The sequence below is a fragment of the Eulemur rufifrons genome, chromosome 12, assembly GCF_041146395.1.
Source record: "Eulemur rufifrons isolate Redbay chromosome 12, OSU_ERuf_1, whole genome shotgun sequence".
Classification (NCBI taxonomy): domain Eukaryota; kingdom Metazoa; phylum Chordata; class Mammalia; order Primates; family Lemuridae; genus Eulemur; species Eulemur rufifrons.
Genome location: NC_090994.1, coordinates 3027289 through 3088236, shown reverse-complemented (window position 1 = coordinate 3088236; position 60948 = coordinate 3027289). Strand labels below are relative to the sequence as shown.

The window sequence follows — 60948 nt, the reverse complement described above, 5'->3', positions numbered from 1 at the left end:
GCCCGGGCACCGTCCGCAGGACAGAGCGGCCCGCCCACCCGGAGGAGGAGCCCGAAGCCCCGCCCACCGAGACGGTCCCGCCCACCGACGGGCCCCGCCCACCGAGACGGGCCCCGCCTCTTGCGCTCAGTCCTAGGGGTGCAGCTGCACGCGGACGGCGTCGTCGAGGACGGCGTCGAGTGCTTCCGGCTGCGGTGTTCGCCGTGCCGCGGTGCTGGGCCTGGGCCAGACGGGGACCGCAGACCGAGCCGGTGAGTCCAGCTGCCCCGTGGCCTCGCGGCGGCGGCTTAGAGAGGGGGCGCGGGGAGGGACTAGGCCCCCCGGACCCCGCTCGGCCGTGCGCGGACGCTCCCCGGGGCCTCTCGGCCTGTGCACCAGGAGGGTGCATCTTGTTACGAGTTTTTCTGGCTTGAAAACTCAACTACAGAAAAGTTAAGCGTTTCTTAAGGGCTCCCGCACACTTGGTCAAATTGGTCAAATTATTCTTTTGCCTGGTGCCTCCCCAATCGCTCCTGGGGGGCCCCGGTGACCCCCAGTAGCGTCTCTGTGCCCCTGGAAGCGCTGGGAAAAGCAGTCATTTTAGACGCTCCTGGGGAGTGGAGACCTTGGGAGAGGACAGCGGCGACGACCCTGTACCCGCAAGCACGCCACCCATCCTGGCCACTTTAACGCGGGCAAGGGCAGGGGGCGGCACGGCGGCCCCATCGACCGCCAGGCGCCTTCCGCCTCTCGCCTATTAAGGCTGTTGTAGGGGCAGCTTCCTACCTGTCCAGGTCCCTTAAAATACCTAAAAAAAAAAACCATGTGCACGTGTCGGGAGATTTTTAGGGTCTTGGTGCATTCCGAAGGAAGGCGTTTCTAGAAGCTTCCTTCCCAGGAGAGCATCCAGGCTCAGAGAAGTGGTTAAGGCCACCTGTGTCTGGTGTTGGGATTCCCTCTAAAGTGTCTTGAGAGTGTGCTTAGGGGAAATGTGACCACAGTTCATTGAATCTAACACCATCCAATGTAAGGTACACATTTCTGAATGTCCTGCTAGTGAAACTATGAGAATGCATACATGGTAAAGAGACATCCTCATTTCTGAGATTTAAAAAATATTTTTAAATGTGTTTTTTAGAATCACTGAATACCACCATGCCAGGTACCTAGTTTTTTTTTCAGTTGTTACCATAACAGAGTCTTATGCTGGTGTGGGAACAGGTGGTTAGCAGTGTGCCCTGGCCAGGTTGGGGGCTCCTGTGCCCGGTGCGCTGGTTGCAGACCATGAACGTCTCTCCTGCTCAAGGGGCGGTCCTGGGAAGGCCCTGCCCACATCTGTCTTTGTGTCTGTTATGGCCTTCTCCACCTTGGTCCCCTGCCACAGGATCAAAGTGGACAGTGCCCATGATGTGACACCTAGCACACTGTTGGTGCTTAATAACTGCTGCATGAAGAAAGGCCAGAGGGCTTGGAAAGGGAAACTGTTCCTGCGAAGCTGGCCACACCCTGCCGAAGTGCGTCCTTCTCTGTGATCTGGACCCCCCCACACCCTGTCCCCGTCCCAGCCACGCTCCCTTTTGGGCCATACATGCTCCCAAAGTTGGTGGCAAAAGTGGCTGCTTGGAGCTTGGCACCTATCAGAAACACTAGAGAGGAACTAGCTAAGACTGTGTGGCCTCCTTTGCCCATTTCTGCCTGCAGGGATGCCAGAAGGGCCGTCTGTGAGGAAATTTCACCGTTTGGTGTCCCCCTTTGTGGGCCAGCAGGTAGTCAGGACAGGGGGCAGCAGTAAGAAGCTTCACCCTGATGGCTTCCAGGCACTGTGGCTCCAGGACACCCAGGTGAGCACATCATCCCTACAAGAGTGGGGCTGGCACCTCCCCTGGGATCTGCCCCAGACATGTCAGGCTGTCACTTCCGAGCGCAGTTCCGCCTTCCAGTCTGATGTGTCTCAGCTCAGCTGTGGGACTATAGAGAACACGTGTGTGCGCTGGAGACCCCCCCATTGAGAGGGTCTGCAGGGACTCCGTTTGCTGCAGCTGTATCTGATGTGCACCTTGGCTGGGAACCATGTTTGAGCCCACAGGGCCAGCCACTGGGAGGGAAGGAAGGACGGGGTAGAGCCTTCGGGTGTGGGTTCAAACCCGCTCACTTTTGCCCTGGGCAGGAGTCAGAATCCCCTTCAAGGGGCTCTTGTGGTCTGACCCCTGCCTCCTCTCCAGCCTTCTTGTCCTGCCCCAAATCTGTCTCTAATAGTCTTTCTGCCCATGGTTTTGACATGCTGTTCCCCTGCTTGGACAGGTCTTTTCTCCCCACTCTGCCCCCATCGCTGTCCCCTCAATTTACCACGGCAATTCCTAGTCTTTCCTCTGGCCTCTGCTTAGCCGTCATGTCCTCTGAGAAGCCTACTCTGCCTGCTTTGGGAGGGTTGTGGGGGAGAGACCCCACCTCTGTGCTTCCAGGGCGTTCTGCTGTTGCACCCGTATTGCTGAACTGTCCCACCTGTTGAGTGGAGGAGACAGGCGAACAGGGCAGGGCTGTAATGTATCCCTAGCACTTAGCTGAGTGCCTGGCACGGAGGAGGCGCTGGGAAATATTTGCAGAGTAAATCAGTGGGCTCTGCTGCTGCTTAGCTGTGTGTTCTTAAGCAAGTTACTTCATCTCTTAGCTCTAGTTTAATTTGTGACTTCTCATGGCTGCCATTTTTATCAAGTCCAATTTATGTGTACACATTCCGGTTATTTCTAGCCTGGAAAAACATTATGAATTGAATGAAAAAGATGACAGTTTGTATGTATTTCTTAGCTAATCCATGAAAAGTTGGGATGAAAAAATGACAGTTTGTATTTATTTCTTAGCTAATCCATGAAAAGTTGGGAGCCATTCCCCTAGGGTGGCCCTGCTGTCTAGCACGAGTCTATTTCGTTGCTAACTAATTTTTCCACTTGCTTCCAATCACTTGGAAAACCATGCACTAACTGCTCACACCACTGGAGCGAAAGAGCAAAATGTTAGCAGGGTTCGAAGCCTCAACTTGGGAGAGCTTCATGGGAGAGGCAAGAAGGAAGAAATTTGCAATAGGATAAATGTCTGCACACCCCACATCCCCTTTCTGGGTCCGTAAGGCTTAGATCCATATATTCATTTTTCTTCTAGGTCCATGGAAAGAAATTATTTCTTAGATTTGATCCAGCTGAAGAAATGGGGCCCCCTGGTAACAGCAACCCAGAGCCGGAGCGTCCGTGTAGAGGAGCACGGGGGAAACGGGCCGCCCACCAGAAGCAGGCCTCGGGGCCCCGCAGACGCAAGACCTCTGAGGGAGCCTTTCGTTCCGCAGAGCTCGTTGTTCCCCAAGGAAGTGATGGCCCTGCGTGTTTGAGGGGAGACACCCCTGCAGGAGGAGCTGAGAGGTGGCTGCAGGTCAGGTTTGGTTTGTTTGGCAGCGTTTGGGTGAACGAGTTCTCTATAGCCAAGAAAGCCAACAAGAGAGGCGACTGGAAGGATCCTGTTCCAAGGTAATGGTGTGTCCGTCTGGGTCCTTGCGGGGTCTCTGGTGTTCATGTGGCCCTAGGCTGTGGGGTCACACTCAGGAGGATATCCAGCCTGCCCCCTAGGACCCTCTTATCTAGGAGAGAGAAACCACTTCTGTGCCAGCCGATGACAGAATGTAGACTGACTAGTCTGCACCCCAGGGTAGCTTGGAGAAGGGAGAGGTTTCCCAACAAATGTGGCACTTGGGGGCGGAAGGTGTCTGAGGAGCATTTTATGGCTCGACTAGTGTGTCCTGAATTTAGGGGCAGGATTTTACCAGTTTTTAACGTATGAATGTTGAGAACAATATTTTTGTGCATCAAACTCTTTCCTAACACTTGCCTTACAGTTCTCAGTTGCGCTATCAGAAGATCCACTTAGATCTTACTGTAGGTGTTACCAAACCCAGTACTGCTCATTGTCTCTTGTACTTTTCATCTCTCCCATCTGGAGATCCCTGCTGATTTAATTTCTGTTGTGTATTTTCTCTTGAGTAATCACTTCAGATCCGATGCATAGGTGTTCCTCTGAGTCCCCACTCAGCTAAAGTTGACCTTTTATTTTCATTTGAGAACACAACTAAGGCTAGACACAGAGATCTAGGGTTTCTTCCCCGTCGGATGTGGGGTCCGGTTCCAGTCTGATGGTCTTTCCTTACAAAATAGCCCATTGTTTCTTTATCAAAGTTTGTTAGGTTTCCTTGGCAATCAGGAAGCTCATGGGAGTATATGTGGTTCTGTCTTTCTTGATAAATGTTGCCTGGGACTGGGTGTGGTGGCTCCTTAGCCTCTATATTTCTCTGTTTTCCTTCCTAATGCGCCTTGTTTTTGTTCAGGTAGCCACACCACCTGAACTGTAGACTTTTCTATGTTTTCCAAATTTTCTTCTGTGAACCTGTGTTGCTATAATCATGTCTGTGTGTATATGTATACATATATATATGTTTTAATTGCTCCATTTAGTCCTGAGATGTTTATGATTCTGGCAGAGCCGTCTATTTTCTCTTACGGGCACTTAGCTTCCCCAGTTTAATTGCGGCTGCACTGTGAAAGCTGCACACATGTGTGACCTGAGGATAAATGCTAGCTGTGTGTGCATCTGACCTGACTGTACAGTGGAAGCTGCATGTATCTGTGGTCTGATGACAATGGTTTGTGTGTACATGTGACCTGACTGTACAATAATAGTGGTACAGATACTCCTTGACTTATAATGGGGTTATTTCCCAGTGAAGCCATTGTAAGTTGAAAATATTGTACATCAAAAACGCATCAGACACCCCTAACCTACCAAACATCATAGCTCACTTAGCCCAGCCTACCTTAAATATGCTCAGAGCACTTATATTAGTCTACAGTTGGGGAAATCATCTAACCCAAGGCCTATTTTAGAATAAAGTTGGATATCTCAAATAATTTATTGAATACTGTGCTGAAAATGAAAAACCGAATGACTGTATGAGTACCCCAAGTATGGTTGCTACTGAATGCGTGTCACTTCTGTACCGTTGGAAAGTCAAAAAATAGTAAGTGGAAGCATCATAAGTCACGGGCCACATGTGTGACCTGACTTCAGATGCAATCTGTATGTGTGTGTGATCTGATTGTGCTGTGGTAACTGTGCACACATGTGATCTGTTCTTTCTTCCCAGGTTGGTCCTGCACTTTGGTGGTGGTGGCTTCCTGGTATTTTATAATTGTCAGATGTCTTGGAGTTCTCCCCCAGTGGTCAAAGTCACCTGTGACATCTTGTCTGAGAAGTTCCATCGAGGAGAAGCCTTGGAAGCCCTGCGCCAGGCTCAGCCTGTCTGCTATACGCTGTTGGACCAGAGATACTTCTCAGGGTTAGGTACGACTGATGGGACAGGGAGGAGCCCCACAGAGTTGCTTAATGGAAAAATCACTTGTCTGGGAGTCACAGGACCTGAGACCCATCCCCGTTGTGCCTGTACTCTTGCTCCTGAGGTGGCCCTTTAATCTCATTAGCCTTACTTCCCTTGTTTTTAAACTGAGGGAGTTAGATTAGGCAATTTCTCACTTCTCTCTCTGGCTTTAGACTTCGCACCCTAGTTGTGTTATCTGTTTCAAGCATCCTGAGAGCCTGGTTGGAGTGTGATCTCCTAAAGGGTGAGGTCATGTCTTGTGTGTCCTTGTATTCTCCAGTGCCCAGCGCAGTGTCAGGCACAGGGGAGGTGCTTGACCAGTGTCACTAGCAACTCAACCTCGTGCAGTTTGCTAACGGAGGAGTGAGTTTGCCAGCAGACACTGCTCCTGGGCAGGTGGAGCTTCTTGTTGGCACAGAGATGACTCAGTCTACATCAGGTTCCTGTAAGGCATTCTCGAAGAAGCAGTTTCCCTCTGTCTGTTCAGGTGGCCTGAGCAGTGAAACTGTGACATTTTGAGGTGGGGAGAAGAACTAAATAATTTGGAAAAATATAGCAGCTAATTAACTGGACTACGAGAGCATACTATTCTTGTTAGACACAGCAGGGGAACACATGTGCCTGTAACTGGCTGCGGAAGCAACTGAGCCAGTTAGTGATGACAGAATCACCTCTGTATCCAAGGTGTGACTTTCTGCTGAGGCCTAGCTCATCTCAGGAGGGTCCAAAGAGGCCCACTGGGCCACCAGCCATTGGCCTTGCATTTTCATGTTAGACCCATAGGAGTCCTTATGCCCTCAGGAGCAAAGAGGCTTCCAGAAGTGGCTTTTTGGGTATATATAGTGAGAGCTAATAACATAGTAACCATAGTAGTAACCACCGGCATTTTTCAGGCAACTCTGAAGTGCCAGGCACATGATTTCACCCTTACTGCTATTGGTAGGGTAGTTGCCTAGTAGTTTTCCCTTTATTCAGATGAGGAAACTAAAGCAAAGGACACATTTCAGAGGTAAGAGGTGCAGTTGAATGTGAATCAGGTATTCTGCCACTGAATTTTGGAGAGAAATTGTGTAAGAGTGTGATTATGATCTTGGAAAGAGCAATTGTCATTCACCCACTCACTGCAAACACTGAACAGGTGCCCTCTACCACGCTCACCTTCTCTCCTTGAGATCACTGTTTAAGGGCCCAGCAAGCATGGACTCAGTTCACTGCGAGTTAAAGTCGAACGTGATAGATGCCCAGTGGAGGTTAAACAGAGAGAGCGAGCGAGCGAGCATCGTTGGTACACGTTGCAGAGCGTTATTGGTTCTGGAAGGAGGGATCAAGGCTGGCTTCACAGAGAATGAGGCAGAAGTAGGAAAATAATAAAATAACACCTTCTAAACCCTCTCTGTGTAACGGGCATTATGCTTGGCATTGTAAATAATAACAGTTTATATGTATCGAGAGCTCGTACCAGCCACTGTGCTCAGCATTTTTAGGGAATTCTCATTTATTGCTCATAAAAACCAGGTCAGCTGTATCCATTTTATAAATAGGGAAAGGGAAGCGTGAAGTGGCCGAGGAGCTTGCCAGGGTCACATGGGAAGGTCTGGTGGAGCTGGGGTTTAAGTCCAGTCAGTCAGGTGCCTGAGCCCTTTGCAGTAACCTCTTTGCTGTGACATGGGCCGTGCATGAGCTTTATTTCACTTCACAACAACCTTAAAGGGGAGAATGATCAAACCCATTTTACAGGCAGGGAAGTGAACGCAGATCGCTGACGTGTCCGGGACCCTCCAGGACGAGGCCGAGCTGACTCTGGATCTCCCTGCTGCGCCTCCCTGCTTCCCTCACACTGACTGCACTGCGTTAACTTGTTGGATGGCTTCATCGTGGCGTGTGCACGGTTTCCTTCCCTTATCCTCTCCCTGCTTGCTTTCAGGGAACGTCATTAAGAACGAAGCCTTGTACAGAGCAGGGATCCACCCACTGGCTCTCGGTTCTCTCCTGAGTCCCTCGCGTCTGGAGGCCCTCGTGGACCACGTGGTGGAGTTCAGTACAGACTGGCTTCAGGGCAAGCTGCAGGGCAAACACCGGCACACACAGATCTACCAGAAAGCACAGTGTCCCGCCGGGCATCAGGTCATGAAGGAGGCACTTGGGCCACCCAGGGGGTTCCAGAGGCTCACCTGGTGGTGCCCACACTGCCAGCCCCAGTTGTCCCCCGAGGGGCCAGAGCAGTCCCACCTCTCCTAAGGCGTCCGGGACCCTCTGCATGAAACCTTGCCCATTGGTGACCGTGACTCCTCAGTGTCCGGAGAGGACCGTGTGGGCAGGGAGTGGGGCTGGGTGCAGAGGACAGGGTGGTTTGGGGGTGTCAGCATTGTTGATATTCATCTCACCGGAGTTGTGTCAAAGACAGAGTTTTCAGAAGGTTAGATTTTTTTCCTTTTCTAGTTTAGTTCATTCTTCCTATCTCATTCTACCGTTGTGAAAGTTGAGAAAAACCACGACACTAGGTAAGGGGAAAACCTCCCTTCCTGGAGCGACAATTAGGGCAGTGAAAATGAAAACCTCTGGGAAATGGCTGTGCTCCCAGCATTGCTTTGAGGGTGTTGTTTTGTTTTTGAAACTTTGGTTGACTTGAAGGCCCTCCATTTTGAGAAACAGGAAAGTAGGATTTTTTCTTTGTTTCCCGGGAGGGATCCAGGGATGAGGGTTCAGCCTCCTGCCTGGATCCTTTCCCCTGGCGGAGACACTAAGGGGCGGGGGTGGGGGGGGTGGGGGGGGTGAGGAGCTGGCTTCCTCCTGGTGTGACTAGTGGCCTTTACGGAAAAGCTACTTGTTTAGTCCTTAAACTGATATATTTGTGACTGTAGATATGTTGAACAATTCAGAAATCGAGGGTTGTAGAGAAACACTTCCTCGTGTTGTTGGCAACTGCTAGATGAAACCAGTACAGACATACGAATGTAAAGGTTTTTGTTATTTTCTGTTGTCATCTTTATTTGTCATTAAAGGGTTTTAACACATTGCCATGTGAGTTGTATTTAATTCAGGCCAGCTTTGAGCCTGGGGCCTCGTGAAGCAAAACCCTGTGGTTGGTTGTGAAAATCTTCATATCGACAATTTAATTCTAAAAACGTGGATTGTGTTGCATATGACTCATGCACAGAAAACAATACAAAATAACAAATTAGAAAGGATTGTTTTAAACACTGTGGCCCCAGGGAAAAAAATTTTTTTCTAGTGTGGCAGTCAATATGTTAAACTATAAATGACAGAGCTGTTTGTGAAGATGGCCTTCCAGGGCTTGCTGGGTTGGCCTGAGGAATTGACTTCAAAAGAACAGGGGACAGAGGTGACTGCACACCTGTCCTTCTGCCCCAGGCAGGCCCCTGGGATTTGGCCTGATGTAAGCAGAGGGGAACTTCACTTCTGTTCCACAGCCTCTGGCACAGAGGAGACAGTGATCTGTGGGAGTGAAATTGCAAACAGTGGCTGGCTGGGTGCAGTGGCTCACGCTGGTCATTGCAGCACTTTGTGAGGATGAGGTGGGAGGATCGCTTGAGCCCATGAGTTTGATACCAGCCTGGCCAACATAGCAAGACCCCATCTCTACAAAAAAAATTTTAAAAAGTAGCCAGGAATGGTGGCATGCACCCGTAGTCCCAGCTACTCTGGAGGCTGGGGTGGGAGGATCACTTGAGGCTGCAGTGAGCTATGATTGTGCCACTGCACTCCAGCCTGGGCAACAGAGTAAGACCCTGTCACTAACAAAAAAAGAAAACAGTGGCTGCTGTTTCTGGCTTTCCTTTACTCTCCTCTGTCTTAAATTATTGAGAGTTGCCAACAGTGAGGAAAGCCACTTTATGGCGGACTGATCCTCTGTGTAATAGTCAACATGGACCCAGTGCTCACCCTGCACCGAGTGTTCACCCAGCACAGAGTGTTCACTGCTTAGCTTAGTCTTGCACACAATCTACAGCACAACCCATGAAGATAGGTACTCACTGTCCTTATAGATGAGAAAACTGAAGTCTGGAGAGGTGAAGGAACTTGCTTAAGCTCACACAATTAACAAGCACCAGAGCTGCTGCCTTAATCAGCTCGGGCTGCCATAAAATACCATAGACTGGGTGACGTAAACAACAGACTTTTCTTTCTCACAGTTTTGGAGCCTGGGAAGTCCAAGATCAAGTGCTGCCTGACTCAGTTCCCCCTGAGAGCCCCCTTCTCACTGTGTCCTCACAAATCCAGGTGGGGTGGGGCAGAGAGTGCTCCGGGCTCATTCTCTTCTTCTAAGGACACTAATCCCATTATGGGACTATGTTATGATCTCACCCTCGTGACCTCATCTATATCTAATCGCCTCCCAAAGGCCCCATCTCCAAATACCATCACGCTGGGGGTTAGGGCTTCAACATAGGAATTTTGGAGGGAGACATTCAGTCCACAACAACCACCTACTTTTTACCCACTACCTCACATGCCCTCTGTCAGGCGCAACAGCTGCACCACAGGAGTGGACCAAGACAGCCCCTCTTGGAGCATCGTGGAGCTCATGACAGCTCTGAAAAATCCCACAGGAAAGCAAACTTGGTGCATGGTGTTTCTGAACCTAATTTTTACCATAAATCCCACTGTCTCTTTCCTGTTCCTTGAAACACAGTGCAGAAAATACTGTTATAACCCATTGTATCCAGAACTTCCCCAGGTATCACATGAATCCAGATGCTCCAGACACTGTGTGTGCATGTGCCTCTCTCTTGTCTGTTCAGACCATATCCTGCGGCCGCCGGCTTCAGCAACTCCTTACAGCACAGATTGTCCTACGGGTAATCTAAATCCTTTTCCCTTCCTTGTATCCAAGTCATTCCTGCTTTCCTCCTATTTCCTAGGTGTCACCTGTTTACACATCTTACACTTAGATATGTACATTAGATAAGTCTCTGTACCTTAGATATCTCTTTTATGTGTTAAAAGGGCCAATTCTTTTGACCTTAGCCCATATATTAGTCACCTCGGGCTGCCATAACAAAATACTACAGGCTAGGTGGCTTCAACAGTTACTTTCTCACAGTTCTAAGGAGGCTGGAAGTCCAAGATGAAGGTGCTGGCAGGGTGGGTTCCTCCTGAGGCCTCCTTCCTTGGCTTGCAGACATCTCTCTGCTTGCTGTGTCCTCACATAGTGTTACCTCTGTAAATCACACTCCTGGTGTCTCTTCTTACAGGGTCACTAATCTTACTGTGTCCCTATGACTTCATTTAACCTTAATGACTTCTTTAAAGACTCTCTACATATAGTCACATGGAGGGTTAGGGCTTCACATATGAATTTTAGGGGGACACAATTCAGTCAGTTATAGGCTACAAAGGAGTCTTGGAGAAAATCTTCAACTTCTCAGAGGCCGTCTCCCCCTACCCTTTTTAAAAAAATTTACATTAAAAAAAAAACAAACAACTTACATTAACTTATAATCCCACTTCCAAGCCAGGTGATGTGAAAATATTAATAGATTGTTATTTATATTTAGAAGAGTATATTTGTGCACACTCGTGTGTATATACACATATATCAAATACGTAATATATAACAATCTGTGTGCATATGTGCATATTCAATATATATGTTCAAATTCATTGTTTTAACGCATATGATATGAGAGGACTTGAGAGTAAAATGCCAGGCATGAGCTGGGGCAAATCCGGTGCAGAGACCATTTCTCGTGTCGGCCACACAGACCCACAACTGGGTGGTGGGTCCGCGGGTCCAAGGTCTTCGGCTCCGGCCCTGCGCCGAGCGCGCCCGGGAAGAGGTAATCCGGTCGGCAGGGGCAAACAAAGCCGAGCATGTGGGCGGCCTGTTGACGAAACCGCGGCGGACCCCTGAAAAGCGGACCCTGACCAAGCCGGGGTCACGCCTGGCCCTGTGCTTTGGTGGCCCCAGCTGCCGGACCCCTACCGCGCCGCGGGCGCGCTCCCAGTCAGGAGCAAGCGTACGGAAACCAAGGCCCCCATTAGGGGACCAATCCCGCTCGTCGACCTCTTTCTCGCCCTCCAATGAGCTTCTAGGGTGGCATCACACCAGGCTCATCCAGTCGCCGATTGGCCGGCGTCTCCTGGGGCGAGAGGCCCTGGCCAATCGACGCCCGTCAGTCCACCCTGCGAGCCCGCGAGCCGCCGCGAGAGCTCCGGAGGCCCGTTTGGAGGCGGGGCGGTGGGCGGGGCGACGCCGCGCCGGGCCCGCCCCCATCTCCGCCCGGCCCGCCGCCCCGCCCGCTCGCTCCCGCCGGCCGGTGGGAGCCGGAGGGACCCGAGAGGTGAGCTGCGAGGCTCCGGAGACCGCCGCAACAATGGAGTTCGTGAAGTGCCTGGGGCACCCCGAGGAGTTCTACAACCTGCTGCGCTTCCGGATCGGGGGCCGGCGGAAGGTGATGCCCAAGATGGACCAGGTGGGCCGAGCGTCCTGCATTCCAGCTGGGCGCGGAGCTGCGCGCGGCGGCGGCCTCTGGGGTCTGGGCGGCCGGGCCGGGCCGAGGGGGGCCCTGTGCCCTCGGAGGGCAGCGCCGGCCCGGGTGGGCTTGGCCCTCCCACAGGCCTTCTCCCTCCAGGTGGTCTTGGGGCTTGAAACGCATCTGCTCCTGCCAGCCTTGGTTTTCAGGGGTTTTGCTTCATATTTCGTTGTCTCGGGGAGCGTTGGTGTGTCCAAACTGAGATTATGTGAGCGAATTAAATGGGAGAGGAATGAAATCCTACTCATCCGTCCGCTTCCTGGTTACACCACCTCCTCCCTAAGTTTCACTCACCTTCCTGCTGTCAGTTGCCTCATCCTCCGTGCTCCCTGCGGTTTTTAATAACATACCTGCTCTTTAGTGCTTTTTAGTTACCTGTACGTCTGTCGATTAGCTAGATTGTTAGTTGCCTGAAGGCTAGGACTTGGTTTTATTTATCTTTCGTCTGCCTCCCTCCTGTACCCTTTATTAAAGGGATGCTTAGGAAGGTATTTATTCCAACAAGAAAATTGTTCTTACATAATTATTGAATGAATAGACACGTTCATTCAAGCTGTATCAAAAGCTTTTAATTTTTTCTGCAATGGAAATGTCACAAATACTGTACTTTATTTAAATGTACTCTTAGTTGGTTTTCTTTATTAAAACGCTTTAATTTTCCATCAGAAAAAAATTTTTTTCCCCATTATCTCATAACTCAGAATCCTCATCCTTCAAGCTCTAGCTGCAGTGAGTGCCACCTCTACAGACCATTCAGCAGATGTTTATTGAACTCCTGTTCCCACACTAGGAAGTACATTGGGTGCAGCACAGCAGGATGGTATGTGTAGACAAATAAGGCACTCGAAGTGCGCACCATCTTGTCAGGGCAATAAAATGTGATACAATTTTTCATAGAATACTTAGGAAGACACCATACTGAAGACGTCTTTTCTTATTACCTGTGAACTTCAACCATTTTCTTGTGCACTGTTTCACCTTATAGCAAGCACCCCATATAGTCTTGTGGTTATTTGTGTATTGATTTTATGGTCCCAAAGTCTTTTTCAGATTTAAGATTCTGTATTTGATTCTGGATTTTAAGCTATTTAAAAATAGGAACCTTATTTGATGTGACATGTCTTTAGTGCCTCAAACATAATAGTTTGTCAGTACATGTGAATATGAATTAATGCACAAAGGGTGAGTGCCCTGCCCTCAAGAAGTGTCTGGGTTTTTAAACAAGGTAAACTTAAGTAAATGTGGCAGAATACAGTAAATGCTATAAGAAATCACGGAAAGGGGCAAAATCACTTCTGGGATGGGGTTTAGTCTTTTGAGGGATACTTAAAGGAAATACAGCTTTAAATTGCTCCCATGCCTTGCTGAGATTCTTACTAGGATTTCTTACTTGGGACTCTTTTGAAATTAGTTGAAAATACTTGTTATTGTGCATTTGTGCGTTTTGGGAGTAGGGGGGAAATGGTCTGTAATGAGATTCTTCCAGGGATCTCTGACCTAAAACTAAGAATCACTTTTTTATAATCCAGTTTGTACAGTTTCCTAAACACCTCCAGTGATAGGTAATTCATTACCTTCGGTGACTGCGCAGGCCTTTTCCAGATAGTTCTGCGTTTTAGGAAGTGTTACCTTACAGTGGGCTGAACTTTACTCTTTGTTCTCCCTCTAGAGCCACAAAGTCCAGTCCTTGTTTTGTAATACAACACTTGAAGTATTTTAAGAGAACTCTCATATTCTCTCTAAGAATATTGATATACAAGCCAAATGTTCTGTATTCTTTCTTCAGTTATTCATCTTATGTTACCCTTTCCAGATCATTTACCAGAGACCAGATCTCTTTAAAGTCTAGCATCCAAGACTGCACAGTACTTTAGGTGCTGTCTGGCCATTTTAGAACTTGAAATTCCTTTCTTGTGGACGCTAATATTTCAAATTAACATAGTTCAAGGTTGCTTTACCTTAAAAAATGAATTTTTAAATACAAAATATTTCAAACAAATAATGGTACAAATAATATATCAAACCACTTTGTGTCCATTGTTTTTTCTTCAGAGATAAAATGTCCAGATACAATTAAAGCCCTTTTCCTCATCTCACCCCACCTCCACCCCCAAACAGTGATCATTGACTTTTTCAGGCAGTCTCGCTGTGGACTAAGTCACACTGTGGATTTAGGATTGGGGACAGTTCAGATCCCTTATTGTACCTGTTCAGGACCTGTTCTTCCATCATGGTGCCCTGCTGAAAGACTTTTAAAGCCTAGATTTTTACTTTTTACATAAAAGATATCATAATAACAATGGCCAACATTTATTTAGCACTTACTATATGCTAGGCACTGTTTTAAACACCTTACATTTATCATTATTTAAACCTCCAGTAACCCTATGAGGAAGTACTATTATTTTTCTGTTTTATAGATGAGGAAACAGGCACAGAGAGGTTAAGTAATTGTCTAAGGCGCAGCAGCTTTTAAGTGACAGAGCCAGGTTTTGACCCTTGCATTCTAACTCCAGAGCCCCACTATGCTGCTTATAATTAAGATGATGGACCACAGAGATATATTAAGCAGAAGATTGTCTAGATCCAGCTAGAAGTTGAACACTTTAGTGTGAGGTACACAATGTGGAAAATGCCTATCCTAAGCATGTTCACAGTCTAACAGAACAGTGTACAAAAGTAAAATAATCTAGAAATCTAGTAATCTTAAGTAAGTTTTGATTGCAGGAAATTTTAGTGAAGTGGAAGTGTTTTAGAGGGAAGGGTTTTCAGAAAACATGAGAAAAGTACTTTGTAAGGTATACGGCCTTGAAGAGGCATTGGGTTTAGATTAGTGGGAAGGATAGATACTCTGCAAAAAGCCAAATTGCACAGATAGGACTGAGTTGTGTGTGAATGATAAGGGAGCCGCCCTGGCTGGAAGTGAAGAAGGTAGGTTAGAAGCAGAAAGCTCAGTCAGTACGTGTTTGCTTTTGAAAGCTGGGCTGTATTCAGTCAAGTAGGTGATAGTCAAAAGCAGAGCGATGATACGATGAAAGTGATAGTTTTGGAATATTAACTTGGCAGGGGAGTGGGAAGAGATTATATTGGGTGTAGATTATGTTGGGAGTTAGAATAACCAAATTAGTAATAATAATAATAGTATTTATTGAGTCCTTATTGCTTGCCAGGCACTGGGCTAAGCTCTGAGGCTATCTCAATGCATCAGTTAGCTTTTATTGAGTAATGAGCCACCCCAAAACTTAGTGACATAGTTCTGGAGATTGTGCAACAGTGTGAATGTACTTAACACAACTGAACTGACTGGGGCTGTATGTGCATTTTATTGCCTGTTTTCTGAAACACTAAAAATTCTAAATTCTGCTACGGATCCAGCCATGAAGATTTCAGGTGGACCGGGGGCTTGTAAGACCTTTCTGAAAGGGCTTAGTAAGGATTAAAGGTAATGAGTGTGTTGTGCGTGGCATGGAGTAGGAGCCTAATGAAGGGGGTTTTAATCTTGTTATTATGTAAGTTCAGTTCTCAAGTTTGTGGGTTTTTTGTTTTTTCCCCTCCTGAGGAGGCTGCAGGGAGGGCTGGTAGCTGTTCCCTTGTGGAATTGCTGTTCACATGAGGCTGGAGCCCAGTGCTGGGAGTTTGGTCTTGGCCACCCTTCACGCTTTCTCTTAATGCCCTTCATCCCTGTGTTCTCCTGGTGGAGAGTTCTTGGGAGTGCGCCAGATCTCAGACAGCAACAGAAAACATCGGGAGCCTCGGGGGACAGGCAACAGCAGCCTGAGCTCCCCCTCAGCTCCTGGGAATCAAGCGCTGGAAATTTTTACAATGAGTAGTGTTTTCCATAGCTTAATAGTTGCATCTTCCTGCACTAATCTTGGTAATTTGGGAGGGAAGTTATTTAGCGCACTCCCTGTCGGAGTGGAGGGCTGTGTTAGGAAGGAGGGGTAGTATTCTTGAAGATGATTGCTTTTCAAAGCCACTGGGGCTGTACCTTTGCATTTATTGAAACTTCTGGGTAGACATCAACACCATTAGTTGGAGCTCAAGATTAAAACACGTGGCAGTGCACAAGGAAGCGTTGTGGCCTGACAACAGTCAGGTTGTGTGGAGAGCTGGTCTGCAGCTCAGTCCAGAGTTGTTATTTTCTTTTTTCTCTTCTCTTCTCCCTTCCTTTCCCTTCCTTCCCTCCCTCCCTGCCTGCCTCCCTTCCTTCCGGCAGGGTCTTGCTCTGTTCCTGGGCTAGAGTGCAGTGGCGTCATCATAGCTCACCTCAACATTTAACTCCTGGGCTGAAGCCATCCTACCACCTCAGCCTCCCAAGTAGCTCCCATGTCCAGCTAATTTTTCTATTTTTTGTAGAGATAGGGTCTTGCTTGTTGCCCAGGCTGCTCTTGAACTCCTGGCTTCAAGTGATCCTCCCACCTTGGCCTCCAAAGCGAAGTGCTGGGATTCCAGGTGTGTGCTATCGTACCCAGCTTCTTTACTGAATATATTTATGTGCCAGACACTGTGTTTTGCTAATGTTTGGTGCTCAGTAAATATTAATGTTAGCTTTTACTAATAATTTTCAATTGGAAATGGCAATAAAATGAAATTCTCAGGATTATGTGATTTTTAAAAAAGCTTTATTCTTTTGACAGAATAATGTGCATCTATGGTAAGAAATAAAGGAAATATATACAAATAGAAAGAACGTAGTTCACCTGAACCCCCCACCAGGGTCCAGGTGGTTAACATTCTGAAGTGGCTTTATGGAATTTCCTACCAGTGGATATGTCATATTTTTTTAACCACTCATCTGTTAGATATTTCAAATGTTTCCTATTTCTCTCTTAAAAAGAGTGTGGGGAGACTGTGTGTGCACGGGGGAGAAGGAAGTACACGGGGAACTCTCTATACTTCGTGCTCAATCTCCCTGTGAACCTAAAAGTGTTCTTTAAAAAGTCTATATAAAATACACACAAACAGTAATTCTTTCTGATATGCTTGCATTGAAAATAAGGCTTTTTCTCCCCCTGGAAAAACACAGTCCTTACTTGTTTGCCTTAGGGACGAGTAAAGTTCAGGAAACAGCTGACCACATTTCATTAATTTCAAAGGGAAAGACAAGAAGAAATCTAGAAAAGAATGGTTAGCTTTCCAGAGGACAGTAGAAGCTTAACAGGTGTTAAAAACCAGAATTGGACAGTAGCAGTCAAAGCAGTAAAAACAGATTTTATTCAGAAAAACTATTGCAATGGGGGAAAGAGACCTCGGTACAGAACTGGGCTCAATTCCAAATACAAGGAAAAGTAGGAAGTTATAGAGGGGGTGGGGCTGGTCGTGTGGATGGGAAATTATTAGGAGGAAACGTGGGGAAGGGGGATCCCTGCTGAAGGTCGGCCTCACCTGGGGGATGATGGGGAAGAGGGACGGGATCTGGTGATCAGATACTGAGGTTGGGGGATTCTGGCCAAACCAACTCAGCAAGACTCTTGTTAACATTGGGCGATGCAAAGACAGACGCGTTAAGTACCCAAGTCCTGGCCTAGTTGGGAAGAGGATTCCCCGGAGCCTGACTGCAGCTGGATCTAGGAGAAACTGTCACTGGGAGCAAGAGCAGGCTTCTCAAGGCGTCCTGGGCTTCGGTAGCAGCAGCCTGTGGGTGCAGGTGACAAGGGCCAGCCAGCCAGCCCAGAGAGGCAGGTGGGGAAGGGGTTCCGAGCCGCGGCGGGGGCGGGGCCTGCGGGGGGCGGGGCCGGCAGCGGGGGGGGGGGGCGATGGCCTCCACGTGTGTGGCCTGCGGGGCCCTCTGCCCGCCCAGCTTGTGTTGGAGCTGGGGGAAGCCCGTCCCGCCCCTCTGTGGGCACCTCCCAGCTCTGCTCGCGTCTATGGAGGAAACACTCCGCTGGGTCTGCGACTCCTATGGCCGCAGCCGCCTGCGGCACCAAGGCCATGTCCTTCTTCAAGCGCACCTGGGTGCTGAGCCCCGCCGCGGCGCCCAGGAGCCCGGGCGCAGGCACCCCGCCGCGGGGCTGCCCCCCGGTACCCTCCCCCTGGCTCTGCAAAGACTGGCCTAGCGGGGAGAGCGGCTGCCCCAGGCTGTGGAGCCGCCTGTCCCACTCCCACTCCCACTCCTGCTCCTCGACGTCTCCCACCGCCGTGTGTCTTCTCTGCCCGCAGGACTCGCTCAGCAGCAGCTTGAAAACTTGCTACAAGTATCTGAATCAGACCAGCCGCAGTTTCGCGGCCGTTATCGAGGCGCTGGATGGGGAAATGAGGTGAGTGGCGAGGCAGTGCTTCTGGCTTGGGGGAGGGACGCTCTTCCAGGGGCCTTTGAGTCGTTGCAAGCTACTTTTTTGACACTGCACTTTGTGTTGAGTGAAAGCGATATTCGGTTGCAAAGTCCATGTGTTTACTTTAGAATGCCTTTCCAGGCACTTTGCCATCTAATAATGTCCCTGCAGGCCTGGCTTTTTCAGAGAAGTATGGGGGGATGGTGATGTTTATTAACTTTTTTTAGTCCTGGCAGCTGAATCTGTCTCTGAGCAGGTTCTGCATTTTCCTTGGCTTCCCTTATACTACTTTGCTTTTCTAACATATTGGCTTAATTCTTTTGAGGCTGCCTCTGTGCACATGAATTATACACACTTGCTTTCCCCCCCCCAAAATATTAAGGGAGTATAAATGTTTTTGTTACATGGATACATTTATAGTGCCTAAGTCAGAGCTTTTAGTGTGCCCATCACCAGAACAGTGTTCATTGTGCCAATACGTAAATTTTTATCCGTCACCCCCACCCCACCTCACCCTTCCCCCTTCTTGGTTTCCAATTTTCTTTACATCTCTTTGTCCAATTGCCTTTATATGTGGTAGTATTTATACTGAGAAGTTATTGTGCCTTTTGACTTTCTTTTCTACTTTCAAAATATTAATTTGGGTGCTCATTTCAGCAGCACATATACTAAAATATTAATTCAGTCTGAACATTTGGTCTTTTGGTCTCCGCGTAGTTGTTCTACATTAGTGAAATGTAGCTTACTAGCGTAAAGTTTCCTTAAGTATGAAGTGCTTTGGATACCCTTATAGTTCTATAGAGTTAAGGTTGTAGGCAGGCTTAGGCCTGACACAAATTAATATATTTTTCCTTTTGTAAAGGAATGCCGTGTGCATATTTTATCTGGTTCTCCGAGCTCTGGACACTCTGGAAGATGACATGACCATCAGTGTGGAGAAGAAGGTCCCACTGCTACACAACTTTCACTCTTTCCTTTACGAACCAGACTGGCGGTTCATGGAGAGCAAGGAGAAAGATCGACAGGTGCTGGAGGATTTCCCAACGGTTAGTGCACTTACTGATCTCTCCTGCATACCCTTGTGTTTCTAATTGGCAATGTAGTTGTCAGCTGGCCCTCGGACTTGTAGAGAGAGGTAAAATAAGCAGGCCGATGGTTAAGAACTCTGGTAGCCAAGGCTGAAGCCCGACTGCCCACTTATTACCTGGGGGGCAGTTCCATAGCCTCTCTGCACCTCAGCCAAGTATTTGTGTATCTAAACATAGAAAAGGTACATTAAGAATACAATATTAGAATCTTATGGGACCACCATCGTGTGCACAGTCTGTCCTTGACTGAAACGTCATTATGTGGCACTTGACTGTACATCTTTCTCACCTGGTACTAGTGGAAAGCTAGAAGTCTTAGAGCTCTACCTCTAAACATAGCTGAAGGAATAAACAGGGTTATTTTTAAGTGATAATAGCAATAATAGAATATAGTTACTGAGCAATTTACTTTGAATCAGTTACTAAATATATTTCATTGTTAATTTACTGTTATTTGATCTAAATGTAGTTTAACAGGCAAACTACGTGGTACGTGAAATACTATTACTATCCACATTTTATATAGATGAGGCACCTGAGGCATGGAGACATTAAGTACCTTGCCTAAGATCACCTGTAAAGTTCAGTGGCAGAATCAGGATTCAGATCCAGAAGGTCTGGGCCCAGAATCCTTGTGTTTAATCACTGGCAAATGTTCTTCTCTCTTTAAAAAATGCTTAAAAATAACAAAGCAAACAAACAGAAAACACTTTAAAGATAGGTGAATGTAGGCTCACCCAGTGTTTTGATCATAATATTCCTGAGGTTTGTATGGTAATGATTAGGGGGATTTGTACTTACAAGGTAATGGAAGTGCCCCGCCACCCTTGCCCATTGGGGTCTGGCATTTCTCCATCATCCCGGTAGACTCACCATGGGGGCCTTCCTTCCTGTAATTGGGATCACCGGAAAGTGATCCGAGAACCTAGAAACCACTGTGGTTGTGGAACAGCGTTACCTGGAGCGGGGAGGTGAGCTCTGGCTCACTTCACGCAGCAGAGCTTGTTGTTGTGCCCAGAGAACATACGAAACAGGGCTCGGGGTGTGGAGTCGGCAAAGCTCTTCTTCCCCCGGGTTTCTGGGAAAACATAAGGTTATTCATTGTCACCTTTTCCTGGATATTTTTGTTTTCACTTTTTGAATTACATAATAATGTAGTAAATACCAAAATGCTGTTGAAGAGGATAGGTCAGATTCAGAAGTGAAAGTGTTTATTTTGGAGGGTTTGTTTTTCAGTCTAAGCTCCTCCTCCTCCCCGCCCTCATTCGCCTCTCCTCTCTTATAAATAGAACTGGTCTGGCCAAGGATCTGTTGAAGGAACAGTTCTGGGGAGATTCAGGAATTAGAATAACCCCTGGTAGAGTTGCTAGTTTGTTTAAATCCACAAAGGAATAACCTGTTGGCTTTGGCTTGAACAGCAGTTCTAGAAAGAACAGCCTTTTGGAAAGAACTGAGTTCTGGAAAGACCAAATTGATTTTATGGGTTTTTTGGGTTTAAGAGTTGGTGTGCATCAGAGAAGTCATAAATTATATTAGGCTCCTGAATTCCTATGGTGCTCTGCAACCAGCTGGTTTCCCTTAATTTTAAATGTTTCCTGAGGAAGTTTTTCTAACCTTTCTGTAAGCACAAACCAAGTATATCTCACACTTGTGATCTTTAACAAAGTCTGTTCACTGTTTTCAGTAGTGTATGTGTAGGCTGTTTTAATGTTTTAACATTTTAAGAATTTTCATGGTGTTTTTATATTGTATTTTGATAACCTATAGCACTACTTTGAACTGAAACAAGATATTTGCACGGTAACAATAAATTTTAAAAACCTCAGTACTACTTTTCTGCATTAGGGCTTGGGCTGTGAAAAAAATATTGGGCAGCATGTCTCAGATTGAGTTGAGTTGTTCAAGAAATTAAAAAGTATAGCCTTACAGTGAGGGGAACACCACAGCTTCAGGATATAAATTGGGGAACTGATGGGAGAAAATGGTTGGCTGATGTCACTAGAATGTAAGTTCTTCAAGGGCTTGTGTGTCTGTTGCCCTGAGGCACCAGCCCTGGTGCCTGGGACAAAGCTTGTTACCTAGGAAGTGCTCAGTTCATGTTTGCACAAGTGAGTATTTGCCTTAATGAGGTTTGTCTGAAATAGGCCATTCTCCCTAAAATTCTTACCCTTATGCTGAGCTTTATGTTGAAGCATCTCATTTATTATATATTGGAAAGATGAATGTATAATGAGACTTTGAATCTTCTTTTGAGTCTTAGAAACATTGGCATTTTTAGACCCTTCTATCTTAATATTTGTAAAATTTGCTGAGCCTATTATTCAATATGTAGAAAGCTAGCACGACCTAGATGAGGCCTGCAGGTGAACCATTTGGGAGTCATAAGTAATGAGTTCCACCATTGCTTTGCCTTCTGGTCTTTGGTGCCATGCACAGTTTTGTTTTTTTATGGTCTCCATTTCAGATCTCCCTCGAGTTTAGAAACCTGGCTAAGAAATATCAAACAGTGATTGCTGACATTTGCCGGAGAATGGGAATTGGGATGGCAGAGTTTTTGGACAAACACGTGACCTCTGAACAGGAGTGGGACAAGGTTAGTGTCTCTGTAAAACATTGTCCTAGTGTGGTGAGGAGGGCAGAGCTGATGGTCCATCATGAAGTTAGAATGAGGAAAAGTTGTCCACCGGTTCCAGGTTTTCTGGTTTTACAATTCATCTATTTAAATCGAATGTCTCATCATAAACACTTTATAGGGACTTAAAGTATCTAATATTCCATGAATGAAATTACTCATGTCCTAGAGAGCTTACCACTAAACGAGGCCAAAGTAGATAGAACTTGTCTTATACATTCTGTTTGGAACCTGCTTTTTTTGTAGCTACTGATCTCTAGTGTGTCCATTTTAGTAGATTTCATTACTAAAGAGCTTTAAAAATTCTCTCTCACAGTACTGCCACTACGTTGCTGGGCTGGTGGGAATTGGCCTTTCCCGTCTCTTCTCGGCCTCAGAGTTCGAAGACCCCTTAGTTGGTGAAGATGAAGAACGTGCCAACTCGATGGGCCTGTTTCTGCAGAAAACAAACATCATCCGGGATTACCTGGAAGACCAGCAAGAGGGGAGAGAGTTTTGGCCTCAAGAGGTAACAGATACAGGGTGTTTGGGGAAAAATAATCTTAGACATGTGTACAAGAAAGGTTCCTTATCTTTGGGGAATTCAGAAGGAAGTATTTGTGGATGAAATGATACATCAGAGCTTTACTTTAAAGTAATCCAGGAGTGGGGTGTAGCTGGAACAAGACTGGCCATGTGTCAGTTGTTGAAGCTGGATGAGTACGTGGAGGTTCGTTAACTGTTTTCTCCAGGTTCTGCAGAATAACCTAGTACCATCAATTTGGGTGGCTTCAGGTGCAAATTAAGAATGGATAACAAATTTGTCTTTCAATAGAATCCTTTTAGGCCTGGTCATTTATTTTGAGGAATGTGTAGAGTTAGTTACAATAAGCATTATTTTTTAGGAAGCTTAAGAATTGCCCAAGAATAAAAGTAAGTTATTTGCAAGCTTCAGAGAATCCTCTAAATAATATCATTAAAAATCATCAAACCAAATCCCACTCTTGGAATCAAGGGTGTTATTTTATGTTTGTATTACCAGGATCCAGGGAGGTGATGGACTTATAGGCTCAGCTCATTTTCACAGATATGCTTCTCAGCAGCATTCTTATCAGAATTGGGGATGTAATATTAATTATTTTGAGGCCTGGCCATTTTGAGAATGTTTAATATTTAACCTGCAGTACTGTAGTGGCTGATTTTGTATATGGCTGGCTGTTTTTTCAGGTGTAGACTAACAGCTCTGAGTAACTAGAGACCTCTTTAGTCTGAGGTCATCAAAGTATTGCTTACACCTGCTACACTAATTGTCCCTAAGGGGCACTTTCCCTAAATACTTGACTCCTAGGTTGCGATTGAACCCTGACTGGTAGTCAAAATAGCTATTGCATGGAGCTTAAAATGGATGTAATCTTGGTGAAGAATGAGTCAGCAGCTAAGAGAGATGTTACTGTATATCATAGTTCTTATCCACAACTATCCTTTAATATGTAAATTAAAGGATTAAAATGTAAATTCTCCGCCATGCACATGTTGACTTGTTCTTTAATCTCCTTATCTGTCTAGGTTTGGGGCAGGTATGCTAAGAAGTTGGGGGATTTTGCTAAACCTGAGAACATTGACTTGGCCGTCCAGTGCCTGAATGAACTTATCACCAATGCCCTGCACCACATCCCAGATGTCATCACCTACCTTTCCAGGCTCAGAAACCAGAGCGTGTTTAACTTCTGTGCCATTCCACAGGTATGGCATGGGGCTCCTCTTGGTGTATGTGGGAAGTAGGGGCCAGGGGAACAGGGTGATGGTAAGGGAGGATTTTGCTCTGCTCTATTTGAGGATATGACTCCTTAAAGAGATGATTCCAGTTTATCTCCCTGTGCTGGGGGTTTCAGGGCCTGCCCCTTCCCTCCTAACCACCACACTCTCCTCAGGCTTCAGCTTAAGGCTGCTCCTTTCCAGAGCCTTCCTCCTCGATTTACTCTTCTTTCCACACTATTCTAAACTGCACAGATCCTTATCTTCACAATTAAGTTGAGGGCTTTGGCCTAGATTTATGGGGAGCGCTGGGTAAAACTTAGGTGAAGCTGTTATACTACAAAAGTCTAAGCACCTAATTATTATTGTCCTTTTCCTAGACTCAGGGTAAGAGAACCTGATCCTCTGGACCTAGCCCCTCGATATTCTAGGAGCTTACACTTTTAATCACCTTTACCAATTATTTCAGATATTAAATAAGCAAAGAAAATCACAGGGTTTAACTGATTTGGAAACTTGGTTCGATCTTGTTCTAGTGAACAATTTTGTTGTTTTTTTGTTTGTTTGTTTTTGTTTGTTTTTCAGACAGAGTCTTACTCTGTTGCCCGGGCTAGAGTGAGTGCCGTGGTGTCAGCCTAGCTCATGGCAACCTCAAACTCCTGGGCTCAAGCAATCCTCCTGCCTCAGCCTCCCAAGTAGCTGGGACTACAGGCATGTGCCACCATGCCCAGCTAATTTTTTCTATATGTATTTTTTGTTGTCCATATAATTTCTTTCTATTTTTAGTAGAGACGGGGGTTTTGCTCTTACTCAGGCTAGTCTTGAACTCCTGACCTCAAGCCATCCTCCCGCCTCAGCCTCCCAGAGTGCTAGGATTACAAGCGTGAGCCACCTCGCCCGGCCTAGTGAACAATTTTGAATGGTGGTTGAAACTAAAATCTGGATGCCTGTCTTAGGTTTCCATTATCCTAGAAATAATTTACCTTGAACACAGGGAATCACCCCCTTTCTGGTGCCCCCTCCCCCGGCATTATTTTTTAGTATACAATGAATGTAATTCATAGGGAAAATAGAAAAACAGCTAAAATAGAAAATTCTTTCCAGATGTTATTTTGAAATATATATTTCAGATCTAATCACCCATTGCTTTATCATGGAAAATGTTGGACCTGCTTGTGTTTGTTCTTTTCAAATAAAATGGAACTTCTGTGGCTAAACCACAGAATTGTTTAAGACCCTCTCCTTGTTACCGGTAGGTGATGGCCATTGCTACTCTGGCTGCCTGTTACAATAACGCGCAGGTGTTCAAAGGGGTGGTGAAGATTCGGAAAGGGCAAGCAGTGACCCTGATGATGGACGCCACCAATATGCCGGCTGTGAAAGCTATAATATACCAGTATATGGAAGAGGTGGGTTTTCGTTTAACTACCTAGATAATTTGTAGCTGCTTTTATTCTTTAAAGAATGGCGCTATTTAAATGTATCATATTTTGATATTAGATATTTAAACATATCACGTGTGGACATTAGATGACCCTAACAACTGACTATGCTATGACCTAGACAGACAGGAATTGGTACCCTTTATTGGGAGGAAGGTGTGAGCACAGGAGCCGAGCTGATTGTTCGGGGCTGTGTAGTGCATAGCACGTAGCCCCAGAACGGTTTCTGGTGAGAGGAGACAAGCAGGGCTGTGGGGTGGAGCCCTTGATAGAATCACGGTTTTTGAGCTGGAAGATGATGTTAGAGGCCAACCGAGCTGCTCGTTCACATGTGAGGAACGTGGAGTTGAGGCTTATGTGTGCTGATGCAGCACATGATCGTGCGGGTCTCAGACTGCAATCCGTGTGTCCTGACCCCGAGTCTAGTACTTTCCATCACACCACAGGCTGCCATTTAGAAACCACAGTTGGGAATTTAGGCAAAGGACAGCCATCAAGTTGTAATTATTTCTAAGCTTTTTTCTGAAAATTTCATTTCAAATGCCAAAGCCACCCTATAAAACAAAACATACCTGTGCAAGTTAAGTTTCTAAATGTGGAGGGGTTTGACTAGGTTCAAAAAGTTTATTTCTTAGAGGCTAGAACTCTCTCTAATCTGTAGGCCCTAGAGCAGTGGTTCCAAATGGAAGTGATTTGCCGCTGCCCGCAGAGCACATTGGGCAATGTCTGGAGACATTTTTGATTGTCATAACTGGCAGGGATGGTGGCTACTGTCATCGAGGGAGTGGAGGCCGGGATGGGCTGTGGCCCTCAAGTATGCCCTTGCTGGGGTTTAGATACTGCCGAGTCTATGAAAACATAAAAGGCCTTGTTCCTTGGTAGCCTGTGCTCCCTCCCCAGAGGTGACCGCTGTCCATGGTTCTGTGTGTCCCTCCAGTCCCCTTATCATATGTTTACAGGGATATGATTTGCAACCATGTTTTCATCTGAACATAATTCTTCAACTATTTCTTCTAATTTTTCTTGCATATTGCACATTCTGCTTATATTTCTTCCCTACTTTCTGACAACTTGTGGACATCAGCATTTCTGTCAGAGGCACCTACAGAAGGTCTAAGAGAAGACCAAATCTTTAGAAAAATCCTAACATTCATTTAATAACTAGATGAAAGTATTCATCCATCGACCGAAAAATTGCTACCAGTGAGACTCTCCAGGTCCCCGTACAGCCAGCACTTCTTTTGAGCTTACTGTGCCTGGCGTGGCAGGTAGGTGGGTTCCAGTAATCTCGGGGAGATGTGAGGCCCCAGCCTCATGACTAGACCCATAATTTGGACCCTGGTTTGTCTGGCATCAGAGCCTGTGCTGTTAACCTCTATTCCAAGGGGTTCAGTTACTCTTTCTAAACTGAATATGGAATAGTACCATTCAAGGCTCTGTGTCTTCATCTTATATAAATTAGAAACATTTTATATATAGTATGTAGTTCAGACAATGTTTGGTTTTGCAGTTTTATTTGGATCACTAGTTTTAGAAAACCATTTTTTTTTTGAGACAGAGTCTCACTCTGTCACCCAGGCTGGAGTGCAATGATGCAATCATAGCTCACTGCAGCTTCACACTCCTGGGCTCATGCAATCCTCCTGCCTCAGCCTCCTGAGGAGCTGGGACTACAGGCATGCACCACCACACCCAGCTAATTTTTTTTTTTTTTTGGTAGAGACGAGGTCTGGCTATGTTGTTCAGGCTTAGAAAACCATTTTTTAAAAATTTTGTGGCCAGTACTATATTAAAACTCAGGTTTTATTTGGCTTTTCCTTAACTGTTGGAATTAAATCCTAGTTGTGATTCACAGTTTGATTGAGGGCAAGGGTGGGCAAAGCACAGCTGGCCCGCCTCCTGTGTATGTAAATACATTTTATTGGAACAGTCACAGCCATTTGTTTATGTGTTGTCTGTGGCTGCTTTGGCGATATAATGGCCAAGTTGAGTAGCTGCAACGGAGAGTGGCCTGTAAAGCTAAAAATATTTTTTGGCCCTTTAATAACAACTTTGCTGACGTCTGATTTAGGGCATCAGTTGTTTTGTTTAAAGTTACACTCGTGAAACTCAAGGTATTTTGGAGGAAATGTTAATATTAAACTTATTTGATTTGATTCAGAAAACTCTGAAGATTTCTAAGTCTGAAACAATAGAATCTGATACTGGTTTTAATGTAAGCACTTATTACAAGGACATTTGCAAATAAGATTTTAAAGGAAAACTTTTTGTATGAAGTCACAAGTGGTATGGCGTTTTGCAGGTGTCCGGATATTAACACTGATCCTATTTCTCCTCCCTGACCAAGTCATTTGCAGTAAGAAAGTAAGACACATTTATTCTGTCCGGTTTCTGGACTGACTGGCTGTAGCAAGAATGCACCTGGAAGGGACTTTAAAGGGGACCTCCTTGTGCACCCCCAGTGCTTACACGAGGAGTGGGCCTGCAGCCCCGAGCCCTCCCGAGCAGGTGGACGCTGCTCTGTCTTTAGCTGCAAATCAGCCTGGATGCCTGTCAGCTGGGAGAAGATCAACCTGCTATTTTGGGATAGAAATAAATGCTCAGGCAGACAGCCAGAAACCTTCATTCCTCCCTGCCAAAGAGAATTCCTTGGCGAGGGCAGTCTTGTTTGTGTCTCTGGATGCTGCCTGTCCCCTCCCTCTGGTCAGGCTAGAGCACGGCCAGGCTCTGCAGGCCCTGTTTGCTGTGCGCTGCGCAAGTGCGCCTCGGGCAGCAGCTGCCACACACGGGGAGCGTTAGAATCCTGGGCCCTGCTCAAACCTGCAGAATCAGAATCTGCCTGTGGTTTTTTTAATATTCTTGCTGTAAGGGAAGTTAAGATGTTCACACATGAGACTTTCTTTTTTTTTTTTTGAATCAGCTCTAAGCTTTTATTCTGATGTGACAAAAACACAGAGGTCACTGGTCTTAAAGAGTTATTCACAGTGACTCAGACTAAAGAGACAAAAAACTGCAACTATTTACCTTGAAGGGGGAGCATTTAACACATGGCAATAAATTCATGTGATGGTGCCAAATTTACACTCTCTTTTTTTCTGGATAGAGAGAAATGGAGGTGATTAGCCTCTTTTTTTTTTTTTTTTTCTATTTATTTATTTATTTTTTGGGGGGGATTTTTTTTTTTTTACAGTTTTTTTTTTGTTTTGTTTGTTTTATTTTTTGTTTGTTTTTCAGCTCATTAAGGGGGTACAAAAGATCAGGCTATATACATTGCCCATGCCTCCCCAACACATGAGACTTTTAAGTGATTATCGGGCTGCTTGTATATTCCACTGTGGAAAGTGACCTGCTGAGGCCTGGAAGTGCCGCTGGGGCTCAGAGGAGCTGCTGTGGTGCGTGTTGCACAGGGCTCGTCCCCGCCCAGGAGACGTTTATAGTAGCTCTGTGTCCCCTGTCGAACCAACAGGTGTTTATTTGGCTTCGATGACATGCCAGGTGTGTAGATGAAAAATCTGTCACAGCCCGCCCTTGAGAAGCAGATACGATTCCTCGACCGAGACTGGCAGGTCCCTGAAAAACTGAATAATTTTATGGCTCACCAGGGAATTAAGACCTGAATAATTAAGTTTGTAAAACCTGCGTGCTTTCAGGTTAGTGGGGTGTGGGGGTGAGGCGTGGCAAAGAAGCACCTGAAAGGTCACTTGGCCCTCCCAGCTCCGCCCAGGGGAGTCCCCCTGCAATGTGACGCTGTCACTTCACAGCAACAAGCGCTGTCCTGCGTGTGTGTTAGAATTGGCCGTCAGGAGGGCTCAAAGTGCCACTAATTATCTTACCAGGGACTGATCTCAACCACGATTTCTCTTCATTTGTTCACCTTATTTATCTCGTGGGAGGGCATATTAAAATGCTTTTGGAGTTCTCCAAAAAGGTTTTTTTTTTTTTTTTTAATTTATTGTGTTTATTCACTTGAGTACCCGGGATTGATTCCAAATAAACCTTTTTCCCAGAAGGATATAAGGTGGCTTATGGTTATACACGAAATACAACAGGATGACCAACTGGAAGTAGGTGAGAGAGTAAAACGAAAAAATAAGGTTAGGAGACACAAAATAACCCAGGAATGGGGCTAGTACATAAATTTACAACTTGGTGCTGATCTTATCGTCTGATATTTGTGCATTGCTTGTTCGGTTGCTCTGAGAGGATAAATCTTACGTGTTTTCAAATAATGAGGTGGCGTTTGAGGGTGTTCCAAGCGTTCTGACTTAACGGATTAGGTTAGGAAGCTCCTATTTGGTAGGTAGGCTGTGCCTTACGTTTTATGGTGTCACATGACAATGTACAGAGAAGGAGACAGTGCCCTGGTCCGTATTGCCTCTTTCTTTTCCTCGGCCACCCTGTCATTTCTCTTCTGTATTTCCTTTCCGTTACCTGGCCTGGTCCTTTCCCCATCTGCTTTCTGCGTTCCCACGACCTATACCAGTGGTTCTCAAACTTCTGGCTTTACGAGAATCACCTGGTGGATTGTTGGGAAATGCAGATTCCCAGCCCTTTCCCAGAGATTGATAAACGCAGGCCAGGGGATGGGGCCAGAAGTCTGCATTTTTAACAAGGAGGCCAGGTGATTTTGACGCAAGCGGCCCAAAGTCCAGAGTTAGATGAACGCCGGTTCAACTTCTCTCCTGAAGCCTTGTTAAAACATCCTGGTTTAATTTAGAGTTGTTAATAAATTTCTAGTCACTTTTCATTGCTTATATTCCTGTTGGCTTCCTACCAAGTGGCAGTAGCCACTTAGTGCCTCTGACCAGCTGCAGGAAATGCTTGGCACTGGGCACACACAACGCAGGAGGCGGGGGAGGGGTGCCCACGCCTCCTCAGCGGCGCGTTGCATAAGGCTCCCCGCGTTGCATAAGGCTCCCCGAATTGCATAAGGCTCCCCGGAGGTTCTTCAAGACGGAGCCCCACTGCCTACGCGGCGGCCACCCCAGTGCGCCCTCGGCAGGCTTTCCTTCCTCCTCTCCGTCCCCACTCCTGCTTGCCAGGAGCCTGCTGTGTGCAAGCCTGAGACAGGCAGTGACACCGACAGGCAGGAGGATGGCTTCTAAGATAATTCTCTCGTCACCGTGTCTTACTTTACGAATGCTTATATACAAAAAAACATCTTTTTTGGCTTAAATCACTGCTGGCTAGAATAAAATAGACCAATTCTATCAAATGTAAAACAACTGAAAATACATTCAGAATTGTGTTTTCTAAAAGAAAGCTACAGAGTTGTTTCATGGCTTTAATTAACTTTTTATGCAGCACTGTGACTACATACATGCCTTTTAACATTCGGCCTCGCTTTAAAAGGCTAAGCCACATACACCACATGCGTGTACACCACACCAATTCTAAACGTCCCACCAATTTTTTTCTCTTGCCCTTTGCAAATCGTAGTTTTCTCTCTTAAAGCTGGGTTGGGTGTTTGGTGGTGGTTTGGTTTTGTTTTGTTTTGCTTTTTACTGGAGCAAGTGATTACTCCCCCACGATATGGTATTTTCTGAGATAAATCTACCTGGGAATTTTGCTGCACTCGTGGGTCGGTTTGGCTTCAGAGATGCACGGTGTCCTCACGGGCAGTTTATCACCTCCCGTGATACCGTTTAATCGTGATCTCTCGGGAGGTTACCGTCACCAGTGCAGTTCAGAGCAATCAAATAATTTGCCCAAGGCCCAGCGTATAATAAATACTGGAACTAGAACTTGAGTTACGGTCTTCTGACAGGATCGGCCTTTTACCAAGATCCACAGGTGATTTCCTGTGAACACAAAGTTTGAAAAGCACCACCGTGTGTCCCTGTCCTCTTCTGAGCGTCCCAGCTGACTCTGCCTTCTGACTACAAGAGGAAGGACGAGATCCCTCTGAGCCCCCCTCTGCCTTGTCTCCCGTGCAGGCCTGACCCCCTGTACCTGCTGCGCCGGGGTACCCCTGCTGCCTCCCCGAGATCTCGCCCCTCCCAGAGCCAAAGCCGAGCTCCTCTCTGTATGCGTGCCCAGGCCACCACTTCAGAAAGTGATCACAGCAGGATTCTTCCCTCCTCCTCTGCCTCCCCTTCACAGCCAAGCGTCTCGAAAGAGTAGATGAACTTGACGTCACTTACTTCCACTTGTGTCTCAGCCGACTCTATCCTGGCTTTTCTTCCTGCCTCGTCCATAGAACTTTTCTTACCAGAGTGATCTGATGATGGCCTCCTACTTTACAAATCTGATGATCAATTTTTTAATAATCTTCCTTGACCCCACTGTGTCATTTGGCACTTTGACTCTTTCTCTCCTTGAAGCCCTTTCCTCCCTTGGCTTCCGCGGCACAGTGTCCACACAGTGGCCCTCTGACCTCTCTGCTCCTGTGCCCTTCTGGCTCCTTTGTGGCCACCTGGTCCCTGCACGCTGGTATTTCCTGGGGTTCTGTCTTGATTTCACTTCTTTCTGCATCAGTGCTTTCTGCTCTCGTCTCGGGTGCTTTCTTATTTTTCTGTTTTGTTAATGACATCACCATCTACCTAATCATGGAATCCAGACAACGTGGGGACATCCCCGAGTCCCCTGCCTTCTCCCCTGCCCTGTGTGTAGGCGTCCTCGCGTGCTGCGGGTTCTGCCTTTCCTCTTTCCTACCCATCAGAAACCTGTGTGCGTCGGTCTCTGGCCCAGCAGCTCTAGGACTTCGTCTTACAGAAATAACCAGGGAACCTGCAAGGATGTTTGTGTAGCATTTTGTCCTCAATCCTCATAGGTAGGGAATTTATTAATTTAATACATTCATGCGAAGCAGCTTGTGTTAAAAAAAAAAAGAATGACATCATTTTGTAGGTTCTGGTGTTAAAAATGTCAGATTACAGAAAAATATGTTTATAATTGATTTTAAAATTGTGTATAATTTTATGTGCACAATATAGATTCACATATATTTCTACATGATTCTACATAATATACTCATATATGACATTTTATGTGTTTATGTATACTGGCTTATGTGGACATAGCAAAAGGTCAAAAAGTACACCAGCCTGTGGCCAAGGAGGAGGAGCATGAAGGAATTTTGATTGTTTACTTTATGTTTATATTAATTGTCTTTGCAAGCAGAATTGCATCATCTAAACATTTTTTCAAAAAAACTGAAGAGATGGTGGTTCCTCCCCACCTGTTTTCTCTCTGTAGCTGCCCTTTGCAGCACGTTCAGCATGGTCCTGTGAGCATGTTGTTTTATTTCCTCGTATTAAATTCTAGCTGTGTTTTCTGGGAAGGAGGGTGGCAAGAACATTGGATATGTTGGTGGGGAAAAAATCCATTATGTAATGAAAATTTGGGGTAAAAAGCTTATTTAAAAAAATACTTGCTCTGTCCTCTCCACACTCTGCCTCAGTCCTGGTTCAGGTTATCGCCACCTCCCCCCACGAGAACCGCTAATGGGCCTGAAACTCTTCCTCCAACTCCTAGGCTCACGCGATCCTCCTGCCTCAGCCTCCCGAGTAGCTGGGACTATAGGCACGTGCCCCCATGCCCAGCTAATTTTTGTATTTTTAGTAGAGTTGGGGTCTCACTGTTGCTCAGGCTGGTCTCCTGGCTCAGCCTCCCAGAGTGCTGGGATTACAGGCCTGAGCCACATTCGGTAAACCTTTATGGAGGGCCTTCTGTGTACAGGCAGTGCTGGGCTGGGGACAAAATGGGGAATGAGACAGGTGTGGTCTAGTTGGGGCGACAGCTGCAAAAGGGCCATTTTTACGTGAGTGGTAAGATAGGATGTATGTCCCAGAGGGTGGCGCTTGGCCCAATCTGGAGGTGCAGGCAGGTTTTCTAGGAAGCGTAACACTGGAGTTGAGACTTGGGGACAGGCAAGAGCCAGGTCAAGGAATGTGGGAGGAGAAAGGAACAGGAGCGCGCAGTAGTCTGGGGCAGCAGTGTGGCAGGAGTGTGAAGAGGGAGGTGGCGGGGTGCACTGGGCCCCACCCGCACCAGCTTTGCCGCACCAGCTCTGCGCTGCCTTGTGCTGCGCCCTGCAGAGGTCGGACTTTATTCTGCAGGTGACTGGGAGCCACGGGGTATCAAGCAGAGGTTCTAGGTCTTTGGTGAGAGTGTGGAGAACAGACGAGCAGATTTTAGGCTTCGAGCTTAGACACAGGAACTCATTTTGGAGGCCGGGGTAGGTCAGATGAGGGGTGCAGAGGGCCCGGCTCAGGCGTAATTGTTGGGACATAGAAGACGACATGGAGTCTGCATGTTTCGGAGGCCTGTGGAGGTTCATGGAGGACGCCAGGGTGGCTGGCAGGAGTCCCTGCATCTGCGCTCCGTCCTTCACCGAGCTGTGCCCCCCCCCCACAGGCCCTGTTTTCCTAAGTTGCTTTTGTACAGTCTTTCCAGTATCTCCCCTTGCTCCATGTTACCGCGCCAGCCAGAGTGAACTGTGCTGACATTTGTTGGGCACCTCCTGCCTGCCTGGCACTGAGGTGTTGGGGACATGAGGATCGGTGTGACGCAGCCACCGCCCTCAAGGGTCTCGGGAGCTCCTGAGTACAGCGAGCGCACCTGTGCCTCCTGGTTGCTTGGAAGGACATGCTTTGTGGTTGGCAGGCCTGGGCTGACATCCCTGCCTTATCAGGGTGGCTCGTCTGGGTGGCGTTGGGTTAGTCACTTTCATTTCTCTGAGCCTCAGTTTCCTCCTTGGAAAAATAGGCATAAAATACCCACCTGTTGAGGGTTGTTTTGAGAAGTAACCACAGAAAATATTTATAAAGCACCTAGTACTCAATATGTAGCACTTTCCGCTTTTTCTTCTTTCTTTAACAGATTTATCATAGAATCCCCGACTCGGATCCATCTTCTAGTAAAACAAGACAAATCATCTCCACGATCAGGACGCAGAATCTTCCCAACTGTCAGCTCATCTCCCGAAGCCACTACTCCCCCATTTACCTGTCATTTGTCATGCTCTTGGCTGCCCTGAGCTGGCAGTACCTGAGCACACTCTCCCAGGTCACAGAAGACTATGTCCAGACTGGAGAGCACTGATGCGGACGTGGTCTGCAAGCTGAGGTTCGCCAGGAAATGGATTTACTTTTTCTTCAGGGATGATTGTTGGCTTCCTTTTATTTTTCTCCTCCCGTTTTAATCCCTAAAAGAACTCTGTGTGGCTGCAACCTTTAGGACGCTGAGAGGCAGTGGAGAAGAATATATGAAAGGCTGCCGGCTCTCAGCTGCCTGGTACTTGGGGTGGTGACACTTCTGCTGCTTGTGCCGATGGCCGAGTGTTCTGTGCTGCAGATTAGGTGACATGGCTGCATATGGGACTTATGAGGTCTTATTTAGTGTGAATCCTGCCTGGAGTTATAATTAAATGTATTTAATTTGAAGCAACCTTTGAATATTCATCATAGTAGAAAATGAAGTGAATTTTCTTTCTGTTGGTTCGTATTTTTCTCATCATTCTGTTTTAAGTGGTCTGAGTGGAGTGGATGTGTTTCCAGTTCTAGGTGATACTTCCGTGTTTGCTGAGGGTGCAGGCTAGCTTGTGCATGTGAAGGCCAGGAATGACATTCTGGGTGTTTTGGCATTATTTTCTCATCCAAAGGGAGTTTAGCTTTCAGAGAGAAACAGTAAGATTGCCTTCAGCCCCGTCTTAGATTGGTCCCAGGAAAGGCAGACATTTCTGAGGAGACCTTTTTCTTTTTTTAATTTTTTAGAGACTGGGTCTCGCTCTGGTGTTCAGGCCAGAGCACAGTGATCACAGCTCGCTGCGACCGTACTCGTGGGCCTGCGCCAAGCGATCCTCCCCCCTCAGCCTCCCAAGTCGCTGCGACTACAGGGGTGTGCCACCAAGCCCAGCTCATTTTATTTTTATTTTCCGTAGAGACCGGGTCTTGTTACGTTGCCCGGGATGGTCTTGGATTCCTGGCCTCAAGAGATCCTCCCACCCCAGCCTCCCACATGCTGGGATTACAGGCGAGAGCCACAGTGCTCACCCGAGGAAATTTTTGTGAGAAAGAATTAAGTTAGTCTGCGTTCGTCTAGTGCAGTTCACTTGAAAGCCTCCGTGGCCGTTGGACGGAGCTCAAGAACGGAGTGACTGAGGGACGAGTGGCCATCTGCAGCCACCGTGAAGCCAGTGAGGACAGTGCCAGGAAGGGGCACAGCTGGCCGGCCCCACAGGACTGGTGTCGCCTCACCGCCGTCACCTGGCAGCCACACGAGCCCTGCCAGCCCGCTCTACTTGGGCAGGTTCTCTTATCTGCGCTGAGAAATTTTCCCCCCAGCTTTTTTTCTTTTCTTAAATTACCAGCTTATACACTGAATTCTCAAGAAAGGCGGGAGATGCTTCCAGGGGATTGGCTTGAAAGCCGCATGGCACTCAGCCGGATTCTGCCACGGGTTTTACCTTCCTCTGCCCGGGCACAGCTAGGTGTGTGATACCCCGTCACCAGATTCCAGCGTGGGCGAGGGGGACACAGCCCCGGATTGGTAATCCATGTCCGAGGGCATTAAAATGCTTTCTAGAAGCCATTAATGCTCTGGATACACACAGCATATAGTCTGCTCTTCTGCAGCCACTGGGTGTGGTGACAGTGATTGGGTTCGAGTTGGGTTTGCTTTGTTATAAACATGCTGATTTTCTTCCTGCGACACTGACAGCTCCCAGGCAACGGGCTTAGCTTGGGCCCAGGAAGACTTGAGTTAATTGGTTCATTTGAGGCTCAGCACTAGACACATCTGTCACCATGCTGAAGCCAGCGTGACCTGCCCCATGGAGTACAGCCAGCCGTAAGCCAGACTCAGTATCTTCCCAGCAACTTAAGCACCGAAACTTGAGGGAAAAAAAACCCCAAAACTCGGAAGTTTCAAGGTAGGTTGTTACAAATTCATGTGTTGAAATCTAAGATTTAGTTCTCTTGAAGTTCATGTAAGACACAGGACAGCCTGGTGGGAAAAGCCTTGGTCGTGGTGGACATACTGGAAGCTTCTCTCCCAACTCAGTCATTAGCTGTGGGACTTCCTGAAGTGTGTAGTTAGGTGATCTGTTAGGTCTCTTCCAGCTATACAGCTATGTCATTTTTTCTGTTATCACTGACTTGTACAAAGGTCTCAGCTCTCGTCATTCTCAAGCTCTTTGAAAGATTGTTTTCCTTCTAAGTATCTTGTCTACTGAGATTGTCAGATACTACAGGATGCCCAGTTAAACTTGAATTTCAGATAAACAATTCTGTTTTTTAGAATTATACCCCAAATATTGCATGGGACACATTTATACTAAAAATGTACTTATCCAAAATTCAAATTTATTTAGACATCCTATATTTCTTTTTTTGGTGGGGGCGGCGGGGACAGAGTCTCACTCTGTTCCCTGGGCTAGAGTGCCGTGACATTAGCCTAGCTCACAGCAACCTCAAAGTCCTGGGCTCAAGGGCTCCTCCTGCCTCAGCCTCTCAAGTAGCTGAGACTGCAGGCGTGTGCCACCATGCCCAGCTAATTTTTTCTATTTTTAGTAGAGATGGGGGTATTGCTCTTGCTCAGGCTGGTCTCGAACTCTTGACCGCAAGCAATCCTCCCACCTTGGCCTTGAAGAGCGCTAAGATTACAAATGTTGAGCCACTGTGCCCAGCCTAGGACCGCTTCTTGAGTATGGCTCTCTGAGGCATGTTTGAGAGTGGCGAAGATTGAACTGCCTGTCTTTGCAGAGAATGCCTTTCTCTAGGTGAAGACTAGAAAGGCATCGTCGCCTCCATCTGTCTCCTGGCTTGGAAAGCACTCAAAAGAAACCACTGAATTGAACTGGTGACAGTTATAAGCATTGAGACCCAGCCTAACCATAAACACTGCAAGGCAGGTTTCTCTGTCTTAAGCCGAGTGTGCAGATGCCCCCCGTTCATTCTGTCACTTCATTTAGTGCATCCTGGCTTGCTCCAGCCAGGGGTAGGGACGGAGTGGCAGGTGGGTACTGCGTGGGGCGGGGGAAGACAGCATGGAAATGGAATTATTCAACTCGGTTTGGGAGCAGGCAGAACTATTTCAGAACTTTTTTGAGGTTATGAATGTCTTCTAATTGAAATTGTAAGAATAAAGAGATTACGAATTTGTGGCTTCGGTAGCCCTAAGCATTTTATAAGTATTATGATCAGCATTATAAACTTTTCCTACTAGTGCTCACCGGGGTTTTGAGTTTATTTGATGGAGCTTTTGACTCTTGACTTCTGAGTGCACCGGAAGCTAAACTTCCCATGCCTCTGCCAGCCCGGCTCCCGTGCTGGGCTGGGGCAGGGAATACCGAGCTATCCGGACAGGCGGCCAGTGGAGTGGGCGCTGAACGCTTCTAGTTTCCTCTGTTCCCTCCAGAACTGGTGTACTTCACTGTGACAACCAGGGCCATCTGTGCCAAGGAATAGTTCTAGAACAGCAACTGGTGGCATAGGGAACTCTCAAAATACCACCTACGGGCCGGCTCCAGCCCATACCAACAGTGGAGGGCTCCTAGGGAGAGAGGTGGTCCTGCAGTGGGGTGGCATCGTGGTCATGTGAGCTCCCCACGACGCCACGCCTGTGCGGAGGAGCACAGCGCTGCTCTTACCTCTCTAAGCAGGGCAGGCTCATCGGGGCTCGGGACGGATTTACAGAGAAGGGCTGATGATGACGGGAGCTATGAAGAGGCAGATGCCGTGGCTAGAGAACAGGGCTGGGGCAGTGAGAGGTTAAAATGAGGCTGCACCCCGTCTGGGCTGAGGAGCTGCAAGTCCCCAAGCAGCGACACAGGATCTCTGAGCCATCAGAGCAGACTTCAAGGTGAAGGAGAAACCTTTTATTGGCATAGACATTCCTTGTTAAAGTGACAGGGTGAAGCAGGGATGTTTGAAAGAACAATAAAAGCTGGTTCCTCCCAAACTAGTTCCATGGTGGCAGTGGCAGACGCGAGTCACCGGCACCGCGGTGCTTCAAGCCGCACCCTCGGGAGATCCGTAAAGCGGCGCAGCTGTTGCGACTGTGAGACTCGTTCATTCACATGAGCAGCTGAGGTGCGCAAAAAATAAAATTTCTATTAAAAAGGAATCATGCCAAGGACAAGACCAGAGAGGGCTGGTGACGCTGCACAGCTTCATAGATGCGGGGCCCCAGGAAGGGCTGCCACACCACCTCTCTGAACCTGTCACAAATCTAGAAAGCTGCGTGCTCAGAGGTACTGCTGACAGGTGGCAACTGGCCGTCTGGTTAGGAACGAGGCGTCTGCCTTGCTTCCTGGAGGTGCGCGGGTGGGGAGGGCCGCAGGCGCTGCTACAGCACCGGCCTCGGGGAAGGGCGCGCTGTGCGCTGGGCGGTGGCTTCCGCGGTCTGACGTCCGCACTGGGACCCTCAGTCCAGGGACCAGGCTGGGACTGGGGTGCATCTCCTTGGAAGGCAGCTCCGGCTGGCAGATGCGAGGTTGGGCCCCATCCAGTGCCGCAGGCCCCATCTGAAACCTCTTGTGTCTCATGTGAACTCAAAGAAGAAAAAATATTCCTACCCCATCTCGTCCCTGGCTAAATTTAGGGAGCATCTCCCCCAGGGCTGGCCAGACAGGCCCCGGCAGGTCAGATCTTGCCCCAGTACTGCTCAGTGCGTGGGATTCCAGCCACCACTTCTGATTCGATTCCACAGTGGTCCTGTCCTCGGAGGATTTTAAAGAAGCCTGGGAAAGAAAAGAAGGTGCTTTGAAGTGTGCCGTGGGTTCCACCCTTGTCAGTATATTCAGACCCATCCCTAAAAGCCACCAAGCCCTGGCGGCTCCCAGGGTTTGCCCAGTGGTCAATCCCTAACGCCACAAGGCCCCCCCCGAGACATGGCACCCGGGGCAGTGGGAGCTGTGGCAGGGAGGCACCACGCCCTCTGGGGCTCAGACTCTGCCCTTGCGGAGAGCTCAGAGGCCAGCCTCGGCAGAGACAGCCACTGAGTCTGGCTCACAGGTCCCTCTTCTTGGCAGGAAGGGGGTGGCACTCACCATTGTCACCCCAGTCGGTGTTCCAGGAGTTGGCAACCAGCCAGTAGGGGACGCCGTTCTCCTGCCCCCAGCCCAGGATGCGGATGGCGTGGCCGCCCATCATGTCTCCAGTCACGTGCTGGTACACCCCTGAAGGAGGGAAATCCGGGTAGACTGAGGCCAGGCCACAGACCCCCTCCCTCAGCACCCCCAACTCCGCGGGCCACCCCGAGTCAGGAGAGACAGGTTCCATGAGGGACCAACAGGCTCCCACGGAGAAGTGCTGGAACCCCAGTGTCCCACGAGAAGGCTCTGGGGGCTCCCACGACATTGGGGAATTAAATATATTTTTGAAATCCCAACACACTCAAGTGTGTTAAGTGACTATTAAAATGGAGTTCAAAAAATGTGCTTATTGGTTGACTTTAAAAATAAAAGTTCTAATAAATACATTCTAGTTTATGAAACAAATTTAATACTAAATGACCAATGATCTGTTTTACATACTGGGGTGCTACCTAAGGGTTTGTTAAAAGGGTTACGCGGCTTATGGAGTCGTAACCTTGCTGCTCCGGGAGCCCCCGCAGAGGTGGGGCAGGACGGGCTGTGCTGGCTGCTCCGAGGCTGCGGGCCAGCGGGGGGCATCACTGCCCAACCGGAAATGCAGCTTTTAACACAGGTGGGGACCGTGCCGAGAAACACCAGCTTGACGGTATTTGTTTCCTGCCAGATCACCTTCCTTTGTCCAGTCCTTGTTTTATGAGGGTTGAGAGCTTTGGGGCTCTCAGTCTAGTGGGAGGCAAGTGGGACAGGGGCAGTAGGGGTTGCTAAGAGCACGGGCGGATGGGACTTCCTTGGCGTGGGTCCCACAGCACTGCCCAGCCCACGGGTGTTAGGCACGAGGCTGGGGCTTTGCACAGACACAGATGAATAAAACGGGTCACTCGGTCCAGACACAAACGACCTGCTGCTATAAGGTGCTGATGAAGCACTGGAAGGCCGTGCGGGAAAGGCAGGCGTGACCCGCCACCAGGGAGGGGCAGGCTCCACGGAGAAGACGTGTGAGCTGGGCTCCGAGGCTTGGGAAGGAACTAGCCAAAGAGAAGACCCTGGAGCAGGCCTGGGAAAGCTGCGTGCAGAGACGCAGGGAGGCCGCGGGGCTGCGGTTGCACGGAATCGCGGGGCCCGACCCCGGCAGGCCTACGGGGGCCCGCAGCCCTCCCCAGCCCCCTTGCCTTCCTGCCCAGTCAGGCCCTGCCGGCCACCTGCACTGCCCTGGCACCTGATCTCAGACACCCCAAACCTCCGGCCCCTGCTGCCGCCGGTCATGGGCACACACCTGACTTGTACAGCAGGAAGTCCGAGTACACAGAGAAGGCTCCCTCCACCGGGCCGTTCTTGTAGATCTCGGCCATGATCTCCTTCTCGCTGTTGGGGACGCTGTAGGAACTGTATCCTGCAAGATGAGCCAAGGCGGGGGTTGGGGTGGTGACAGGGCCTCCTGCAGCTCCACCTCCCCAGGCACTGATGTGGGGGGGAACCTCCGGGAGGACTGTGTGCCTAGGGGACATCCCCAGCCAGGGGAGCTCAAGGAAGGCGTCCCCGAGGGTGTAAGGACGGGGCTGGGGCTGGGGCTGGGAGCGAGGAAGGGAAGGAGCAGCGAGCACGAGGCCCTGGCAGAGGCCACGGTACCCCAGGGCTCCAGCGCATGTCACTTCCCTGTACACTGAGGGGTCTGGTCCCTTCCTGGGAGCTCTCAGGCCGAGTTCAGGGTGGCACAGGCAGAGAATGGGGGTGTGCTTGCTCCCCCTGGCGAGACAGGGCATCCTTCCTGTCTCCGCCCCGGGGAGACCCGGACTCGGATTCCACGGCCCTGGCGTGAGGGAGAAGGCCGGCGGCTCCTGGGCCCCGGCACCTTCCTCACCGTAGTGCTTGTCTTCTTTGTAGGTCGGGCTGTAGCCGGGCTCGCAAGTCTTGCTGCACTTGGGAGTGTCTCCCTCCCCCGTGCACGTGGGCCGGGAGCCGTTGACGTGGTGCTCGCAGGGAGGGATGGAGTACGGCCTGCAGCCTAAGGGGACCGAGACAGGGCAGGCGGGGCGTCAGCCTACGGCTCCCACCAAGGCCCCCTAGGCACCCGCAGGTCCTGCCACAGAGGACTGGCTCGTCTGTCCACTCTCAGCCCAGCCCTCTGCCCCAAACCCTCACTTTATAACGGAGCACGAAGCCATCACGACTCACCGCTTATACAACCCACCTGGCCAGGCAGGGGCCGCGGGTGCACTCACCTACGTGCGAGTCATAGAGGCCACCGGAAACCAGGCCCTTTCTTGTCCAGAAGTTCCAAGCTTCGGAGGGATAGCCGCCGTTACAGCTAAGAGAGATTAAGCTCACTGTGAGGGAGGCTCTGGCTGCTTCCCAGACCTCCGCCTGGTACCCAGGTGCCCAGGGTCACTCCTGGATCCACCGCTGCCTCCAACAACTGGCCAACAGTCCCCCCAGGGCCCCAGACCTCCCAATTCATCTTCCCTAGATGCTCTTCTGCCAGCGGATCATCCACGCCCTCGAGACGACAGACTCTCATATTCACGTCTGTGCCACACTAGGCCACATGTGCCCTTCTTTCCAGAACAGAGATTCTCAACTGCGCAGCACGTTAAAGTTCTCCGAGGTACTTACAAAAACCCACCAATGCCAGTGGCTCTGACTGAACTGGTTTGGGGTTAGGCCCCAGGCACTTTTTTTTTTTTTTTTTGAGACAGCATCTTACCAATGTCACCCAGGCTGGAGCACAGTAGCACAATCATAGCTCACTGCAGCCTCCAACTCCTGGGCTCCAGTGATCCTCCTGCCTCAGCCTTCCGAGTAGCTGGGACTACAAGTATGCACCACCACACCTGGCTGATTTTTTGTATTATATATTTTGTAGAGCTGGCATCTTGCTATGTTGCTGAGGCTGGTCTCGAACTCCTGGCCTCAAGCGATCCTCCTGCCTTGGCCTCCCAAAGTGCCGGGATTACAGGCTCAAGTCACTGCGTCTGGCCTCCAGGCACATTTTTTAAAGCTCCCAGGTATTTCTATAATCTGCAGCCACGGTTGACCACTGTAGAACCAAGGCCAGACTTTGGCCCTGGCAGGCACCAGAGGGAGGGATTCAGTTCTGTGCAACCAGCCTGAGCACCCTCAGGTTACAGACAAGGAAACAGGCCCCACTGTGCTTACATTTCCCTGAGCAGGAAAGGGAGCAGGCGAGACAAAAGCCAGACGGGATCTCCTGTTCCCCCTGGACCCCGCACGGCCTGTGCAGATCTGGGGGGCCAGCCGGGTTGCAGGTGCCTCCCAGAAAGCAGCAGCCAGGCCAGGCCCCCCTTGTAGACTCCCCAAGTCCTCAACGCTGTCTCAGCAAAGGAAACACCTTCCGACTCTACCACTCCCCTCCTCCAGGGAGTCCTCCAAGTCATTCTCCACCTGAGGGGCCTGGGCTGAGGGTCTCCTGGTGCCAAACCTGCGGTGGGAGGCACAACCCCAAACTCACCCATCCCCGCACTGGCCGCCGCAGCAGGTGAGCATGTCCTCCGCGGACACCTCTACGCTGACGTGCCCGTTGGTGTGGATGCAGATCCGGTCAGAAATGGACTCCACAGCCCCGAAGGCCTGTAGGAACAAGTCCCCCACAGGTGAGGAGGCCACCACTCCGGGACTGTGGCCCTCCCTCCTCCTGCGAGGACCACAGCGCGCACCCCAGACTAGTCTCTCCCAACACCAGGGCAGGCTCCTGGGGCTCCAACTCAGGTTCACAGCAAGAGGCCAATCTACCCTGAACCTATGTGGGAACTCGGTTCAGTCCTGAAATATGTCATCTGGGGTTTTCTTTAAAACATAAATACACAGCTTGTTCAGAAGACAAACACTGTGGACTCCACTTACACGCAGTCCCTGGAGGAATCAAATTCATAGAGACAGAGAGTAAAACAGGGGTACCAGGGGCCGGGGACTGGGGAGTCAGTGTTAATGGGGACGGAGTTTGAGTCTGAGGAGCTGAGAAGAGTTCTGTGGGTGGATGGGGGTGACGACTGCTCGACAACGGGAATGTGCTTAATGTCACAGAACCATATAGCGGGTCAGAGAAGGGAAACACCTCCACCAGCGTGTACAGGGGCTTCCGATCTGCAGGACACGGCACTGTTGTCACTCTGCCTAATCCCTGCAATAACGCGTGGCCACGGGGAGCAGCATCACTTCTATATTAACGGAAACTGGACTCGGACAGTTTATGTAACTTGCCTGGTCACAGTGGGTCCCACCCCAAGCCCCCAGACTGCTCCTTGCCGGTGTCCCCCGGCCAGCAGGGCCTTACCCAGCAAGAGCCACAGGAACCCTGGTCTCGGATTTCTTTGATGGTCGGACAGTTGGGCCACTGCTCGCGAGAATCAAAGCTCTCAGGCAGCTTCATGTCCTCAGCAAACTTCACTCTAGAGAAAGGAAGGTCTTGGTTACAAGCGTTCATCCTGTGACTCACTCTCCCACCCCTGCAAAGGCCCTTGGGTAAGAGCAGCTGACTCTGGACGAGGTTACACTCAGCTCCTAAAGGAATGAGCACAAGACGATGGGAGCAGCTTGCAGGGAGGTTTCCCTTGGAATTTTACAAAGCAAAACCTAATTCTGTTGCTCAATGCAACTTACTACTTTGCATGCTTCTGTCTTCGTTTATTTAATGAATATTTTTCAAGAGTTTTATCCACAGGGTCCAGACAGTGTTTCTGGCTTCCCCCACCCTACCCGCCAATCCTAAACTCCTCCTGGGCTCCTCATGTCACCTGTAATAACGTCACCGCTGTGTAGGTGGCGGGTGCCTATAACTTAACCATCCCATCTTCACACAGACATTTCCAATGTTTGTTAAAAGAGTAATATCTGCATGAAAATGTCCACAGCAGAGTTTTCTAGAAAAATAAAACACTAATGGCAGATCATCGGGCTGTTCTTGAGGCCCTGCAGCTCTGGGGGGAAGTGAGACTTTGAGGCCAGGGAGGGCTTTCTTTCCTCCTTCCCACCGCACCGAACAAACACCCACTGTCCACGTGACCGTGGTGTGGGGGAGCAGGCACTCACCTCTGGGGCAGCTTGGGCCCGCCCAGGAAGGTGCCACACAGCCTCTTCAGGTAGCCCGTGTCCACGTTGCGGAAGTTGTGTCCAGCCTGGAAGAGAGTCGCACCCCAGACGGGTTTCCGGGAGAGGGTGGGTGGGGACGCTGCCCACACACAGCCCTGACTCAGGAAGGCCAGGGGTCCCGCCCAGCTCAGGGGAGACAGGAGGGTTGGGGCACTCCCCAGACAGGCTGGGATGGGACTTAGGGGACAGCCTGGAGTGACATCTGGGCACAGCACAGCTCTCAGACCTGTGGGTGTCTCTTCTGACCTGCTGACAACAAGAGACCCTTCCTGGCTCTGAACATGGCTCATTCCTCATTTCTTGGTCCCCCCAGTCAGGGCTGGGCAGAAATCGGAAGGGGGCCAGGACCGATGAGCCACCTCCACAGGCTTTGCCCGGTGTGTGGACGGGGCAGGAAGGAGGGGGCGTGGCTCTGAGCTGCCACGACTCTGGGTCAGTTCATTCTTCAACTGTCCAGGACAGAATGCCCCGTGGGCCACAGCTGCAGCCACCACCCTGTCCCTGGAGTTGGCATGCGCAGACCGGCCTGCAGAGGGGACGTCCGCAGGAAGCAGCCCCACAACCCACCTGCCACGTGGTGTTCTGCTTGTTGACATAGTTGACCAGCTCATCCGACAGCGGGTGGAAATAGGGCCTGCTCCGGGCGCTGGTCAGGGCCAGCAGGCAGCAGAGGGAGGCCAAGAGCTGCCACATGCTGGAAGCTGGATCCTGGAGCCACCTGGAAAGGACGGGAGACGTCAGGGTGCTCCTCCGTCACGCGGCCCGGTGCTCAACCCACACGAGGGCACCGTCACGGGCGTCGTCCTGGCTCCAGCAGAGAGCCCCAAACACCTCCAAGTCCCAACCGCGCCCGCAGCACACACGACCATGTGCACGTCTGCGAGAGGAAGCCGGGGGGGGGGGGGGGGGGGGGGGGGCCATGCTGGGCTGCACCCGGCCCAGGGCCCTCTCGGCTATTTCGAAACTGCTTTTCCTGGATTTGCGGGGCAAAGTTTGGCAGGACACTTCCTGAGTTAGGCATCTGAAAGAGGAAAGCGTCTGTGTGACCGTGTCCCGAGTGGAGGGCTGGAGGGAGAGGAAAAATGGGTGAGAAAGTGAAACCCACGGGCCCATCCGACACGGCACAGCAAACACAAGCCCAGCGCGGCCGGCCGGGTGGGAACTGAGGACGCGCAGCTGGCTTGGCCTGTGGCACCAGCCTTCTGGGATCCCTGGTTTTTCCAGTCAGCCAAGGGCTCTGCTTCCGGCTTCAGAGACAGGCTTTCAAGAAGGGAGCCGATCACACCAATGCCTCGGCCCTTTAGGCCTGGACCTGCCTGTGAGTCAGAAGACCAGCGATTTCCAGCTCGAACTATGAGTCACTGTTCCAAGCAGGCAGCTCTAACAAAAGCAAGAAGCATTTCCTGGGCCCTGTGAGAGCCACGAACAAAAGCTGGGTCAGGTGGGGCTGAGGTGGGGGGGGGTGTCCCACCCCAGACCTCCAGGGCCTTAAGGTTGAGCAACAGTTCGTCTGCAGGATAAACAGGTGAGGACAGCAAGATGTTCTGGAAGAGCTCTGACCGAAGCCAGCTCTCTGGGGCAGCAAAATGTATTCTAAACCTCGGGGCAATGCTGGCCCAGGAGCAAAGCACAAAGCGGCCAGCAGACCCCTCAGAAGCACACCCTCCACTCGGGAATCAGTGCACAACGCCCCCCACCAGCCCGGTGGGGCCGGAGGAAGTGAACACACCCGAGGGGCGGTGCAGACAGCTGGCGGGATGCACGGCCGCACCTCTCCCCTCGACTCCTTACTCACAAAAGGGCCACATGTAACAAGGGTCTTACTTAAGGACAATCTAAAAGTCTTACGAAGAAAATCAATGCACTTTAAAAACGTAATACTAAAGGAAAGCCTACAGTTGGCACAAACCACCACCTTAAAGGAGAAATGTTTGCATGAAAATAAAAAGTTTCTCTCTAAAACAAGACAAAAAAAAAAATAGTACTAACCTATACTTAAGGCTGCATTTCTTTGATGTACAAAAGGCTCTTAAAAACCAGAAAACCAGAAACAGCGTAACAGAAAAATGACAAAGGGATACCCAGTGACTGCACAGAAAAAATTACAAAACACCTTCAGCGAGACGCAGAGGAAATCAAGGTGATATTTACCTCCTACGGGGTTGGCAAAGGCTGGACAGTTTGGTGCTTCCCGGCGGCGCTCAGGACGTGGGGCAACAGAGGCCAGCGTCAACAGTGAGCACCCAGGGGCGGCTACCACCACGGAGAGGCCACCCGGGTGACACCTGTCAATCTCTAAATCTGCACACCCTCTGACTCAGCAATGTGACACTTAGAAATTTATCCCACAGATATACTGGCCCCCAAATGCCAAGATACAGGTACACGGAGGTTCACTAACTAGCCTGTCTTAGCAAAAGACCAGAAACAAAGCAAGTGTCTAATAACAGAGAATAACTGTTAAATCATGGTAAATGGCTACACAGCACACAAAGTAGCCACTAGGAAAGGAACCAGTTGCAGTGAATCATACTGCACTGATACAGTAAAACGCCTAAGTCACACTGTTACGTGGGAAAAATCAAGTTGCAGATGATGGGCTGATGTGAGCGGATGAGCCTCTTAAGCCCAGCACACGCGCAGACAGGTGCATTCCTGCCACTGTGGGGGAACGTCACGGAGGGTGCAGGAGCGGTCCAGAACTGCAGCAGGGAGGCTATTTTTCACTACCTGCCTTTGCTTTTTTTTTTTTTTTTTTTTGCATTTTCCTTATTTTTTTCTTATTTTTACCAAGATGTTGGTACTTGCAGCTTTTTTTTTTTTTATGAGTATGTTCCTGTTATTTCAAAGTTTTGTTTCTTTTAGGAAGAACAGTAACAGTGTTACCAAAGACCTTAAGCCACCAAACTGATAAAAGGCCATTTCTTCTAACGATCCCTCGAGTGTATTTCCAATCATCTCCCCTGCACCAAAGAGGCTGACTGACTTTCTGCTCAAAACACTTAGCCTTCCCTCCTTCAGTGACTCGCGGGCAGGCAGGTCCCACATGGCCATACGTGTCAGCGACCCCTGTGGCCTCCAAACCCCTAGGGAAACGTGTCTCCTGGACAGACAAGCGAAGCAGCCGGGTTCTTTTCTTTTTAGTGACATCTTCTGACTAACACGTGGCATTTTGACCTTCCAAGATGAGAGGAGCTGGTGCAGAAACACGGGGTGCCCACTCCCTGCTGGTGGGGGCTCACGCTGATGGGCGGACAGACCCTAGAATCCCCGTAGGAAGGGTCGCCACCGCTCAGGCTCACCACCCCTGCTCCAGGGACACGGCCACATCCTCAGGAAGCACCTTGAGGGTCAGGATGCTCCTAAACATCAAACAGGGGTGTCCTTGGGTGCCCCCCTGGGGCTTGGCGTCTGTGGAGATGTTAAATAATAAGCCAAGTGCAGAATAGGAGGTTTCCACGGCAACTTGAATTTTTAAAAGGATTTCTTTGGTTTCTGTGCTGGCAGGGAACACAGGCACCTCCCATGTTGCAAACGGTTCTCAGCTCCTGTACAACCACGTGCCGTGGCCATTCCTGCGGCCCGAGGGGCCCCCTTGCCACTTCATAGCAGTGGGACATCCCTGCACTTACTCACCCTTCTTTTCCTCTGGTTCTGCAGGTCCTGCCCGTGTCTGCAGTCACCTTCACGCTCCCTAGTCATCACCAGGCTCCCTGCGATGGGGACTGTGAGCCGGAGGCAGCCCTAACCCTAACCATCCGCCACCCAGCCCCAGCCCATTTGTACCAGCTGAGCGCGGGGAAGCGGCTGACCTTTCAGCCCAGCCCCCAGCCCCAGGCTGCGGCACTTTGGGCTTTTCTGCTCCTCCCCTGCAGGCACCTGGGCCGGGGTTCAAGAGGCCGCCAGCTGCTGTGGCTGGCAGTGAGGACGAGCTCTGGGGCTGGTAGTCGGGAGGCTGCGTTTGGTCTTGGCTCTGTCGCCCACTGGCTGGCACTCGGGGGCCCTGCCCCTCCCCGAGCCGCGCTTTCACCACCTGTAGAACGGAGCTAATGAGCACCGCGCCTCCAGGTGAAAGTTGGGAATCAACTGAGGGGTCTGAAGTGCCTACACGTGCCTGGGGTGCACTGACAAGATAGCAAAGTCCCTCTCTTCACCCCTTCCCCGCCCCCCGCGCCCACCTTGAGCCCCCAGGTAATTCCAGTTCACTCCAAACCTATTCCAACACCTCCACATCCCCAAGAAGAGTCTGAATTAAAATAAGCTTTTTAACCTCTATTAACCTCCACATTTAGCATCCAAAAGGGCTTCTAACTGCTTAGAGCCCAAAGAGTGTGAAGCCAAACTGTCCCCTCCTAGAGAGGACAGACACAGATGCCCTGAGAGTGGTGGCAATCTCACTCCACTGAGCCCCAGACACCCTTCTCTATCTCCACAACCCTACAAATCCCCCAAACCTTGGACAAATGCAGATGGTGAAAACTGTGCTGTTGACAAGCCAGTCATGGGACACGCCAGTCATGGGGTCGTGGCATGAAACAGCAACCCGCTTTCGCTTCCCCTTGGGTAGGCAAACACTCCCCTTTTATTTCTCAATTCTGTCGTGGTGGTTTTTTTTTTTTTTTTTTGATCTGTGTCTCTAATTACAGGAGATGATGAACAGAAAGTTCTTATTTCACAAGGGAAGGAGGCCCGAACAGGAGGACACTTGCATGCCACTCCCCACCGCCGCCCCTGCTTCAGGATGTGGCCGGTGGAAGAGCCGTGCAGGCAGATGTCATTTCTAGTCCTTAGTCAGCTGGGCTGCTTGCGCAAACCTGGGTTCCACGGCCCCTCTCTGTCCCTTTTCCAAGCTAATCTCTGGCTTTAAAACAATGGGCTATGCTCATTTCTTTCCTTTCCAAACCTGTAGAGCACTTAACAGTTTATATGAAAACATGTTCCACTGAAGTTCTGTAGAATGCTGTCATTTGCAAAAAAAAGAACGTGTGGCCAGGTGATCCTATCAACCAAAACACCCCCCTCTTGTGGCAAAACTGTTCCCCGACTACCCAAGCCATTCCCAGGACAAACAGAGCCCTCAGGACTCTGGAGGGAGAGAAAATGGACATTGAAAGAGGGGAGTTGATGCCAAGTCACAGGAGGTTTTAAGTCCTGACATCCTTGAAGAATTGGTTTTGGCTGCCCCAAGCTTGCTAAAGAAAGCTTTCTTGCATGGTTAACAAGCCCTGGGGCAGACGGGACTCTAAATCTGGAAAAGATTTAAGGAGACTAGAGACATAAACCTAAAATTTCCAAATAAGCCAATTGCAATCTCCTGGCTAACACAGAAAACAGTGAATGAATTTCCAATAGTCTTTCGTCCAGTATTTGTCTCTTCCCTGCCCGTTGGTGCCGTGAACCTATCGCTAGCCTCGTTCACAGTCGGTGCTAAAGAATCAAAAAGAATTGGGCGCCTACGTTCTGCTAGTAGCCAGCAAATGAAGATTGTGCCTCACGGATCAGCAGAGTGGCTCCGGGCCGGGGAAAGGTGGAAAGGTGGGAGGATCTTCATCAGGACCTGGTGGGACTTGCCAGAGAACTTTACGAGTTTCTTTCTCTTCCATAAAAACTTCTCTTCCTTCTCACTGCCATTAAAGGCAGATGCTGCTCAACTTTCGAGCACTTCAGTACACCCACAAAACAAGACCATGCAGATCTTCCGGTCCCCCCAACTTCAACTGGCCAGCTACACCCTAACGCCAGGGCAGCCCTGTGGTGAGCAGGAGCGTGTTGATCTCAAATATGCTCTGGGCAGACCTGAAGGAGACCCAAGACCTTTCGTTTTTGAGTTTGAATCACACACAGCCTTGATGTGGTATTTCACGTTTTATGTTTTTGCTCCTAATGAAAAAGTGTTCAACAGCTTGGCTTCTTGGTTTATTAGGTTTAAATTGAGAACAAAACAGGCCAGGGCTGGGCGTGATGGCTCACACCTGTAATCCTAGCACTTCAGGAGGCCGAGGTGGGAGCATTGCTTGAGGTCAGGAGTTCAAGACCAGCCTGAGCAAGAGCGAGACCTTGTCTCTACAAAAAATAGGAAAATTAGCTGGGTGTAGTGGCACACACCTGTAGTCCCAGCCACTAGGGAGACTGAGGCAGGAGGCTGGCTTGAGCCCGGGAGTCTGAGGTTGCAGTCAGCCATGATGACACCACTGCACGTTAGCCTGGGCAACAGAGAGAGACCCTCTCTCAAAAAAGAACAAAAAGAAAATAAAGGGCTCCCAGCCTCGGTCTCATCTGTCTCCTTACCATCAGGCACCAGCTGCCTCTCTGTCCCCTGCGTGGGGCTCCCTGCAGAGATGGTCCCCAGGCAACTGCCGTGTGATACAGAAGAGGCAGCAACCCTGCCGACCCGCCCTGGAGGCTCCCGGGGAACCAGGAGAGGGAAGGTCCTGCACCACATAACCTTTGGGCCATTTGCGTCCCGCTGCTGCCCACCTGCCAGTCACCCATCCAAAGCCAGTCACTGCTTTGCACCAGGTGCAGCAGGGCCCGCCCAGCTCCACATGCCTGGAAAACACCTGCTGCAACGCCCACGAGTGGAACGCAGCTTCAGATCAGCCGCGGCAACCCCACATCCTGCACACAGGTGAAAATCGCTACCGTGGGCTTAAAACAATGAGCACTACGAAGGCCTTTCGCAATTAAAAATGGTTTTTAATTGCTGGTGGCAAACAATTTGGGTAGTCCACATTCTGGAATGTTCTGGAAGCTTTTGCTCCCGGCTCTGTTACTGACTTACTGAGACGCTGCTTCACCACGTCTCTGTTTGATACTGAGGGACCCTGGGCCTGCTTTACAAAAGCATTTAGAGATCCTTTGGGATTTCACTGAGATTAGTGCCCACTGCAGGAGCACTAATCCAGCCTGCAGGAGCACGGCTGTGCCCGGCTCCACTGCAGGCCAGATTACGCTGGGCATGGAGGGCCTGGCAGACAGGAGAGCGAGCAATGGGAAGGCCTCGCCTCGTCAGCTTGGTCCTGTTTTCCTCTTGGGGCCCCAGGAACAGAGACTCACCTCATGAGGCCGACGGAAGACAAAAGGAGATGCTCTTTTGAAAGTGCCTCCCACACACCAGGCTGCGAAAACTGCCCCCGTCACTGCTAGGGTGAACAGACATCTCCCACCGCACAGGACAGCTAACATTTGCTGTCCCAGAGTAATTATTTTTATTTTCAAAAGTATCCCAGTTTGGATGAAAAATTACATACCATTAGTGACAAGGCCTTAAATGTTGATGGGTTCCGCTATCTAGACTGCCAGACTAAAGCACACCCCACACCAGCAGCGTTAAGTGGACTGAGAATGGGCAGCAGATGGCTCCTAGCAACCCCCAAATGGCAGAAGCCCTTGGTTGGCACCACCCTCCCAAGATTTGCAAGAGACAGGAAGCCGCATGACTCTGTGTGTGTGTGTGTGTGTGTGTGTGTGTGTGTGTACATCCTGCCCAAATCCAGGTCAGCAGGTCAGAGGGTCATGGAGTGCCCAGCCCCACTGGGTCTCATAGGGCAGAATATCTAGATGTCTCTGACAGTGCTCTCTGCGGGGTCAGCTCACTATCTTGGTGGTACAGGTCCCATCCTACTCCATCCATGCTTGCTGGTGACACTAGATTATCCTGATGACCAGATCAAAGGAGCTATCGGCCTGGTCAAGACAGATAACACAGCCAAGACTCCCGACCACACGGCATTCACAATGCTGGGAAAGGACCTCAATCTTCTAGAAGACTGAGGAAATACGAGGCTTGAGAAAAGACCAAGCGCAAGCCCTGACTGTGTGCCCCTAGGCAGGGACAGATAACTGTCAGGAGATCAAGTTCTAGGTGAAATTCCACCACAGTGATCTCAGTGATCCCAACCACATTGCAAACTTCCAGATGCCTCAGTTTTCTCATCTGTAAAGTGGAAGAGTAAGTCAGCCAGCACTTATGCCTCACACACCTTCTGAAGTTTCACTGACCAACAACAAAAACAGGAGCAACTTCACTAATCAGTGCGTTCCTAGGGCAAAGAATTAAATTTTCGAATTTCTAGTCATGAAAATTAAAAGAGGTATACCATTTCAAACCCAGCAGACTGGTGAAAACGTAAAGTCTGGTAATGTCAAGTATTGGTAAATATGAGTAACAGGAACTCTCCACCCTGCTGGGGGTGTAAATTGATACAACCACAGGGAACAACACTCTCCCAATATCTAGCAAAATGGAAGATGCACACGCCTTATGACATAGCAATTCATTCCACTTCTCCTGCTTTTACCCTAGCGAATCTCTGGGAAGTGTCTGAGAGATACAACGATATTTACTTGTAACAGTGTGAGCAACAGTGTAAAAATACTCTGACTGTCCCTCAGTAGATAAATACTGTTGTACATTTCAGATGAATGAATTAGATCTGTGTGTTATCAACTTAGAGAAATCTCACAAACATGAGTGAAAAAGGATACAAGCAGTAAAAACAGAGTTGTATAAATTTTAATAACATTGTTTACAGATTGATAGAGTTTTAAAAGGACAAAAAAAGTGCAGGAGAATCCTAAGGAGAGAAACAGCAGACGAGTGGGGGTACAAGGCCCCTCTGGAAGAGGCAGAGGCAGGCACAGGAGTGGAAACTGACATGGCACCACAGAGAGGGAACCACCCACCCTGACCCCAGATGAGCCTGAGACTTGGGGTCCCAGGTCTGTAGAAGGGGAGGGTAAGGTTTGAGTTTAAAAAATGAGAGGATTAGTTAAAAGTAGTGGGGTTGGAGCCCTCCATCTCCTGCCCCACACAGACTAGGGTGGGCACATAAACACTAACAGCCACGCAAGGACTCAAGGTTTACCTCCCACACAGCCTTTCTCAGGCAGCTCCTGGAATGCATGCTGAGAAGATGCCAGGTGTAGGCTGCACCTGCCACCCCAATACCCAGGAAGCACAACACACACCTCAACGTGCCTCACTTGCATCCGGCGGCCAACACCACCATCCCCCTTTATATGAATCACAGGAAAGTGCCCACTTTCCACTTTCCAATCTACAAAAATTACTGTTTCATACAGTTCAACATATTTCTAATACTTTCCTTGTGCCAGACCATTAGGCAGCAGACCTGTAATTCTCCTCTAAATATTTCAAGTCCTTATCTCTCAAGGATGGGATATTCTACACAATCACAACACATTACCACATTTAAAAAAAAAAAAAAAAATCACCCAACAAACACCCAAGGTGCCTCTGAAATGTGATTCCCCTTCACTTCCCAATCCAACCGCCAAGGGCAACACAAAAATATCCTTTACCCCTAAAATGAGTGCAACTTCCTCTTCCAGCTCCCGGGCCCAGTGGTTAGGGAAAGAAGAGAACGAACCCGTCTACAAGAAGGACCTCAGCCCAAACTGCTAAATCAGCACCACATGGGCAGTTTCAACCTGGAGCCAAAGGGCTTCTACCCCTCGCCGCCCGACCAGTCTGGAAACAGGGTTGTTCTGAGCCAACATCAAAAAGAGTTGCTGGAGCCAGGGCTCTGTCTGGCCTGTGTTGCCACCTGGGCCTGTGGGATCTGCACCCTTCCACCAGGCAACACCCCCAGCTCTGGGACAAATGACCCTAAAAGAGTGGAAGCCATTTTTCTCCAGGGCACCTCCAACTCTCCTTTGGGAAAGCCACACAGGGTGGGCGGCCCATCCCCTTTCCTTGTGAAACTCAAGGGTTCTAGGTCACCATCATCACCAGAGCCAACAGGCAGCAACCCTAAGGAGAGGACATCATGGAAGAAAAGGACAGGAGCCTTTATCAAGCCAACAGCCTTCTGGGGCTCCTCACCTTATCTTCGGAATCCAGGGATTCATCAGGATGAGTGGCCTCAGCTGCGTTCTCCTCTGGTGGGAGGCACCTGGGGTCAGATTTTCCAGGATACCAAAAGGTGCTAGTTCTTCCTTTGAACCCCCTCCCCCCTTCTGCAGGTGTGGGGGTCTCCAGCCCGTCAGGTGGAGTAAATGTGAGGCCAGGGCTCTAATCCTTTTCCCTGCTCCAGCCTGTTGGCCTCCGTGGTGCCTGGGGAAGGGGTTGACCTAGGCCCACTAAGAAGCCAAGTCCAGTTCACTTCCCCCGGCCCACCAGGCCAGCCCAGCCACCCTCCCCACATTCTGGGGCCTCCAGGGCCACTAACTGAGCAGGGTGGCACTGCCCCAGGGACTCACCTTGCTTCTGGCTCCCACAGAAGGGCCGGTGTGGGGAGTGGCCTCCTCCCCCACTTCCAGGGAGGACTGGGCAAGCCCCATCCAATCTCCTACTATGCGCTCTGCCTAGTGTCTCTTCCTGTTTCTGGATTTAACCCTTCCTGCGGTTCCACCCCACCCCATGTTCCTGTTTTCAACAGGACCTGCCTTCTGGGGTCCCAGGAAGTGTGTGGGGTTATGTGCAGAAAGTTGCCCAGACAAACCCTTTGGCATAAGGAAAAACCCCCAAAATAGATGCCGTGGGGCACCGAGGCCGAGGGGCTGGGAGCGAGATGTCAGCCCCAGATCGCAGGGCCCGGGCCGAACTCCTCGCAGGCTCCTCCCTCGGGGCTCCCCGGCAAAGTCCCCGGTCCTAGGTACCGGCCGCCCAGGCCCGGGGTCACCAGCACAGCCCCAGGGGAGGGCGCCCGGGAGTTGCTTGTTTTTTGCTTTTCTCATCACGGCGACTCTGCGGAGCGCGCGCCCTGCTACTCTGGCTCGCCGGGCAGGGACAGGCCCGAGGGTCCCCCGCTCCCCTCCGGCCGCGACCCCCGCCCCAGCCAGCTCCCAGGGACGCCACGGGACTGCGCGCGGGCCCGGCTGCTGACGCAGAGGGGCCCGTCCCGGTGCCGGGGCCCAGGCCGCTCCCCACCCGCGGCCAAGGTCACTTCCGTCGCGCTGGCGCTGCGCCCCCGCCCCGGCTCGCCGCCCGCCCGAACTCACCGAGCGCAGCCGCCGAGACCCGGGCCTGCGGCCTCCGAGCGCGCGCTGCCGGTCCGGTCCCGTCCGGTCCGCTCCGGTCCGCTCCGGTCCGCTCCGGCGCCCCAGCAGCAGCAGCAGCAGCGGCCTCCGCGCCCCGCCGGCCCTATTTACCCGCGGCCCCGCCCCGCCCGCCGACTCCCCACGTGACCGCGCGCCGCGCGCCCCCGTCCCCGCGCCTCCCGCCCGCCGCCGCGCGCGCGCCCCCGCCCCTGCTCCAGGTGGGCCCCGCGAACCCCCTCCCCGCCACCACCCCCACCCCTCGGCCACCCGGCCCCGGCCCGGGCTCCTGGACATCCCGCTGCGCAGACCCGAGGCCGGCGCGCGCCTGCCGGGGAAGAGGGGTTCCTCCAGGAGGGGGAAGCCTGCGGATCGGGGCCGGAGGGGTGGGGGAACGTCGCTCAGGGTGGTCCTGAGGGCCTCCACTCAGCCCAGAGAAACCCCGGGGGGCCGCCCCCGCCGGGACGCAGCGCCCCATCCCTGCCTCGGGGAGGGGCTCGCCGTCGCGTCCCAACCTTTCAGGGACCGTGGCTGGGGCCGGGGGCATGAGCTTTCGGCCCCACGGAGTAGCCTTTGAAGGCTCTTTTAGCGATAGCGATGAGAACGTTTGCAGCTGCGCCACTAAGCACCCATCTAGGGGCTGCGTCAGAATTCCTGTAGAGGAGGAGAAAGACCTTAGGGGCAGGAATCTGGCAGAGGGGTGCCAGGGGACCTGTTCGCTAGTGGGCGCGCAGCGAACAGTTTTATAGTACTTTGAGTTTCTTTGGGGGAGTCCCCAGAGAGGCTGCCGGAGCTGGTGGGGTGGCTCAAGATCCCCCCACTCCAAACACCCCGGAGCCTCTCTAATCTTTCACCTTGCAAAGCGGGTACGGCCCTGGCAGACTCCGAGCACCCCTGGCTCTCTGCTGCAGCCCGCAGCTGCCTGGAGCCCGCCAGGGCCCATCGGGGAGCTACTTGGACACACGAACCCCCCACCTGGACGGGACCAAATTGAGGATAAGAGTGGAAGGGGGGAAAAAAAGTCTCTGGAGTCCAAACATGGTTACTAAGCCCCAATTGAGTGGGACACCCAAGGAACTTATGACCCCAGTGGAGAAGGCGGCTCTGGGTCAAGGTGGTCCCAACGGCCTGCTTACCCCAGTTCTATCCTGAGAGCCAGGGACTCTGGCCTGCACATCCGTGCTTAGATGTGCCATCTTCCATGCGGACAGCAAATCATGTTAGAACTCCGTAAAGAGCTCATAAGCTGGCACAAATGGGGAGGGCACAGATACAACCGTGATACATAACTCTCTCTCCCTCTCACCTCTCTCATCCTTACAGCATGACGGGGGTGTGCTGAGTGCTTTACAAGCATTATTTCAATTTTATGGCATTTGGGATCAGTGTCGTTATAGAGGTAAAAATGGCTTTTGAAATAAAACAAAAGAAAAACAAATTACTGCTACTACCAGGGTAGAAATGGACCCTTCCTGGGGCATCCAGGAAAGCTTCATGGAGAAAGTAACACACCATGTATTTCCTTGTTTGTTTCCCTTCCTGCCCTCACTAGATCTTAAGCCCCATAGGGCAAGAATGTCTGCCCGTGTCGCTGCCACTGTTCCCCAGCACGAGCACAGTGCCTGGCACACAGTGGAAGATGAACCCATACGCACTGCGTGAGCGCACGAATGAAACAGGCCTCGAAGGTTGAGTAGAATTTTGGCTTCACCCGACAGGTTCTGGGCTCAGAGAATTACCTCTCAGAATGTACAGAAGGGCCTTGACCTGTATATGTAAAAGCTTTCTGCCAGCTGAACATCTGGAAAAAAGGCCTAAGTTTACACCTAAAGAAATGAAAGCATATGTCCTCACAAAAACTTCTACGAAATGTTCACAGCATTATCTGCAATAGCCAGAAGGTGGAAACAACCCCGATGTCTGTTGACTGATGCGTGAATAAACAAAAAGTCATATATCCACAAGTGGAATATTATTCAGCTATAAAAAGGAACGAAGTACTGACACAGGCTACAACATAGACAAACCTTGGGAACATTGGGCTGAGTAAAATAAGTCAGCCCCAAAGGGCCAGGTATTGTATGATTCCATTTGCAGGAAAGAGAGTAGGCAGATAGTGAGTAGATTAGTGATTGTCTCAGGCTGACGGGATAGAGATGGGAGGTCTGGCAGGTGGTAGCTAAACAGTGTGGGATTTCTTTGGGGAGTAATAAGAATGCATATGCAGATCTGGGATAGAGCAAATGCAGTAAAATGTTCATGGTAGAGTCTAGGTGCTGAGCATACACAGTATTCATTGTAAAATTCACTGTAAAATTTTTTCAGCTTTGTTGTACCTTGAAAATTTTCATAACAACACATTGGAATAAAGCTCAAGTCTTATAAGCCTACGACACACAAACAAAATCTAAAATAAAAATGACTTCACAAAAACCATCCTTCTGGCTGGGTGAGGTGGCACAATCCCAGCACGTTGGGAGGCCAAGATGGGAGGATCGCTTGAGGCTGGGAGTTCGAGACCAGCCTGAGCAACACAGCAAGACCCAGTCTAAAAAAAGAAAAAAAAAAAAAACAACCCAAAATCAAAACCAAAACTCTAAGCTGATCTGGGACAGGGCATTGTCTTTTTCATTTGTGTTTCTCCTTGCTTCCCTCTTTTTCCTTTCATTTCCTTCATTCCCCTACTTCCAGCAAGGAGGCATGGGCTGTGCACCCAGGCACCTCCTCCCTCCTCCTGACAGCTCCCTTTCTTTGGTGTGACTCTTTCTCTTGTGTTGCCAGAGAGAGGCAAATTACAGCAGCTTGACTCCAGTCAACCTGTAAGTTCCTGGTTATAGTCTCATTAGGCTGACTGCATTGTTTTCTGTTGGCTTCCAGAAGGGTACCTCTTATTCTCATACAGTGTCTCCTTTCTGGCTTATCCTGATCTGAGCACAGTTGTGTAACTGTAAGCAAAAGAGATGGTGGCCCAAGCTGGGTGTGGTGGCTCACGCCTATAACCCCAGCTACTTGGGAGGCTGAAGAAGGAGGATCACTTGAGCCCAGGAGTTTGAGACCAGCCTGGGCAAGGTAGCAAGATCCATCTCTAAAAAAAAAGAAAAAGAAGAAAAAGGGATGACAGCCCCTCTGGTACTGCAGGGACCTCAGCTTGCACATGGCTCTTCTGGGCATGAAGCCAAGTGCAGGGCCAGGGGCTGAGCAGACGCCCGCAGCCCCTGAAGCGTGTGGCCGCCACTCACAGCCATTTCTGCTTAACCCCAGCCACGGACTCCTCACCATGGAAGAGTTGGGTTTACTCACTCAGCATCCTCCACGTAGAATAAATGTATTACCTCACTCAGTTTTTCAATTAGTTTCCCTTGAAACTTTAAATAATATATTCAAATCTCTATTTCTCGTTTTCACAACTTTGGACAATTTGGACCTGAAGAACTTCTAAAAATGGATCCCCAGTCAGGCCTGGGAGTCTGCATTTTTAAAAAGTCCCTCTTTGGGTGATTCTCACATCTGTCCAGGGCTGGGAATTGCTGTTCTGAAGTGACGCGTGGGGTGATGCACTCAGGAGTTGAGGCTCTGGTTGGAGAGGGCCCTCCCAGGCTCTGTGTGCAGCGCCTGGTCCTGAATCCAGCCTTGGGTTCTTTGCCCAAAGGCAGCAGGGGCCTCGTTCCGTAGACACAGTTGCTTGTCGGGGGCCGGTGTCGGGCCATGGAGAGGAGAAGCAGTGTCAATGCACAATTTGGGCCACCTCGAGGCCCTGCAGAGTCACCTCCTGCTCACCCAGAGTGGGGCCTGGCGGTGAGTCCATGTCCAAGGAACCCGTTTCTGGTGGCTACAAAGTGACTCAATGAGGTTTGCTGTTTGTGCAAGAAAAACAGTAAGGGGTGAGTAGCCCCAGGAAGGCTTGACGCTCTGGCTTTGCTCCCAGAGGATGTGTGTGTCCCAGGCTGCACAGCCATTATCTTGGGTGACTGATGAAGACGCCAGCGGTGGTGATGTAGGAACTCACTGGGAGACCCCAAGCGGTCACGTCATCCCTTCTCCGCATCGGGTAGACAGTGTGATCTACTGGAATGACCAGGACTGGAGTTTAAAATTCCCTTCATGTTGACATCATTCTTTGTTGATACCACTGAAGCCAAGATGCCATCAGGGAAAGGAGGAGGGAGAGCAGCCAGCATGTACCAGCACCTGTGCTGCTCCGCCTCAGTGAGTCCTCCCCATCGTGGGGTGCGGTGGCTTCTGTTACCCCCATTTGTGAATCGGCTCTGACCGTTCCGCAGCACCTTCCAGTCCGAGGAACCCCGTGGGTTAGAGGCTGGGGGTGTGGACCGGCGTTCCCATGACCCTGGTGCGTGCCCCTGCCATACCCGTGCATAGCAACTTGGACACTTCGTCTAAGGCGGGTCTGGGGAGCAGTTTTTCTGGAAAATGCTGCGTGTGGACAGCTCACTGCGGAGTATGGAGGGGGCAGCTGCTCCAGGAGCAGAACCGTACAGCAAGGCTCTGTCCCGCCCCGGGTTAGTTAGCTGGCGCCGTCGTAACAAAGCTCCGCAGGCTGGGCGGCTTCGACGACAGACAGTTGCTGTCTCACAGCTCCGGATGCTGGAAGTCCCAGATCAAGGTGTCAGCAGGGTTGGTTTCTCCTGAGGCCTCTGTCCTTGGCTTTAAGACACTGTGTCCTCACACAGTCATCCCTCTGTGTGTGTATCTGTGTTCTATCTTCAGTCCTTAGAAGGACACCAGTTGATTGGATTAGAGCCCACCCTAGTGACCCACTTTAATTCCCTTTTTAAAGGCTCTACCTCTAAAGACAGTCACGTTCTGAGGTCCTGGGGTTAGGGCTTCAACGTATGAAGTTTGGAGGGGTGGGGAACAATTCAGCCCGTAGTATTGTGCCGGCAGAGAGGGCTGCTTTGGACCTTTCTAGAAGAGGCAGGCTGTTTGAAGACCCTGGAGGAAAAACTGGCTGGAGACATTTTTACATCAACAGGGTAGTGCTATGTCTCAACAGGGTGGTGCGCACAAAACAGCCAAGGGGCAAAGGCCTATCAGTACTCAATAACCATGAGCTGAGAATCTGTCATGTGACAGGCACGACACGGGGAACTGAAAGTTAAAGGGGAACTGTGCTATAAACTGCATGTGATTAGGTGGCATATCTGTTAGTAATGAAAGTAAATTTCCTTGAAGATAAGTGCAATAGCAAGCAATCTTTCCTATATTCATTAAAAAATATCTTTGTGTTGTTTCCTAATGCTATAATTAGAGATAGCATTCATTCAGATTTTTATATTGCCATCCAGTATCTTCATTGGTTTTACATATCATACTGGTCTAGCTACCTTCCTGATACTTACTGTCTAATTTTAGACCATTAAGCCATCCTAAATGGTAGTACTTGCTACTTTTGGCTTTAGTCAAAAGAGGGTTCAATAGTCCCCGTTAAGGACTCTTTTTTTGTTTGTTTTTTTGAGACAGAGTCTTACTCTGTCACCTTGGGTAGATAGCAATGGCATCATCATAGCTCACCGTAACCTCCTACTCCTGGGCTCAAGTGATGCTCTCACCTTGGGCCCCCAAAGTGCTGGGATTACAGGCTTGAGCCACTTCACCCAGCCAATTAATTTCTTATTCAAGTTGGAGGCCATGAGGGTTGGTTAGGGGGCAGATGCTCTGCTCTGTTATGTCCCTGAGGGACTTGGGCTGCTTCATGAGTCCTTCTTGCACTGCCATCTCCTACACTTGAACT

At 49.8% G+C, this 60948-nt stretch overlaps 3 protein-coding genes across 6 annotated transcripts; 2 read left to right on the top strand and 1 right to left on the bottom strand.

The window, feature by feature from the left end:
* The first annotated feature begins 1682 nt into the window (after nt 1–1682).
* NEIL2 (nei like DNA glycosylase 2) lies at nt 1683–7630 on the top strand. 2 transcript variants are annotated; one of them, XM_069485073.1, is made up of 4 exons: nt 1683–1820; nt 3400–3404; nt 5162–5358; nt 7317–7630. In XM_069485073.1, exons 1-4 carry the CDS (start codon nt 1683–1685, stop codon nt 7628–7630), a joined length of 654 nt encoding a protein of 217 aa, XP_069341174.1. The 2 variants fall into 2 exon arrangements, with proteins under 2 accessions (XP_069341174.1, XP_069341173.1); XM_069485072.1 differs by having other exon boundaries at nt 3136–3494.
* A 4013-nt stretch (nt 7631–11643) lies between these two features.
* FDFT1 (farnesyl-diphosphate farnesyltransferase 1) lies at nt 11644–34526 on the top strand. Of its 3 annotated transcripts, XM_069484798.1 has the most exons (8): nt 11644–11829; nt 18049–18146; nt 19024–19207; nt 21714–21842; nt 22198–22389; nt 23427–23603; nt 24872–25024; nt 33881–34511. In XM_069484798.1, exons 1-8 carry the CDS (start codon nt 11731–11733, stop codon nt 34100–34102), a joined length of 1254 nt encoding a protein of 417 aa, XP_069340899.1. In that variant the 5' UTR covers nt 11644–11730; the 3' UTR covers nt 34103–34511. The 3 variants fall into 3 exon arrangements, with proteins under 3 accessions (XP_069340899.1, XP_069340900.1, XP_069340898.1); XM_069484799.1 differs by lacking the exon at nt 21714–21842 and having other exon boundaries at nt 33881–34522; XM_069484797.1 differs by lacking the exon at nt 11644–11829 and having other exon boundaries at nt 17702–18146; nt 33881–34526.
* A 3336-nt stretch (nt 34527–37862) lies between these two features.
* Nucleotides 37863–55283, bottom strand: CTSB (cathepsin B). Its single transcript, XM_069484796.1, has 10 exons — nt 55164–55283; nt 44766–44916; nt 44139–44224; nt 43384–43498; nt 42562–42680; nt 41315–41400; nt 40954–41097; nt 40369–40485; nt 39051–39179; nt 37863–38741 (listed from the first exon to the last, which is right to left on the bottom strand). Exons 2-10 carry the CDS (start codon nt 44889–44891, stop codon nt 38644–38646), a joined length of 1020 nt encoding a protein of 339 aa, XP_069340897.1. The 5' UTR covers nt 44892–44916; nt 55164–55283; the 3' UTR covers nt 37863–38643.
* Nucleotides 55284–60948: the final 5665 nt, after the last annotated feature.

Coding starts and splice junctions, on each gene's coding strand:
- NEIL2 (XM_069485072.1), top strand. CDS start 1,683: ATGCCAGAAGGGCCGTCTGTGAGGAAATTTCACCGTTTGGTGTCCCCC. Junction 1,821..3,135: donor TGTGGCTCCAGGACACCCAG/GTGAGCACATCA, acceptor TTTTTCTTCTAG/GTCCATGGAAAGAAATTATT. Junction 5,359..7,316: donor GAGATACTTCTCAGGGTTAG/GTACGACTGATG, acceptor GCTTGCTTTCAG/GGAACGTCATTAAGAACGAA.
- FDFT1 (XM_069484797.1), top strand. CDS start 17,791: ATGGCCGCAGCCGCCTGCGGCACCAAGGCCATGTCCTTCTTCAAGCGC. Junction 23,604..24,871: donor ACTTCTGTGCCATTCCACAG/GTATGGCATGGG, acceptor TGTTACCGGTAG/GTGATGGCCATTGCTACTCT. Junction 25,025..33,880: donor TATACCAGTATATGGAAGAG/GTGGGTTTTCGT, acceptor TTTCTTTAACAG/ATTTATCATAGAATCCCCGA.
- CTSB (XM_069484796.1), bottom strand. CDS start 44,891: ATGTGGCAGCTCTTGGCCTCCCTCTGCTGCCTGCTGGCCCTGACCAGC. Junction 41,401..42,561: donor GGCGGCCAGTGCGGGGATGG/GTGAGTTTGGGG, acceptor AATCTCTCTTAG/CTGTAACGGCGGCTATCCCT. Junction 38,742..39,050: donor CACCGACTGGGGTGACAATG/GTGAGTGCCACC, acceptor TTTCTTTCCCAG/GCTTCTTTAAAATCCTCCGA.